Source organism: Carassius carassius, chromosome 31 (assembly GCF_963082965.1).
Source record: "Carassius carassius chromosome 31, fCarCar2.1, whole genome shotgun sequence".
NCBI lineage: Eukaryota > Metazoa > Chordata > Actinopteri > Cypriniformes > Cyprinidae > Carassius > Carassius carassius.
The window spans coordinates 7,247,405-7,319,493 of NC_081785.1; the positions used below are offsets into that span (position 1 = coordinate 7,247,405).

The 72,089-nt window shown below is 39.0% G+C and overlaps 1 long non-coding RNA gene and 1 pseudogene across 1 annotated transcript; both read left to right on the top strand.

The window, feature by feature from the left end:
* Window positions 1-28,207: 28,207 nt before the first annotated feature.
* Window positions 28,208-45,760, top strand: LOC132112027 (uncharacterized). Its single transcript, XR_009424870.1, has 3 exons — window positions 28,208-28,480; window positions 28,833-28,884; window positions 45,079-45,760. It is a non-coding gene; the product is annotated as an uncharacterized LOC132112027 (long non-coding RNA).
* Window positions 35,864-38,499, top strand: LOC132112026 (zona pellucida sperm-binding protein 3-like; annotated as a pseudogene).
* Window positions 45,761-72,089: the final 26,329 nt, after the last annotated feature.

Here is a 72,089-nt window from a genome sequence, read left to right on the forward strand (position 1 = left end):
GAACCGTTTAAAACGATTCAGTTCGATTTGGACAACTCGTTCAAAAAGATCAGGTTACATCGAATGATTTGTTTGCGAACCAGATATCACAAACTGCTTTGTTTTGAACTCTCTCTCACAACAGACACAGAAGACAAGACAATGCTGAATAAAGTCGTAGTTTTTGCTATTTTTGGACCAAAATGTATTTTCGATGCTTCAAAAAATTCTAACTGACCCTCTGATGTCACATGGACTACTTTGATGATGTTTTTCTTACCTTTCTGGACATGGACAGTATACCGTACACACAGCTTCAATGGAGGGACTGAGAGCTCTCGGACTAAATCTAAAATATCTTAAACTTTGTTCCAAAGATAAACGGAGGTCTTACGGGTTTGGAACGACATGAGGGTAAGTTATTAATGACATAATATTCCTATTTGGGTGAACTAACCCTTTAAGCTAAAGAAGTTTGGTGGGGGTGGGGGGGCTTGATGGAAAGTAGTCTAACATCGTGTGGAATAAGTTGACTTAATTTCCTGACCCTTGATAATGTTTACCCAGACCCTTAATGCCTCCCAGAGCCTCCTGATGCATGTAAAGTTAAGTGGGATAATTTAGAGCTGATGCCCACTATGTAAACATGAGGGAAGTTCAGTTGACATGTAGCTCATGTATTTTTGAATGTGATTAAAGCAAACCAAGGGGCAAAACTTCAGTGCCATCGGCACAGGCCTGGGTCAATCTTAAATTATGCAGCAAGTCAGGGAGTGAAAAAAATACCTAAATTAGATGAAGGTACTCAAATGTTTCCACTGGCACACCACCTCATTCAAGTCCCACTGGGCTAAAAAGACCCACAACTTGTTTATGATGCATAGGTTTGACTTAACATTTAAGAAAAACTGATTTTTAAGGTGAAAACAATTAAATATTAGGAAATGCTGCAATAAAAGTATCTTAACATGAACTATAGGACCACAGTCTAGGATTTTCCCAATTGACAAAACAAAATCAATGTTTGAAGAAGGAAGGGTAGTATTTCACTCTAAAAATGGTTCTAAATGGCATCAGATCATTGACTTCTAAATGTTTTTAATGTTTCATAAATAATTCTTTTTTTGAAAGTGCAATAATAACATGTTTAAAATCTTTTAAAACAATTAACGAACCTTTAATGAATCTGAGTATAGCATTAAAGAAGATCATGTAATTTATTTCCCATTTTACTATGCTAACATAGCATCATTTCAGTGTTCATTCTTTCTCCTTTTTGCATGTCATTTAAGGGCTAGCCAGGGTTAACATTTTAAATCTGTTTTATGAGGTCTGTTGGAGCCCACTCTTCAACAATACATCTGTTCAACAATTATTAGACCGTTTTCGTCATAAAAAATTCAACACCCCTGAGTGTCGCATGAGTAAGACCTGAAAATTTATGCAGTGAATGGAATATTTAATTTCTCCTAGGAACAGGAATGGAGTAAAAAAAAAAAAAAAAAAAAAGAAAAAGGAGAGAGAGAGAGATTCACTGAAGATTCATCCATTACATACGTTGAGGCAATTTTGTTTTTGTGTAGTTGATGGACAGCCAAATGGATTTCTCTGCTAAATAGAAGAGTTGAGGGCTACTGTTAATATCACAGCAGTTTAGAAGGATGTAGATTTTGTAAAAAAATAAAAAAATAAAAAAATAAATAAATTAAATTATTATTATTATAACAAAGCAGGGATAGAATAGCATGAGGTGAGCCAGTGGTGACATAATTTTCTTCTTTTGTAAACTATTAATTTAAAACCAGGCTTTTCAACCAGTAGAAGTCGAATGAATAATCTACAATTTTCAGAATGTTTGTGAAAACATGAGCAATTATTATAATATAATTCAGTATACAGTAATTATTATAATAATTATACTGAATATATAAATATATCAAAGGTGTCCCTGGTAGTCTAAAGTGGCAAGTCCTTAATTCTCTAAAAGTGACACCCATGCTCTAAAGCATAAAAGTTGAATTATACGAAACATGGTGGGGTTGGAACTGTAATGACATATTCCATGACATATGTCTTTAATGAAGCTACACCACTATGACCTGAAAATATGGAAACATTTAGATTCAGCCTATTCTCTACACTTAATTCCTTTCATTTGTTATTTAATGACCTGCAGAAGCAAGTGGTGCATTACTCTATAACAAACCAATAGACTAATATACTCAATTGAGGATAAAATAGCATTATGCATAGTTTTTTTTTCTTCTTTTTTTTCTGAATGAACAAAATGAAGGTTAGAAAGGGCTTGGAAAACTGGAAATCGATCAGGTTCCCATTTGGCTTTTGCTGGCATGTCATGTTCAGATCTGATATCAGAATCTCTTCATGATGTTTCTACACATCATGCAAATTCAGCCATCTGTAGCTTTGTCTAAATGTAAACAAGCCCATCACATGGCACGTTCTCCATCTGTAGTTTCATGTAACAAAGGCAAAATCTCTCACAATCCTTGCATCAGTTTCTCTAGCTTTTCCTAAATGCATAGTTCACCTCCCAAAAAGAGAAAATACTTTCATTTTTACTCACCATCATGTCATTGCAAACCCATATGGTGTTTTTTTTTTCTTTCTTTCATAATTACACTGTTCATATATTCAAAACAAAAAGGCAGGTATAAAAGAGGCCACTGTTTTATATGATTCTGTTTTATACAGTATGTTGTACCTTTAATATACATTGACTATAGCCTTTTTCTCTTAATGATGGGCGAGGGCAGGAAGGTAGCAGCGCCCAGCCACTTCCTGACTCCTCTCAGGAAAGAGCAATTCCCCCAGTCCCTCCACTCTCCCTGGCTGAAATGCGTTGTGACAGGCAGGAGGGATGACCCTGAGAATCACATTATGTATATTTCTAAGCGGCCTCCTGCATTTGCATGTAGGAGACAGTTAAAATAAGGCCATAAATCAGTTGCAAACATATAAATGGATTTGTGGGAGATTGAAACCCTCGAAGAGTCTCCCGAGCAAATATTTCAGGGCCTGTCTGAGAGATATCCACTGTCATTAAGCCGCAGGAGCTCTCTGACCACTTGCCGTGTATATTTCCTTCATTACATGACCAGGAAGACGGCCACGTATGGCTAGTTCAATAAATCTATCTGCATATTCCTGTGCCTACTTTGTCATCAGGGACCAGTAGTTTAAGTGTTTTATCTTATACTGAATAAAGGAGTAGAACTTGTCAAAAAGGGGGTTTTATTTACACTATAAGAATGTTAAACTAAAGAATTTATAACTATCGCAGCATTTCTTTGCCAAGTCACAGTTTACATCAAAAGAATGGTCTAAAGAATGTTCATTATTAAATACTGTACATTATAACATGTTTAAAAATGTAAAAAACAATATATTTTTCAGTTATTTCAATTTTCTATTTTAAATACTCACAAAATAGTCAAAATGTAAGTGTTAATTTCGTTGACAAATAGCAAACTAAAACTCTTTTTGAATGACAAAAACTATGACATAAATCTAATGACGATTAATAAAAACGAGACGTAAATGTTAGGGAGGGACGATTTGGGAAGAGATTTAGATTCAGAACAAATCTGCTGCATAGTTCGGAGGTTAGCTGCGTGGCCTACATATGAACCGGCGGTACATAAGCTAGCATACACTTGCTGCACGTTGTATAAAATGTAATAAAATTTCAATGGTAAATGGACTGCATTTATATAGCGCTTTCAACAGACCACATGGCCATCCAAAGCGCTTTACAATTTGCCTCACATTCACTCATCGACTGCGGTGTCAGCCATTCAAGATGCCATCCAGCTCGTAGGGAGCAGCTGGGGTTAGGTGTCTTGCTCAAGGACACCTCAACACTTGGTCAGGTGGAGCCAGGGATTGAACCACCAACCTTCCGGTTTGTAGACAACCTACATGAACCACTGAGCCACTGCCGCCACAAGCTAGCATAGCGTTGTATAAAATGTAAAAAAAATGTCAATATGTGGGAGTAAGAGAAGAGCAAGAGAGAACTCAATTCGGTCCAGTTTTCGGAGTGCAGACAGTAAAGCATAAACACAGAGAGAGCACGTCTTATAGCGCGAGAGTTCTCTTTCGATGAACGGAGAATTACACACAAAATTATGTTGAACTGTCCATTTTGACGAGTATACACATAAACACAGTTGATTACGTCTTAAGTGAGCGTAAACAGCAGGGAGAACGTGTATCATTATATTGCATCCATTGCAGCTGTCCATTGGGTTTTAAAGGGTTAGCAGCCTAATGTACTGTAGTTGCTATTGTCCGAGTCATTGATGTTAATCAAGCAAAAAAAAAAAAAAAAAAAAAAAAAAACGGAAAAACACACGCTGCTCTAGAATGAAAAATGTGTGTGTGTGTGTGTATATATATATATATATATATATATATATATATATATATATAAAGAAAAACACAAGACAGAAAGAAAGAAAAATCAAGTATTGTCATGGAAACAACATAATTAAGCAAATTATGGCATTTTGGAGGGGAACAATCTCTATAATGACAAATTTTGCAAAAGAATGGATAATCTCAGGATCTTGCTTCCCATTCACAAAATGATGCATACGATGCAGAAAACCTCACATTTAGCCTCACACCTGAAAAAATGAGCTAAATGAAAGTGAATGGCTTGTGCTTTGTAAAACATCCCTAATTCAAGCACAATGAAATTAATTACAGTTTAACTGTGTTGCTGGTCAGCAGCCATTAAATGTGGTTTCAGTTTAAATGCTGACAATGCCATGTAATGAAGGATTAGTGACTGTCGCTTCCACACGAGGGAACAAAGCATCCCTGGAGGAAAAAATAGATACAGATTACAGTCACAGATATGGAGTACCTTTATAAGACTTATAGCGTGACATATCTTTGGAGAGCACTATCTGTATGCTAATGAATCAAATTAACATGCAGATGTGACGATCGGGGACCCAGTGAAACGCAGGAGACGAGAGATCCAATAGCAGTAGGGTTTTGTTGGGTAATCCAAAGAGAAATCAAACAAGCAGGCGTCAAACCATAAATCCATCCGACAAAGAAACCTACAGGAAAGGAACGGGAACAGGAACAGGAACTCGGAAGATGAGGAACTCAGAAGACGACGAAACTGGGTAACGGAAGGAAACGGAAGGAAAGGGCTCCATACAGACGACAGGAAAAAACTGGTAAATATAGGGAGGCTAATGACTAATAAGTGAAGACACCTGGTATAATTAACAGGAGTGCAATTACTGTGATGAAGGGACAAGGCTAGTGGGAATTGTAGTGCCTACGGTGAGGTGCCTAAGGGGAAGTGAGCCCACTAGTGGACACCCAGGGAAACAGAGACCAGACAGCGTGACATTACCCCCTCCTCCACAGAGCAGCTACCAGATGCTCCACCCGAACCCAAGAAGAAACCAAAGACACAAAGAGACCAGGAGGGAGGTGGAGCGGCGGAGGACCAGGGGGAGGGAGAGAGGGCCAGGTAAAATGGGGAAACAGAGACAAGAGGACCAGGTAAAATGGGGAAACAGAGACAAGAAGTGCAAACACAAAAACAAGGAGTCCAGGAGGGAGGTGGACCGGCGGAGGATCAGGGGGAGGGACGGAGGGCCAGGTCCTTAGAGGGAAACAGAGCGAAAGACAAAGACAAGGAACCCAGGAGGGAGGTGGACCGGCGGAGGATCAGGGGGAGGGACGGAGGGCCAGGTCCATAGATGGAAACAGACAGAAGAAAAACAAAAACGAAAACAAAACAACAACAAACACAAGTCCAGGAAGGACATAACGTGAAGCCCACGAGGGAGGAGCAGAAGACCTCCACATCCGTGTGGTCGAGACAGAAGCCCACCAGGGTGGAGCAGAAGACCACCGCATCTGTGCGGTCGGGACAGAAGCCCACCCAGGCGGCGCAGAAGGCCACCACCTCCATGCGGTCGAGACAGAAGCCCACCAGGGCGGTGCAGAAGACCACCACATCCGTGCGGTCAAGACAGAAGCCCACCAGGGCGGAGCAGAAGACCACCACATCCGTGTGGTCAAGACAGAAGCCCCCCAGGGCGGAGCGGAAGACCACCACATCTGTGCGGTCGAGACAGAAGCCCACCAGGGCGGCGCAGAAGACCACCGCATCCGTGCGGTCGGGACAGAAGCCCACCCAGGCGGCGTGGTAGACCACCACATCCGTACGGTCGAGACAGGAGAGCAAGTCTGGTTAGGCAAGTCTGAAACAGAGAACATGAACAAGTTAAGGGTAACCTCCGTGGCCACGACAGGTTCAGTCGAGCACTCAGAGAGTTCGGCTGAGACGTGACGAGGCTCTGGAAGTTCCGCAGAGGGGAGGAGAGACTCTGGTAGTTCAGCCAAGACGAGGAGAGGCTCTAGTAGTTCAGCAGAGACGTGGAGAGGCTCTGGTAGTTCAGCAGAGGCGTGGAAAGGCTCTGTTATTTCAGCAGAGACGTGGGGAGGCTCTGGTAGTTCCACAGAGACGTGGAGAGACTCTGGTAATCCCATGGTGTTTAGACTGGATTCCAGAAGATCAATGCTGACTTGCCTCTGCTCATGAAGATCATTGGTGGCCTGACTCTGCTCATTAAGATCATTGGTGACTTGCATTTGTTCATGAAGATCATTGGTGACTTGCATTTGTTCATGAAGATCAATGGTGACTTGCCTTTGCCCAAGAAGATAGTCGGTGACTTGCCTTTGTTCATGAAGAGTACTGGTGACTGGACTTTGCCCACGAAGATCATTGGTGGCTTGCCTTTGTCCATGAATTTCACTGGCTACTTGACTTGACTCCGGAGTGTCAACGGTGACTAGCCCTGACTCTGGAAGGTCAACGGTGACTAGTCCTGACTCTGGAGGGTCAACGGTGACTAGTCCTGACTCTGGAGGGTCAACGGTGACTAGCCCTGACTCTGGAAGGTCAACGATGACTAGCCTTGACTCTGGAAGGTCAATGGTGACTAGCCCTGATTCTGCGGCGCTGGGCTGGCGGCCATCTTGTGCGGCGGCGCTGGCCTGGCAGATGTGCGGCTCCTCTCCCCTCTCCGTCCGCAATGGTGAGACGGCGGCTCCGATCCGTCCCTCGCGAACCGAGGGTCGAAGGGGGGCCATGGTGGAGAGCGATGCCGAACCTCCTCTCGACCACTCACTCCTCTGCGACCTCCCCTGGTCCCACGAAACACGACCAGGCGGGTTCCCTCAAAACACTTCTTTCTCTCCCGCTCAGTGACTGGGGAGGAAACATCAAAAAACATACTGCTGGATCTTAGTGGATGGAGTCCTTCTGTGACAATCGGGAACCCAGTGAAACGCAGGAGACGAGAGATCCAATAGCAGTAGGGTTTTATTGGGTAATCCAAAGAGAAATCAAACAAGCAGGGGTCAAACCATAAATCCATCCGACAAAGAAACCAACAGGAAAGGAACAGGAACAGGAACAGGAACTCGGAAGACGAGGAAACTGGGTAAGGGAAGGAAACGGAAGGAAAGGACTCCATACAGATGACAGGAAAAGACTGGTAAATATAGGGAGGCTAATGACTAATAAGTGAAGACACCTGGTGTAATTAACTGGAGTGCAATTACTGTGATGAAAGGACAAGGCTAGTGGGAATTGTAGTGCCTACGATGAGGTGCCTAAGGGGAAGTGAGCCCACTAGTGGACACCCAGGGAAACAGAAACCAGACAGCGTGACAGCAGAGGAAGATTAAAAAAAAAACTAAAGTACTGTGGCTGAGAGAGACCTTAAAAAGTCTGTTTGCGGTGGATGATGATTTTGTGATGAGAATGAAAGATAATCATCAATGCACAGCATCGTTCTTATACACAATACAAACAGATAATGTCCTCACTTATCCATTTGTTTATTCAGAAACCATGAGCTAAGCGACTGCTCTGGAAAAGCTGAACTGGTTAAATGGAAGGAAATGTGCGAGCAGAGCCACCCAAATGAGTGAAAACTCAACAGGTCTTACATAAGCACTTCCAAAATTGTGCAAAACATTTAAAACATTTCAACAGGGATTTGGGCAATGTGTAGTTGCCTGGATTATACCCAATATCTTAATGCAAATTCACTCAATCCCTTTTTTTTTTTTTACACATTTTGGGCATGACAGAATTCAATAAAATATATCCAATCTTACTTTTGAGTGACTTTATTAAATCAAAAGTGTTAAATCTCAACTTAAAATACAATTTAAACCTGGTGGCTGCACTGTAAATCACACAAAAAAATAAATAAATAAATAAATAAAAAAAAAAAAAAAACCAATACCTACGTAGGATGTAGTAAAAATAGACGTCTGATTCATTTGGCTTCTCCTCCAATACAAAAAAATTATTAATTAAATTAAATAATGACATGGAAACACCTTACTTTTTAATTTCTATCAAAGCAAGGAGCAAAACGTTATCATCATGTAAATACATAAATGATGCTGCTAGCACTCTTTATTATTTATGAGACTGGACTCATAATCAGATTACATTAACGGCGCTAAGAAACGCAAGAGGTCAGAAGTGGTTTACATTAATGAGCAGAGCAGTTGTAAAGGATGCTGAACATCACATGTCATTTAATAAAGCTCATAAGTGTCATCTTGATTGGCGTTAATGGCATTGTTTTAGCACAGAATCTTTTTTGTGGCCGGCATGTCAGACCGACCTCAGCCCAAGCGCTTGACGAGGTTGCCGACTCATATGGCTTCATGTCCCCAATTAATATTTGAAGATATTAATGTAGATTATAATGAGCATATAAAAGTGGGGCATGGAGGCCTTCAGAGGGCCTTTATGCTAAGGGACAGAGCTTGTTTCAAAACAAGCAAATTACCAACATTCTTATCCAGACGTTATGCGGGAAATAAACATTCGAATGGCTTCTTTTGTGAGATTTGATTCTTTCCTGCAGCTTGGCTCGTCGCCAGTGCTTAATTCTTTCTGGTAGGCAGCCACATCCACATTTGAGCTTATTTCATCACCGAAACACGTGTGCGCGATCTCCAAGGATTCTGTTTACATAAAAAGTGATTTATTTTAACTTTCTGAGTGTAAAATATGATATTTAATTACTTCTGGTGGGAAAACAGATTCATCTTCTGGTGAGTAATGGACAATCTCTCTCATGAGCGGAATGAATGTAATATCAAGTGAAAACGGTTTCATAAATCTGTGAGAAAATGCAAATGTATTTTAAAATCGGAGCCTTGGAAAGTAAAGTCAGTCATCTGGCAGCCAATAACGCTCATGTTAAACACTCAAGACCACTGTCAGATATGAAGGTCTCCAGTTTAAACCAACTGAACGTTACTGTAGACAGTAATAATGCTCACTATAAATTAATATGGTGTACATAACCAGTATTTATCCTGCATATATATAGTAAATCTGCTGAATGGTAATTTGTAGTATAAGTAGAATCTTACATTTCCAAATTATGATGGTTGCAAATGTGATTTCTACAAAGCAAAGTCTTGTTAGCAAGAAAGTACCAAATGTTGAGGACAATCACGATACCTTAAAAAAAAAAAAAAAAAAATGTTGAAATCTTGGCACATTGAATCTCCTATTCTTTCTGCATTTGCATAACAAAGCCCCAAAGACCAAGATAGTGGAAGAAATATTGTAGCATTGGCCCACCCCATCCCTTTCTATCAACATGCCATCAGCACAAATATACACATGCACGCACATACATTCATGCAAAAAAAAAAAAAAAAACTTTTACACCCACACGTGGATGTGCACATGCATACACAAATTTATTTATTTATTCTCCCATCTTTGCACACATGAACAAAAATAAATATATATCATGTTTTATACATATTAGTGCACACATGCAGACACTTAACCAAACATACAACAATTCTCTTCATGATAAAAGTTCCTGACACAAAAACCCCAAAAGATCTGTAATCTCAGTAACTCATGATGAATACACAGTCAGCAAAAAAAGAAAACCTTTAAAAGGAAGCTAAAAAGGAGGGGGTAAAAACTCAGCTTTCTACTTGACTACAATCCCCTCAGCCACCTACATATACCTCCTCCTCTCCTTTAGCACCCCACTCAGAAAGAAACGACATTATGCATATGCAGTGTTGGGGAGTAACTAGTTACATGTAACGGCGTTACGTAATTTAATTACAAAATAAATGTAACAGTAATCAGTTACAGTTACTAAGAAAAAATGAGTAATTAAATTACAGTTACTTATGAAAATTGTAACGATTACAAAGAGGATTACATTTGAATATTTACACACATCCACATACAGCTTATACTTTCCCAAATTGCACTAAGACATATGGCCCATAATCTCCGAGACGCGGAAAACACATTCGTAGAATCCAGTCATAAAAATGGAATTCAGCCTATAATGACGCAATATGCCACATTTTGGACGAATAATTCAAAAGTAGGTCAGTACACTTGAATCAAAACCCGATATGGACTGATGTCTGTGAATATTAAACCGCAAAAAGACTGAATATGAATCCTGCACGTTCTGCGTGTCTGTGGAAATCAGGCGCTGACTGGACATCGGGAGAACTGGGACTATTCCCGGTGGCCTGGCAGACGATTTGGCCTTCTACTTTAATATTGTTATCGTATAATTGCAGGCCGAATATACTAAAGCGATTATTTCCGAATCCGCCATTCGATAATTAAATCTCTAATAAATCATGAATCGGTTAGTCGTGACTGGCAATGGTTGGGCTCGCGCGCTCTCCGCGCCTCCGCCGAACGGTTTGGATCAGACTCCGAGTAATCAATGCGAGAGAGAGAGACCGGAGTGAACTGTGTAAGCGCACAGCTGGAGCAGAGAAGCGACACTTCTGTTCAGGGTTTCAGGTGCAGGTCAGTTTCATCTGTAAATATGCTAATGTAGTTTTGTCTTTGTTTACTTAGTCAAGCAGCAGCACACTGCTCGCAATCACTCAAAATACTGTATAAACGACGTCATTATTATCTTTTGTAATGTTACAGTAGTAAGTTAGCAGACAAATCATCATATTTTATCATAGGTTTAGGGGGAGCTAGTGGATACAAAAACACAACCCTTAGGAAAATTAATATAGTCTATGGTATGGCACTAACCGTGGTTTAATTATGGAATTTGTAGTAAAAATAAATACAAGTGGTAATTCATTTGCCAAAAAAACAAAATTGCACTTACAAAACATGGTAAAAGTCAAATAAAAATCTTCAGTATTAAAGTCATGAGAGAGATGGATGGATAATGGAAGTGAAGGTGCAGTTCAAGGAGAGAACTCTTAACTACGTTGCAAGTCCCCCAACCTAAGGATTCAAATCTTTTTGATGTCAGGTCCAAAAAAAAAAAGGGTTGTCCATGTTTCAGAATGGGTTGTGGGTGTATGAGTGTGAGATTTCCCAGCCTATTTTTTTCCCCAGTCCGCCCCTCATGGAAATTAATCTCTAGAACAGTCACTTCATGAGCATTTTTTACTTATTTTGAGAAACTATCATCATATCATATACAAAGAGACAGCAGTGTTTCAAAAAGACACCAATGTTTCAGGAGTTTAGTACACAAAATAGTACACATGCTTATTAGATAACCGTATTTGAGTTGATGTATATGCTTTTATTTTTTTATTAACTATTTTTCTCCAAACCATTGTTAGATGCAGTTAGATGCCTGTAGTTATGCAAAGATTTGGTTTCAAAAACAGTATCTATAAACTATTTATTTTGATTTTAAATCTGCTTTGAACTTCAGATCAATCTCTAAGTAAAAGGCAGTACTAAAGTCTGATTGTGTGGTGGATGTGTTCAAATGTGATCATCTTAATTCAGGTGATGAAGGATGGTGAAAGTCTGACAGTATTGAGCACTACTGTAAGGTTAAACCTGCATGGTGTAAAATGGTTGAAGATGATTAACAGTTGCAAATTAACATTCATTAGAAATTTATAAAAGTAATCAAAATGTACTCAAAAGTAATTAGTTACATTACTTTATTAAAGTAATTAAAAAAGTTACACTACTATTACATTTTAAATAGGGTAACTTGTAATCTGTAACCTATTACATTTCCAAAGTAACCTTCCCAACACTGTGCATATGAAAATGTCCAGAAAGATGTCTGATTTATGTATGCATTAGATGCAAATTCTATTACAGGACACAAGGCGCTTGTGAGATTTCTCTCTGAACACTCGGCTGCTCTGATCAAACCTGATCTCATTAATTCCGACAAGGGGAGAAAGATAGAAGGAGAGAAAGAGCAAGAATTGGAAGAAATTTACAACCCGGACACAGATTTAAAGAAAAAAAAGATGTAGTAAATTGCATTCTAGCCTCTAAGGCCACAGCAAACCGGCTTGGACCAGGTACCAGACTACCAGGGGAACCGCACACTCTGACGAAATCATGTTTATTAAGCATAACAGCAGCCCCACACAGGGCACAATATGAAATAAGTGTTTATATTTACAAACCATTTGCACATGAAAAAAAAAAAGGTTTTAGGATTTTAAATATTAACATAAAAATAAATGTTGATGTAAAAAAGCACAAAGGTTCTAGGTTTGATTGCCAGGAATAGCATTAACTGACTAAGCTAAACTAAACTAAAATATTCAGTCATTAAATTGTTAATAAATTAATCAGCTGAATAGTGAAAGCAAAGTTAAAAAACCCACAGTAATTGGCGATTTTTAAGTTGAACTGGTTGTGGGTTTGATTCCCATGATGGCATGAACTGAATAACATTTTAAAAAGTAAATAAAATGGATGGATGGATAGAAAAAATTAGACACCAAATATTAGACAGCAAATATAAGCCATTTCACCATAACTTCAAGGCTTCTGAACCCCACTGCAATTGGCAATTTTTAAGTTGGGCTGTTAGATAATGATGCAAAAATACCAAGGTTGTGGGTTCAATTCCTAGGGATGGCATTAACTGAATAGAATACAATAAAAATAAAATAAAAAACAGACTGACTGACTGAATCGATCAATCTATTCATATTTGAACCCCTCTGTAATTGGCTATTTGTAGGATGACACCAAGGTTGTGGGTTTGATTCAGAGGAATAGCATGAACTGAATAAAAAATATGTAAATAAAATAATAAAATAAAAGCATGAGTAATATTAATATTAATACATTAATTCACTGAATAGTGATAGTTGAAAAATGCGTTGTCCTACAGTGGAGATTATGGCAGGTACTAGAACAGAAGAAGAATCAAGGTACTGCGAACCCTCCTCTATTCTTTCTTAACCTTCTCCTGTGGCTGCAATGATTGAGGTCAAGCTGAGGATTCTTTACTGGCCTAACTAATGTGATTGCATCAGAGCAATACCCTTAAACCATATAAGGTCCTGATCTACATACTAATTGGCTCCACTGTACTTGGCAGTGACCTTGAAGAGGCATACACCGCTGGCGGGATGGGGGGGGTGCAGAGAAATACGCATACTGTCCATCCTGAGCATACATTTCCATGCAAAGACACCCCTGCTCTGAGTAACCCCTGTTAGCAGTCTATCTCATTCACTATGCATCAATGCAAATTATAACAATGGCCAGGGCTTTATTCCAAGGGTAAGCCTCTGTGACCCTCCATGACAGAGAACGGGGCAGACAAAAAGGCCCTTTCCTACTGACTGCACATGGTCACACTCACAGTGCCTCACTCTTGCCTGGATGCGCTCAAGAAATTAGATATGGGGGGTGCCAGATCCGCGAATGCAATTTAAAACCATAAAATGCTAAATAAAAGCATATGTTTGTGATGCCATTTAATTCAGTCCTCTTGAAGAACGCCATGTGTGTTCTCTGAAAGTGCTGAGCTATACGGTACCTTGCCTATGACATTTCCATTGAAGCTTAGTCATCTAAATATCTGCTTAAATCCTCTTGCTGTGTTTTTTTCTTAGTAACTTGAGCCTAAAGGGATTATATAGTATTTTTCAGCACAGTACCGTTTAGCTTCTTACCTGAAGCCATTGGCTGATCTGTTTTTCTGTATCACTGTAAACATTATCATATAATTCACACATTCAGTTAAGGCCTACTGTATGGGATTTCATTAAAACAACATGCATGTCAGATCTTAAAAAATATAAAAATATAAAAAATTACCTCCCCTTGTTTAATATTTATGTAATGTGAATATAATATTTAGAAGTTAGACTGTGTTTGCTGAACAAATTAAGCAGGTATCCAAACATTTTTCTGAGAATGTCAAAATTTACTGTGAATAACTAGTGAAAAAATATAGTCAATACTTCATAATTCTGTCAGTCTAAACAAATCTCTAAGTCATCATGAAATGGCATTCACAACCTGTTTTTCCTTTGATGTTTTGACATTTTTCCCAAGTGAAAAACTGAAAATGGTTAGCAGGAATATATGACAGAATACTAAAAAAAGCTTGATGATGACGACAGATGAAGACAAACACTGATTTCTTCGTTATAAGACCAGATCATGTATTTATCAAGAAAATATGTAGGTCAGCTTTTATTTCATACTGACTTTCTCTCATATCCCATATGAAAATGTAATACATAACACATACTGCCTTATATATTATTTTGACATACAAACATTCTCTGGGTAGATTAAAATTTTTAAGTTTTTAACATATATAAAACACTCATAGTAAAATGTACATATGTGCATTTTTATATAGCTTATATATTTATATATAATAGCCTCGTATATATAATATATAATATAATATAATAACCTCGTTACACTGGTGCCGAAACCCGGGAGGAAGGAGAGCGCTCCGCCATTCAGACTCCGTCAGGACCATCGACGTCGCCATTTGCGGACATCAACACATCGCTCGCGGGCCTACATCAAGAACACCACCAGGCCCTGCTGGATCTGCGGGCCGACCATGAACACCGGTTCCAGGCCATGATGCAGGTCCAGCAAGAGGGCCGCGAGCTGTTCCGGAGCTTGCTGGACCGGGAGGGTCGGATGGGGACGGCCTCCCACAGTGCCCCCGCCCCACACATGCCGCTCACAAAGATGGGGCCCACCGACGACCCGGAGGCGTTCCTCGACCTCTTCGAGCGGACGGCAGAGGCATGTGGATGGCCGATGGACAGCTGGCCTGTCCGGGTGATCACTCTGCTGTCGGGGGAGGCCCAGAAGGCAGCCCAACAACTGCCCGTCCCGAATCTCCTGGTCTACGCCGACCTGAGAAGAGCCATCATCCAGAGGGTTAGCCTCAGCCCAGAACAACATCGGCAGCGCTTCCGGTCGCTGGAGCTGGCCGAAGCGGGCCGACCCTTCGTGTTGGCACAGAAGCTCTGGGACTCGTGCCGCAAATGGCTGTTGGCCGGAGGCAGCGACGCCGAGTCCATCATCAACATGGTGGTACTGGAACAGTTCATCTCCTGCCTTCCGGAGAAGACCGTCCAGTGGGTCCAGTTACACCGCCCGGCGTCGCTGGATCTGGCCATCCAACTGGCGGAGGATCAGCTGGCGGCGTGCTCCGGGGTCGGTGAGCCCCTCCCTGCTGTCTCTCTCTCTCTCTCTCTTCCCCTGTCTCCCCCTTCCCCCCTGCTCCAAAATCTATCCTTCTCCCTAGGTCCCGTTTGGTGGGGCCACAGAGGGCCGCGCCCCGCTGGAGGATGGGGATGGAGCCTGCGGCCGGGGCACGAGGTCCTCCACGAGGGATGGCCGCACCCCAGCGAGGGGGGAGTGAGGACCCTCCTGCTGCTTCCCCACGCCAATCCTCTGAGCCACTTCCTGCCACTAGGGCGACGGGGAGGCCTGGGTTGGCCTTCTGGCGTTGCGGGGATCCGGGCCACTTTGTGGACAGGTGCCCAGTGATGGAGGTGGGGACACTGGTCCGGATCCCGGACGACCCATAGGCCGCCCCCGATCAAGCCGGGCTGTACCAAATACCCGTGAGTATTAAGGGGGGTACCTATCAGGCTCTGGAGGATTCAGGTTGTAACCAGAACTCCATCCATCAAAGCCTGATACAATCCGGGGCATTGGATACGGGCCATTAAATTTAGGGGCCAAAAGCATAATGTGGAGGTGGCCGTTAGTCCGCGCCTCCGGCATCTGCTAATCTTGGGAATGAATTGGCCAGCGTTTCAGCAATTACTGGGGTGTTTGACAGCGGGTGCCGTCGGGGGAAAGAACCTAGCGGGGCGGTCTCAGGGAATCCGAGCGGCGTGGCGAGGCTGAACCTTTCCAGTGGCGATGACTTTCCCCTGGAACAATCCCAGGACGAGACACTTAAACATGCCTTCGAGCAGGTCCGCTCTATCGATGGGCAGGTCCTCCACCCTGAGCGTCCGCTATCCCACCCGTATTTTGCCATTATCAAAGACTGGTTGTATCGAGTGACCCACGACGCTCAGACAAAGGAGGATACAACCCAACTGTTAGTACCGCGGAGCTGTCGGGAAATGCTTTTCCAGACGGCACACTGTAATCCTATGGCAGGGCACTTAGGAGTAACGGCAACACTAAATCGTCTAATGACCCGATTCTTTTGGCCGGGCATTCACAAGAAAGTGCGCAGGTGGTGCGCGTCTTGTCGGGAATGTCAGTTGGTAAACCCACCGGCCACCCCAAAAGCGCCTTTGCGCCCTATTCCTCTAGTGCAGGTCCCCTTCGAGCGAATTGGTATGGACCTTATCGGGCCGTTAGAACGATCGGCACGGGAACACCGTTTTGCGTTGGTCTTAGTGGATTACGCGACACAATATCCTGAAGCAGTGGCGCACCGCAACATCTCGGCGAAGAGTGTGGAAGACGCAAAAAATTTGGACCGTTGGCTAGAACCCCTCTTATTTGCTGTGCGCGAGGTCCCCCAAGCCTCCACGGGGTTTTCCCCCTTCGAGCTTCTTTATGGACGTCAGCCCCGGGGGTGCTAGACGTCCTGAAAGAAACTTGGGAGGATGGACGCTCAGATAGCAAAAGTGAAATTCAATATGTCTTGGACCTGTGCGCAAAACTCCATACACTGGGGCGGCTCTCTATGGAGAATTTGCTTCAGGCCCAGGGCAGACAAAGCCAGCTATATAACCGGGGGACTAAGCTACGAGAATTTGCACCGGGAGATAAAGTGCTCGTGTTACTGCCAACCTCTAGCTCCAAATTATTAGCCAAGTGGCAAGGACCCTTTGAGGTCACACGGCGGATGGGAGATCTCAATTGTGAGGTAGTACGAACAGATAGAGGCGACTCACGGCAAATCTACCACCTCAACCTCCTTAAAAAATGGAGCGGGGAGGAGTCAGTGTTGCTAGCGATGGCAGTGAGTGGGGAGGAGGATCTCGGGCCAGAAGCGATTATTAAAGAAAAATCCCTCACTGGCCGTAGGAGGGGACCACCTCTTGCCCTCACAGCTCACTGACATTGCGCGTTTGCAGGTAGAATTTGCGGACGTGTTTTCGCCCCTACCTGGTCGTACGGACCTGATTTAGCACCACATTGAGACAGAGCCAAGTGTTGTAATTCACAGCCGGCCATATAGATTGCATGAACACAAGAAAAAGGTAGTTCAGACTGAATTAGAGGCCATGCTGGGGATGGGTGTAATCGAGGAGTCACACAGAGCCCGATAGTTTTGGTGCCTAAAACGGACGGCTCGGTACGGTTTTGTGTAGACTATCGCAGGGTGAATGCAGTATCCAAATTTGATGCTTATCCAATGCCGCGAATTGACGAGTTGCTTGATCGGTTAGGTACGGCTCGCTTTTACTCGACATTGGACTTAACAAAGGGATATTGACAGATCCCCTTATCTCCCATGTCCAAAGAAAAGACAGCCTTCACCACACCGTTTGGATTACACCAATTTGTTATGCTTCCTTTCGGCTTGCTCGGGGCCCCGGCTACGTTTCAACGCCTCATGGATCGAGTGCTGCGGCCCCATGCTGCATATGCCGCGGCCTACCTGGATGATATTATCATCTATAGTGGGGACTGGCAGCGGCATATGGAGCAAGTAAGGGCGGTCCTCAGGGCGCTGAGGCGGGCGGGGCTAACGGCCAGCCCACCTCACCAGCCCATTGACTGACCTCACTAAAAAGGAGGTGCCGGATACGGTCCAGTGGACGGAGCAGTGCCAACAGGCCTTTACCCGACTTAAGGCTGCCCTGTGTGGCGGGCTGCTCCTGCACTCTCCTAATTTTGCTCTCCCCCTTTTCTTGCAGACTGACGCGTTGGACAGGGGGCTGGGCGCGGTCCTGTCCCAGGAGGTGGGGGGCAGGACCGCCCGGTGCTGTACATTAGTCGAAAGCTCTCGAAGAGAGAGACTAAGTACAGCACTTTAGAGAAGGAGTGTTTGGCCATCAGGTGGGTGGTTCTCACCCTTCGCTACTATCTCCTGGGACGGGAGTTCACCCTCTGCTCAGACCACGCGCCCCTCCAGTGGCTCAACCGCATGAAGGATACCAGCGCGCGAATCACCCGTTGGTATCTAGCTTTACAGACAGGCCGGGGGCGCAGATGGCTGTGGCCGACTTCCTCTCCAGGAATGGGGGAGGGGGGTTGGCTGCAGGCCGGATGGCTCCCCGGCCTGAGTCGGGTGGTGGGGGTATGTGGCGGGGGAGGCGTGGTTTAGCGAAGTCTGCAACGGGAGAGCGGATGAAGAGACGAGCGGCGGAAAGTGGTTCAGGTGAGAGACAATTAACACCTGGATCTCGTTGCAGTGATTGGCGTGGGGAACCAGTATTTAAGCAGCACGACAGCCGGCGAAGGACGAGAGAGACGGGGACTCGTGAGTGTGTGAAGCTGGTGAGCGGTCAAGGACGGAAGACTGCAGTACCGAAGCAGAGAAGAGTTTTGTGAAGTGCGCGCACCTGCCGCGTTTGTTTGTTTTGTTTGATTTGTTTGACTAGTGTTTAAATAAAGTCTCTTACGAGCCCTGTACGCCGACCCTGGTCTTCTTCCTCTACATTAGTCAGAACCTCGTTACAATGTTTTTTTGTAATTTTATACTTTATAATATTTATTTAAATAAATGTATATATTTTATATTTACTTATATCAACATGTATTGGCAAGTATTAAGATGTAGAGGAAATGCATGTCCAAAAAATGAATTATACATATATATTTGTATAAGCCAGCTACATGTGACACTGGACCACAAAAACAGTCTTAAGTCACTGGGGTATATTTTTTACAATAGTCAAAAAAAAATAAAAATAATAAAAAACCTTTTTATGGGTCAAATTTATCGATTTTTCTTTTATCTAAAAAAAAACTATTAGGATATTAAGTAAAGATAATGTTCCATGAAGATATTTTGTAAATTCCCTACTGTAAATATATAAAAACTTGAATTTTGATTAGTAATATCCATTGCTAAAACTCAATTTGGACCGTTTTAAAGGTGATTTTCTCAGTATTTAGATTTTTTTGCAGATTTTCATCATTTGTATCTCGGGCAAATATTGTCTGATCCTAATAAAAAAAGGAAAGCTTATTTATTCAGCTTTCAGATGATGTATAAATCTCAATTTCGAAAAACTGACACTTAAGCCCAGGGTCAGTCACATATATGTAAATATGAAATTATATAAAAAAAAACAACTAATAGGTTTCATTTTTGTTTTTACTTTGTGACATTTCATACATTGAAATTTAATATATGTACATATATTGCATCTGCACATGGGATAGGTTTAACATTTACAGTGTTCTCTAGGCTGAAATTACCTGTTTGCACAAACTTGTCTAATTGGCCTTGATTGAAGCTACAGCAGCCAGGATAGTTGTTCTGTTTCTGCCTCTTACTGCCACACAACAGAAGCTGGCCTGCGGATCACAAAGAACGAACTCTGAACATTTTTATCACAACTCTCTGATGTTGAGAGCCAGGCCTCAGTGAATCAGCTACATTTCAAGTTGGATGTGTTGGACAACCACGGAGACATTTGCTCACGTTGAGAATGGTTATCATGAAGCAGATGCATTTTCTCTGGCACTGATTATTCCTCAAGAGAACAGCCAAGCAATCTGCTAGACTAACATATGCTGAATACAAAAGAGTGCATTGGAGAGGCAGGTAGCAACTGGAAAGAAAAAGAAGTGCAATGGATACCGTCCCATGTCATGAGTCTGACTGCTCCATCATGACTTCTATTGCTTTTTTCTTATGTGTGTAAAGGAATTCAAGAGGAGGAAATAAAAGTTATGTTCAGTGTATTTGGGTAACCGTCGGTTATGTTTTTAGTGTTATACATATGGTGTCTGTGAAACAGAACAGTGACAACAGAACACATTCTATATCTAAGGCCCGATTACTGCTTTACAGTTTATAAATCGCACACACATGCACAAATCTCTATATATACACAACCAGAAAATATGGTACAAAGGAATTCTACTGCGAAGTGATTATTAGCCATTTGTATCATGCCCTCTATTATTGTTTGATCCTATGAGGCAGTGCCAGATACTTGGAGGGATTTAGATGCATTTATATGCAAATGGCCAGAAGAATCATGCCAATTATTTAAATCTTATTTGTGTAGTAACCATTTAAGTATTAAATAGCATATAACTGTGCATGCCAGTGTAAGGAAAGCATGACTGTCATAACTAAGAAGACATTCTTTCTTAAACCCCCTTCCCCTGTTTCTCGCTCTCCATCTCATATATCGTGACTTCATTTTTATGTACCATTAAAAGCTCACCACATCAGACAAGTCACTCAAACCAGGCCTCACGGGACACAACAGCACCGTCAGTGGATCATTAGACAGCTCCAAACTCACAATACCTTAGTATCAGCTCACCACTAAAAAAGAAAAATAGCCCTCTGCTCTTGTTTTACTTCATGCGTTTCCCTCCCAAAAACGTTAATACAAAAGAAAAGTGTGAAAGCTTGGAGGGATGAGGTGAATACTCGAAGATATTTAAAACAGAGAAATGCTTTGTTAAAAACACAAGTCCTTCGGGTTGTCTGCGTGCTCTCTGGTTTAAGTGAAAGAAAAGTGCTGTACCGTAGGGTTTTTAGGTCCTGACATATCTGTCGCCGACAAAATATGAGGTAAAAGTGCATAAAACTGCTTGCCTCTCGCTTTATCCTCTCCAGAACTGTCACACCTTTTCCTTTTCTTACTTACAACTTATTTTGGGCTGAAAACTCTGTTGATTCCTTTGCTGCAAAGAAATGTTTGCACTGCAACTGCCAAAAATGGCCTAAAACAAACAAATTATAAAATCATTGCCTGAAATTAGACATAATAAAGTCATAATCTCTCAATATTCAGAATAGTTCTCCCACAATTGAAAATTCTGTCATCATTTACTCATGCTCATGTTGTTCCAAAATCAAATGACTCTTTCTGCATAAGGATACACTGTGAACGACTTTTTTCCCCCATTCAAATACAATAAATGGGGATTTTTTTTAAGGCGAGACACTGCAGGTGAATAGGGCAAAAAAAATAACTAATAGTTATCACCTTACTTACCCAGTTGATTGATTACATTGATTATTGCAAACATTTTTTGTATTACAAGTTTTCAAAAATGTTATGTTTAAATATGCAAATGAGGCATTATTTAATGAAATATGTGCTAATTTGCATAAATGTCTAGTACAAAAATCTGAACACTAGATGAAGTCAGTTTCAAATGTTTTGTTTAATTTTTTTGACATATTAGAGTCAAATGTTTTTACAGAGGGAATTCTGGTTATCTTGTTTTGTCACTCCATAATTCAGAAAATACTTTGAACAGCCAGAAAACAATATATTTTCACAATTTGGGGGGGAATAAAATGTTGTATATAATCAAGGAAAATATATATGAACAAATCCCTCTGTAAAAACCTTCATAATATAGACAGGAATAAAAATGTCAAGTTTGGTGTGTGTAAGTGCTACTGAAGTGGAGATTTATGGCTCAGTGTTGAAGAAAAAACTCATTTTGAGAAAACGGCCTTTAAAAATATGTATTGTAATTGAAATCTATTGACACAAACAGATAAAGTGCTATAAACGAAACACTTAACAGTGTCTTTTGGATGTTTTCCTTCCACTAGTTTGAAAAAGCACTTCATGAAAAACCAAAAAGCCCAAAATCTCAAAATTGCCTTTTTGCCTGCAGTGTCTCACCTTAAGGAATCAAAAGCATCATTAAAGTGTAAAAAAATAAAAATAAATAAATAAATAAAGTAGTCCATACAACTTATACTTCAAATAGCATGTTCATGAGAGAAATAGTGATGTCCGATTCATGTCCGAGTCAGATCATTTCAGTGAATCACTTGATCTGGTTCAAACGATTTGTTTACAAATCCACTCACTCTTTGATCTGGCAACAATGGCTGGCAGCCGTCCGTTTCTCACAAAGCTATATATGACTTTAGAAGACTTGGAGTAGAATGTGCAAGTCATATGGACCAAATTTATAATACTTTTATGGTGCCTTTGAGTCCAATTTTTAACTTGAAAGTATCTGTCCCCATACATTGTAATTGCATGGAAAATAGTGACCAACACAGTAAATCAATTTAAACTTTTGCTTTCCAAGGAAATCAGAAAGTCATACAGGTGTGGATCAACATGAGACTAAGTAAATGAAGACGAAATTTTAATTTCGGGTGAATTATTAAAATGTATGTGTATCCAAATCCATACGTTGCCAGATTAAACTGGTAAAACAAAGACATTCAAAAGTCTTACAATATTTAAAAACTATTAGTTAGTGTGCTCTACTATTACTTAGTGTGCTCTTTCTGACTACAACACACATACACATATTACAAGATCAGAGACAGATTTTGAGGCCAGTGCCAACACATTACAGATTCAAAAGCAAACAATGGAGAGACATTCTTTTAGAGACTGCGTCAGAGATAGAGCTCCTGAATATTATTGAATATGGCCATTTGCCACTCTGACACCAACCGCTTTATACAGGTGGGAGTGAAGTTGGGTCCCTCAGTTATCCTTTTGTACGGAGCAGCAGGAGAAAACTGTTAAATTGTGCCAGAACTCTTCATATGTATATATAAAAATGCCCTGAACAAGATGCTTATCTTAATAGATGAAGTAGGAGCAAAAGAGCTATAATTTTAATCAAATCTCTGGCTTATTCATACGAGGCTGTCGAGCGCTATTGAGGTTTTAAATGCATGTTGTTGGGACTTTGCTGAATGGACTCAGTAGGGGGTGTCTCTCTCAGTAATTATACCTCACTTACAGGTATTTCTGTTGCTGTGCTCTTTATCTTCTCTTGTAAAGAGGAAATCAATTTGTACAGATGTATATGAGAGAGGTGATTGCCTTCACTAGAAGGGGGGAGAAAAAGAAAGACTGGCTAGGCACAAAACGGGGGAAAAAAAAGCATTGTCATAAAATGGACAAGTCGTTCGGAAAATTGAGGAGAGTTGCTTTTGAATGTGTTTGTTTGGGTCTTTTGTTAGCTAGTATTTAGCGCCTGACATAGGTGCACTGAGCTGCCTGCAAATTTGCTCTGCGGCACTATTGGTGCAGACTCCCAAAGAAGAGGTGAAAGAATGAAACAACTCAAGGAGGCAACTTCAAAAATTACTGGAATCTGTAAAAAGTGGCCAAAACGATCCACCCATGCCTTTTTTATCACGTTTAGGGGTTGTTATTGTAGAAGTTTTCTGTCTGCATATTTACCGTGGTCTTGCCACTTCACTAACTAACCACTGGATATGTTGGTCAAACAATGAACTTGACTAGGTTTGTTGAACAAACATTTATATGGGACCAAAACACATTACATTATATATTACATTATGTGCAATTAGCTGTAATTGCATATTTGTAATTACATAAAGGGAAAATTAGGGGAAAAAAATATATATAACAGAAATTACACCTTATTTTAACCCGTATCATATGAGAAAAAAAAAGATCTTAACATTTCACACTTAATTTAATGTTATTTGCTGTTTCTTGAGTGAAAATTGTTTCTACACCAATATATATATATATATATATATATATATATATATATATATATATATATATATATTTTTTTTTTTTTTTTTTTTTTTTTTTAAGTAAGTCAAGTAAGTAAGTGTATTTTTTCATGCTTTTCAAATAAACAAAGATAACAGATTTTATTATATGAACGATCAACTACAGTTAGGACAGATTCATATAAGCAGCTAGGCTAAATTATCACAATTAAGGTCATCATCATCATCCTACACGAGAGTGGTCAAGTGGAATAATGTCAAGGCATTAGGTCCCACGGTTTCCAGCGTGGTCACACAACCGCTGAATGGAGCCATTAGCATCCAGCGTGAGCACTCCAAAGTACTCATGGCACTTACTAATCAGGACTGAGATTACTTAGCTTAGCATATTCTGCATGTATAGCTAGCCAGGCTTATGGGCGTCAGAACGACAAAAAATGTTCTGTCACATGCATTACCAAAGCACGGAGCAATTGTCGGGCACAATTATTTCTATTAAGGCCGACCAAAGAGGCTTAGATTGTCCCTGGGGCCGGCCGTGGCTGTAGTGAACAGTAAGGCATTATGGTCCGGCCAGAGTGCACGGACGTTCAGTGGTCTGTGGGAGTTAAAAGACACATGGTCTAAAAACTGAAGAGACGGTCAAAGTAACCATGATAGACAATGGCCTGATGCCACATGTGCACAAGAGACCATAGATGAAGTCCAATGCTTTAAATTGACGAACATTTTGTGCAATTAGACTTGTTGCACTGTGGAAATGAGCTAAAAATAAATTTAAAAACTGATGAAGATTGGCATGTTTTCGCTAACCTTACCTCATGCAAAGTTAACAAGCACAAGGGATTTTATCTCATCTTATTATTTTCATTCTTTGTACATGAAGTGCTCTTGACCCAATTACTAGTTCTTCGGGCTGCGCACTTCTTTGTAATCCAAGTTATTATCTAGTCTGAAATTTTTGATTTTCATTGTTTTGATACCTTTCCTCGGCTCCCATGAGACTGTGTTGAAGGAAGGGGAGGTTCTAACACCATATTTTTCTTTTGGATTCTCAGTAAATGTTTTTTCTCTAGAGGGAGGGAAATAGAAACTGCTCAAAGTCTGGAAACGGCGGTGCCTTGATCAAATCAGCAGAGCTGAAAAGGATTCAACTGCAGAAATAACAAAGACGGAGGTGATTAGCAACACATTCTTACCAGCATGGTGCTCTTAGTTCACAGAACACAGCATTCTTATGTTGAATCTGGGGCAAAGAAACTGACTGCAATGGGGGTCCAAAAGTCTGAGAACACTAGTAAAAATTAATGATGGGCACTTAAAAAATATATATTGTATTTGAATATTTGGGCTCATAGAGCAAACAAAAAAACATTTGAATATTTGTTTATTTAAATTAAATCTGTATCAAAATATTTTTTTGTTTATATTTTTGAATTTGAAATCTCAGATTTTGAATGTGTTCTCAGACATTTGGGCCACATTCTGTATATTTAGAAATACAGCTGAGATAGTTATACAACTGAGACATTTGTATGCAACCTTAAGAACCAAGGCCATCATGATTGTTTCAGTGTCCTTGGTTAATGACACCAAACAACAGGACGTGTACGGATCCAAAGCCAGAATAACTAATATTTTCTCATCAAAGAGCAAAGCAATCGCTCTCCACAGCAGAGCCCAAGGCTGCCATGTTGAGGTCCTAATGAGATGTTTAGAGACACGGCTGGCTAATGGAACATTCTGGAGTTTGCCTCCTTAAATACAGAGCCCTCTACCTGAGGAGACAAAGGACGTTCTGTCTACCAGGGGATGAGCCGAATTTCAGATAATCTGTGTCATTCATATTATGCTTCCTGACACAAATGATCAGATAATTCACATCTGAAGTGAATTAACATCTGTTGTTTGAATGGGGCTAATGTCTAGCAATTCATCAATTTCACAGGCTAATATTGCTGACCAGAGATTCATGTAACATGCCCAGACTTGGGTACAGAGAGTCGATGGTTTAGAGCAATGCTTGGCTCTCTTCAGTGTGTTCTTGAAATAACAGTGCTGTCAAAATTAGAGTTGGTAATATTGTGTCTATGGAGCATTAAAGGGATAGTTCACAACTGAAAATTATGTCATTTGTTTCAAACATGTATGAACACAAAAGAAGAAATATTGAAAAATGCATGTCTATACAATGAAAGCGACTAGAGTCCAATGTCATTTGGACTATATATATATAGTGTTACAATAAAGAAAGTAAGTCATACAGGTTTAGAACAACATGAGAGTAAGTAAATGACAAATGGATGGATAAGCAAAGATGCTTTGAAATTAAAGAAACTGTTTAGAAACCCTTTAAACACTGTCTAAACTAAAACATACTCCAAGAAAAGGGGGAAAATCTTTCTATGTGTATATCGATTTGTGGTTGCAACAGAATGTATAAACCAAGACGGCACAAAGAAAATAAAAAAGCAATCAATAGCAGAATATCAAAACAGCAATGATCAAGGCTGTAAATTATACACTCCTTAACACAATAGTGTAACCATATCAGGGAGAGCCTGATCAACCATTGGCTGGTCCATAAGTGTAAAAAAATAATAATAATAATTATGTAATTATTTAATGTACAGTGCCCTCACACAATATTTGGACAGTTTAGTTACACTCTCTGAATGTCACTGCATTTGGTATTTCTCAAAACTAACTTTTCAGGTTACAAAGTGACTTTGTAATGGATGCATGAGGTCAGTTCCCCTCAAATTCACACAGGTGTCCTTGTGGAATAACCACAGGTGAAGTGTATCATATAAGTCTGACAACAGGAATACTGACCTTTTAACATGTTTTCTGTAAAAATACATTTCTACAATTATTAACGTCATACATCTACACAATATAAGCTTTGCTAAATTTATGACATTAATAATTGTGCGTTTGTGTCTGTGTAGATATATATATATATATATATATATATATATATATATATATATATATATATATATATATAAAACTGTAAATGTATATTCATGAAACTACACACTATTATATTACCTTGGCATTAAGACAGAAAACTAGTTAATGCTACTGCATGAGTGTTTCTAATACAATGACTGAGGAAGTGACAGCAAATGAGATCTTTTTCTCTTCGGACTAACGGAAACAATTTCTAGAACATTTTTTATAATTTTTTTTTTTTGTGCTACTGGAGCAAATATGGTGACTTATAAGAACCCGGAAATTAGAGAAGTGTCAATTTTGAGCAGATCATTTGGACAATTTTTTTTTTTTTGAGTGAGCTCTCCTTTCATGTCTCCAAAAACATCTTGGGGCCAACTGTACATGTAGATACATTAGGTTAGAGGTATCAGTTTGGAAACTTGATTTTCTCAGTGCCACATATAATGCATATTAATCTGTTTTTCCATCCAAGGATCCATGACAATCGAAGCGATTAGCTGTGCGCCTCTTCGTTCTCACTTCGCTGAGACGTTTCATCAAAAATCTCAGCACCGCTGTTACATCCTCCTACTCCTCCTGGGGCGGCAGTGGCTCAGTGGTTCATGTAGGTTGTCTACAAACCGGAAGGTTGGTGGTTCAATCCCCGGCTCCACCTGACCAAGTGTCGAGGTGTCCTTGAGCAAGACACCTAACCCCAGCTGCTCCCGATGAGCTGGATGGCGCCTTGAATGGCTGACACCGCAGTTGGTGAATGAATGAGTGTGTGAATGGGTGAATATGAGGCAACTTGTAAAGTGCTTTGGATGGCCATGTGGTCTGTTGAAAGCGCTATATAAATGCAGTCCATTTACTCTAGAAGAGACTGTGTGTGGCTCATTAGGAAGGTTTTATTTTGTCTGCAAAATTTCCCCCCCGTCTATTGTCTCTCCACCCTCTCAGCAAAAGTCTCGGCAGAATCACATCCCTGGGTGCATCGCAGCGATGAGATAAATGCAGAAAATGAACTGGAAGAAAACAGGGAGGCGAGAAAAACGCGTGGCTGGCCGACGATGGCCGAAAACTCAAAGAAGAGATGGATATGATTAAATCAAGCTTAATTCTATTTTGATAATTGTCTGCGTATGCAGCCACATTTCGCCGTGGGGATGTTGTGACTTGTGTATGAGACTGACAATGAAGTCGGCAACAACAGCTGCTTGGTGCCGGCTAGCTCGTGTACCTTGCCGCTCAAGTCTTGTCAGTCACATTTTCCCTAATTAACTAACATCTGCTTTCCATTTTCAGTTACACTGCATCACCAGCTTGCCTCATCTGAATCCCTGACTCCTGACCTCCCCTGAGGAAGGTGCTCACTGTCAGAAGAACCCCCGGCATCCTACCGCCACAGAAAGGTGATTCCTTTAAAGCGCCAGAAACGGATGAAGGAGCGAGAGGGGGCTGCGCGAGGTGGGCAGACGGGGAGGGGAGCTGTCGCTTGTGTCAGGTTAACCTCAGAGACACATCCGGAGCTCAGCATCTGGGAGACGGAGGGGAGAAAGGCACCGTCGCTCCATTTGGTGCAAGTGAGTTTTGCATTAAGCATCCTGCAATGGCTTTCATCAGCTTCTTTCTTTCTCTCTCTTTCTCTATCTCTTTCTTCCTTTCTCACCTCCACTCCCTCCCCCGTCAAAAAAAAGGCTAAAACACTAAACTTTGTGTCAGTCCCATGGGCTGTGTTTATTCCCAGATTTATTCATGTAGCATTGCAGCGTTAAGTGTTAAAGAGAGAGAGGAAGAAAGATAGAGGTTTGCATGCAGAAAGGAAGGAGATGATACTGATGTTTGTGCAGCACATGTGTTAAGTCACTCACACGCCACAATAACACCTGAAATTGCAGCAGCTGGTGCTGTTAAACATGCATTCTCTTGTTCCAGTTTCCCCACGGCAGCAACAGATAGCAACAAAAGTCCCATTGAGGTCTTTAAGGTAACCCATTATGATGTTTTCATTTCTTTGATATTCTAGTTTGTTTTATTTTTATTTTTTTGTAAAATTAAATGTATTATACAAACAAGTTTATTTTTATTAAAAAGGTCCTGTAAAGTTTAAATAGCCTCTGTGTAAGAGAAAAATAAAAGCCATTCTCTTGCATTACTTGTTGACTGTGTGGACATACGAATCTTTCCCTCTCTCTCTCTCTCTCTTTTTTTTTTTTTTTCTTAAATTCATTAGATTTATTTTCCTGTGCTTTTACCCTTAATCACAAACCTTGTCATTTGTGTGGAAATGCAACAAATCTCCCAGGTTTAGAAAAAAAGGGTAAATTATTACATAAAATAAATAATAATTAACAGATGGGCCTGCCTAAAAATATGATTTTCTACAAATGATTGCATTCTCTCCCCTTTGGTGTGAAAAGTAGACTCAAGAACACTTTTAAATAATTTGTTCAATTTGTTCCACAGCCAAAGAAAAGCGGCTTGGTGGAAATTCAGATTCATTAAAACTTAATTAATATGCATCATTATGTAAATGAGGTTGCAGTTAATGAGTTCTTAAAAGAAGCCTTCCTTAATTAGTTCACTTTTTAATGGCATCATCATTTATCTTTTTTCTTTGAAGCAGTATGACGCGAGGACCTCGCCGTTCCCGAAAGTGCTCAAATTTTCCATTTTTTAATTATTCTTATTTCCTTAATTTTTATATGATTAAGAATGCATTTAGGGAAGCAAATAAATGCAAAAAAAAAATTAGACCCTTTTTTTCAGACTCGCTTATTTCCATTAAAACAGAGTCTCTGTAGAGCGTATAAAAAGTTAAAGGGAAAGCATCTTTTTACAAAACAATCTCACAATTACCTCCTTGGCTTCTGCGAGTAGCAGACTAACTCTGAGCAGCCTCTTAATTGCTCTCTCCAGTTGGGTTGCAGTATATATTACCACACTCCATTACTATTTATGGAGCCTGAGATTCATATTGCAAATATGAAGATGACTATGGTCATTTCCTTTTGTATTCATTTTCTAATTTATTAATTTACATATTCAATCACTCAATTTATTTATTTTGTGCAGTGTATTTTTATTTATTTATTTTTTCACATGAAAAGCATGCACTAGCAACAGTGTGTTTAATGTTTCTTCCCTGCATCTTGGTAACCTGGTTGAAGTGGAGATCAGTGTCTCACACACACATGACAAGTGGTATAATACAACCTTGCAAATAACAAGCAGGATAATTTTGCATTTACTCTCACATGCAAGATAGCGCTATAAGCTATATGATTTGACGGCAGGCTTTGTGAACATTGTGTGTGTTTGTAAAGGTAGAGAGGGGGTATGTGGAGGGGGAGACACAGTGTTTTATGTTACTGCTCACTAACCATCACTCTGCTCCTAATTGATAACCACTGGCATTTGATCAGGCGGTCTTCAAACAAGGAATCTATCTTTGTAATTTGTATAAGAAGACCATCTGTTGTTGCAGAGCTCTATGTTCATTAAATTTAATTTCTCAACCCAGGAATAAGATTTTAATTGTCCATTGTTACTGGAGGATTTTCCTCACCATCCCTCCATGGGATTATTTTCTCATTTTTCAGGGCGGTTCGGGGGTTGTTGTGGGACAGGCTGGTGTATGTATGTTTTTTTTTTTTTTTTGTGACCCAGACATTTGCAAAAAGTAAAACTGACAAGTAAAATGTGAAAAAAACTACATTATTTTATATATCAGTCGATTACATTAAAAATAAAGCATCTTATATTTTTAATGGTCTTGTGGAAAAACAAAATTAGTGTGTAATTATGAAATAAAAAGGAGTGTATTTGGACACATTTCTTGCAGGTTGTTATTGGACATTTTGAGCAGTGAATCGTTTGGCATTTGGTGTTCTGTGAGGAGCGACGGTGGGCATGTGTTAACTACACAGGACACTCGAGCGAAAACCAGACGCCCACTGAATCCTTCAATCTGTCATTTCCTCTCGCAGCTCCCGAGCAAGAAAAAAATAAAGCAAGCACAAAACACTTCTTTCTTATTACTCTTTCAAAATAATGCTCTTCACACTTTAGTTCACTTCTTGGTAGCCTTTACTTGGAAACATGTTGCAGTGAGCATATTGTTTAGAAAAGAAGTAGGCCTAATTTATTTTTTATTTGCCATGGGTGTTCAGCAAATGATCTATGATCAGTATCAAAATTCAAGCAACCGTTTTCATTTTTAAAGTTCTATTATAAGAATCTAGCTTGCCTAAAAAAACGAGATATGTTTCTTAAACCATTTTCTTTTCAGTTCTTTGTTTTATAATAAACACCAACCAAAAAAAGCATAATTTAAATACAGTGGTTTTCTTTTATTATCTTATAATCTTATTGTTTTTAGTTTAACAGTACAAAGATTTATTAGACTTTATAAATCTTTCTTTCTTTCTCTTTCTTTCTGTCTTTCTTTCCCTTTGAGATGTTCATTAAAATTATGCTTGAATAAACCAAATCAATGTTTATGACGTATATTAATTATATATTTTTTTCACTATGGCAGGTGTAACAGCTGTTGGCCATTATATGAACCGAGCAGAGAGAAAATAAAAAAGCATAACTTGTGGGGGTTTTTTTCTATAGAAGCGAGACTTCATTTACCCCATCAGACCTGTGAGTGAGAAGTAAACTGCTGGTTTATTTGGGTTTGGGTGCTTATAAAGAGGCTTTCTGACATGTTTGATCACATAATTCTTTGAGGTTTTTGTGAGACAATGATTGGTACTGCTTAATACAAGCATTTTGCATTAACAGTTAACTATGCATGGGTGTGAAACCCTTGTGATTTCTGAGACCAATATGAATAAAGGATACATGCCTTGCAAAATTCGGCTTTATAGAGTCACCAGAATGAAGTGGAGTGTTTTCGTAGTGAACTATGACTTCAGAGACAGGAGGTGTACAGCTCAAGACGAGTTTCGACATGATGTGTACAGGACGGAGAGATGGCGTATAGACATATGAACATGGTTCTCAGAATCAGACAGCACATCCTGTTAAGTATTTCAGATATACACGGGGTTTACATAAACTGATCTGACCCAGCAAGATTTCAACCAGTCAGCAGATTCTCATAAAAGCAATAGTGAAATACAATTTATTTATTTATTTATGAAAATTATGTTTTTTTGAAGTGAACACAATCCATTAGTTTTCCTCTTCAACTCTTCCTTAAATTCTGTAGAAATTTGTTGCATAAGTGGAAAATACATAATTATACACTTTCGTTATTACTACAGATTATGGCTTTCTCTGTCCAATAAGATGTGTTTTAAGTGTGCTGTTTTTGTAAACTGAAGAAATGAGTTTAACCCAAAAGCCAAGTAACAATATTTTAATATACAGAAATTAAGCGAGTGATTAAAAACGTACTACTCATTTTAATTAAATAATGTAATTATTATTGTTATTATTAGGCTATTATTATAATATAATAATTATTTTTTTATTATGAAATTATGAAAAACTATTTCTATTTCTTTTTCATAAAATGTGTAAAATAAACTAAGATAATTCTTTTAATTGTGAATGTGTTATTTCTATTCTTCTATGTGTATATTAAGAATTTTTTAAGAATTAAGAATTAAGTTGTTCACTTTGAAAATTTCAAGACCACTGCATTCTGTCCCATTCTGTTGAGTACCATCTAGCTGTTACTGAATGTAAAAAGACATCCTGTTTGAACGACTTTGCTCATTCTGTGTTCATCCTGTTCTTGGTAAGTGTGGTTTGGTGAGATGTGTTGGCGGTAGTTGCCAGAACTTGCTAAAAAAAAATAAAAAAAAAGAAAAAAAGAAAACATGAGGTTGACACATCAAGCTTGAATTGCTTCAATGCTAGAAAAATGAATAAATGTGTTAATTATTTTATCTCTTTTATAAATAATTAATCACACTTATTTAAGTATTTAATATGCTTTCCTTTTTGTTTTTAACCTTGAACCACTTTGAGCTGCATTTTGTATATGAAAGGGTTTTTAAAAATATTTGTTTTATTATTCAATTAACACATTTAATTAGCAGCCCTACTTGCAACTATAAACTATATATAAAAAAATAAAAACACAAGCTACTCATATAAAATAAATATACCTTTTGTAGTAGAACTTTGAATGGGGTTTCAAATTACTATTATGAAATGAATATTACTCCCCACTTTTAAAATTCAAGAAATGTAAAATATCCTACTTTACTCCAAGTCTTATTGTATAAAAATAGCACAGATGACCTATTTATGAATGTTTATGTACTTTTGCCTCTTTGCATGTTGCTGGGATGTTGTGTGTACAGCATCTGTGTCACTACCAAGCACGAGAACAAGATAAAAATCACTGTCAGTCGGTAAGCAGGTAGCACAAAAAACCAAGCTATAAATATGAATGTGGTGTAGCAGGTAAAGTTTGGCGGCGTTCTCACCCACTCTTCCTCAGCTGGAAGCAGCAGAGTGAGAAGAGGGGGGTGGCAGCGGGACGTTCCTGCCATCCAGCACTCCGAACCTGTGGGTTAATGCCGGGCTGAGCACAGGTGGGCGCACCTCCATGCTCGTGCGATGTCGGAGATGCGTTTGGAGGAGGAGGAGGAGGAGGGCGAGCAAGCCTAGGCAGCCTGTGCCGCTGAGGCAGGAAACAGCAGAGGAAGCCAGAGGGCAGGCAGCAGAGTTTGAACACTATGTGTGCACATAAGCAAACACCAAAACACACACTTCTCAGGGAATCGGAGCCTTAGAAGTCACATCAGACTGTCTGACAACAGTGTCCCAATTAGAATGCCCCTTAAACAAGGTGAAGTGGTGCCTCTCTTGGGACCAGCCTCACCCCCACTTCCATCCCTTTCCCATCTCCACTAAAACACACCATAGATTGCAGGATGCCACTGTATATCAAGTGCCAAAGTCATTTATGATAGCACAAGGTGTCGCTTAGGAAAGTGCAGTGGAAACTTTGCTTTGTGCGTCTGAGAGTTTCCTGCTCCAGCTATAACCCCGCCAATTATTCCTGCCTTCTGCATGAACTTTAAAGTCTGGAGAAAAGGTAAAAGTCAAAACTGAAACTTTGATTATGAAAATGGTGCAGATTTGAATGGAAACTGAGATATTTGTAGATTAACTCTTCAGCTTAACCCTGTAAAGCCTGTACAGTTTATTGAAACACACACTACTGTTCAAAAGTTTGGGATCATAATGATTTTTTTGTGTTTTTTAAAGGAGTCATATGCCGTTGCTAAAATAACATTATGTTGTTTATTTGGTGTAATGCAGTTTAAGGAAAAACATTATATTTTCCACATAATATATATTATTGTTTCTCTTCTGTGCCCCGCCATTCTGAAATGCGTTGATTTTTACAAAGCTCATCGTTCTGAAAATCGAGGTGTACGCTGATTGGCCAGCTATCCAGTGTGTTGTGTATACCTCAAGTGTGTGACGGAAATGTTACGCCCCTTAACAAACTGTGATGCTGTCTCCCGGCACAACCAGACAAAACCATTAAAACCCATTACAAATTAGGCATTTGTTGCATCCAGTGGGGACATAATTACTAATTATAATGACTTATATGCGTTTTTATGTGTTGTGTATCAAGCAGCGTAGACATAAAAACATGTCTGCATTTGTGATCAGAGAAATTACAAACAACAAGCACTACTCTACACTGTTAAAAACTCACGTTTAAATAGTCAGTGGCAAATTCTTTAAATATAAAACATGTACTTACAGGCTTTTGGTCAGAAAGAAGTCTAGTCACCTTGAGTTCATCACTGAATTCAGTGATGTCATCATTCAGCTTGTTTAGTTTAAATAGTATCTGTGCGATCATTTGCATTTAAAATCAACGATATCACTGTAAATAAAGTGTCCCCATCTGAGCAAGCCAGAGGCGACAGCAGCAAGGAACCAAAACTCCATCGATGACAGAATGGAGAAAAAACCTTGGGAGAAACCAGGCTCAGTCGGGGGACCAGTTCTCCTCTGGCCAGATGAAACCAGCAGTTCAATTCCAGGCTGCAGCAAAGTCAGATTGTGCAGAAGAATCATCTGTTCCCTGTTGTCTGTCCCGGTGGTCATCTGAGACAAGGTTTTTACAGGGGATCTGTATCTGGGGCTAGTTGTCCTGGTCTCCGCTGTCTTTCAGGGATGTAGAGGTCCTTTCTAGATGCTGATCCACCATCTGGGCTGGATACTGACTGGATCCGGGTGACTGTAGTGACCCTCTGATCTGGATACAGACTGGATCTGGTGGCTACAGTGCTGCTTTTTGGAATACATGTATATTGATAAGCAGATACTGTTTATATTGGTGATTTTAAATGTTAGTAACTTTTTAACCACATTACATTTGAAGCTAGTAAAACCACTGTTTACCCCGGATGGATTCTCATCTGTTTTGGTTGTGTAGAGTGAGATCAAAAAGTATTTCTGGAATAATCTTAAAGATGGATGGATTTTAAGAGAATCACAGTGTTGTCTCAGAACATCTAAAAAGTTTCAGTCACTATTAGATGTGGAGACTTAATACATCTAAAATATTTCTAGTTCCTTAATCTTTCTAAGACAAAAAAAAAATGTTGGCAATATACTGATGGATATCTCTCACTATGAAACCTCCAGACATTACAAGGATTGACATGCACTGAAGTAAAAATTCACAATGAAGAGTAAAAAAAGGATAATAATGTTTAATCCCACTTGTACCTGAACAATTACAGGTGACTTCAGGGCTGCTTAGTCCCTCCCATTTTGCCAATTTACTAATGTTGTCCTTTCTACTCATTTATATGAGTATTTACGTATAAATGATGTTACCATTACACATAGTGACTACACTTAAAACTAAACCAAAAATTATTAATATTTATGATTTTATATACTTTAGATTAAGCTGAAAGGGGAGGAGCCACCTTAATTCAAAGCTCTACTAAATAGAAAAGCCAACACTGATGTGCACTGGAGCATTGTGCCAAAGATTGTTAGAATGGGCTTCTTGCAAGGTGTGTTAGTGTTGGTTGTGATTGTGGCTTTTGATCTGAAGAGTGCATCGGGAAGTTTGAAACACCATCAAAGTCCCAGCATCACAAAGCCACAATCAGCTCCAGCTTCTAGAGGTCCTGCTTTTTCTTCTCAAGGGCACTTGAGTCCTTTCCAAAAGGCTTCTCAGTTTCCGAGTCTTGACTCCAGACAATTTGCCTTTGGACTGGAAGTTTCCCGTCGTTCCAGAGGTGCAACGTGAGTTGGCGGTGAACTTCCAGTTGAAGCAACCTGTGACTCCCAGTAGTGTGGCTGTTCAATGCAGTGAGAGCCGGGTTCATGTAGAGGTGAAGAAGGATATGTTCAGCAATGGTCAACTGATCCAGCCATCTGGTTTGTCTATGGGAGGCTGTCCTGTTGTTGTTGAGGACTCTGCCTCTGGGGTTCTCATCTTTGAATATGCACTACAGGACTGCAATAGTGTGCTGATGGTAAGAACTTTTACATCTTCCTGGATTAACCAATAAAAACAGGTTCTTCATAGGTGTCAATTGTTAGTTGAATGTTAAACCTCCACAGAACCTTTCCGTTTCTGAAATCTGGTAACTGAAAGCTGCTTTGTGGAACTGAAAGTAGTTCTATGGCATGGCTACTAAAAACCCATTTTTGAGCCTAATTTCTAAGTGTAGTTGAATGGAACCCACTTTGTAACCACTTCCATCTCTTACAGATGACTGAGGATGAACTCGTCTACACCTTTGCTCTTAACTACACTTCTGTGGCATTTGCTGGCACACTGATTACCCGTGCTGAGGGTGCAGTTGTTGGCATTCAATGCCACTATCAAAGATAAGCGACTGACTGGATGTCTTTTTTTTTTTTTTTTTTTTAGCAGTGTTTGTTTTGGTGTTGCAACTGGAAAAATGTTTGTTTGGTATCTCCTTGAACTACAGGCTCCATAATGTAAGCAGTAATGCTTTGAGGCCAACTTGGGTTCCTTATGCTTCATCAGAGGTTGGCGAGGATGTCTTAGTGTTCTCCATGAACCTCATGATGGGTTTGTGTAGTTTCTTTAGATCTTAAGCCTTGTGAAGGAGGCTGTGCCTAAACCATTCTTTCCTCTTGCAGATGACTGGTCCAATCAGAGGCCTTCAAATGTGTACTACTTGGGTGACACTATTAATATTGAGGCATCTGTGAAGGTGTACAACCACGTCCCACTGCGTGTGTTTGTGGACCGCTGTGTGGCCACCCAAGTACCTGATGTGACTTCTGTTCTGAGATATTCCTTCATTGAGAATCATGGGTAAAGTCCTGTCACTTGATTCTCTAGAACCGATTACGTTTGTTCAGTGAGCACTTGGTCCCTGAGAATTCGGTCAAGTGACCATAGGTTTAGCTCTTCTAGGCAAGTGCTTTTGGCATCGCTGAGAATGACTGTCCCAATGTTCATACTATCATCCTAAATGGTATGTGAGATTAAAATTTGTCAAACGTAGCTTGTTAAAGCGTATGGCAGAAGTCCCTGGCTGTTCTATTTTAGGTTGTTGATGTGTGGACCTGTGCGCACTAATGGCTACTGTTTCCCACAATCCTCTGTTCTGGCTAGGAATTGGTTTGCTCTATGAACTATTACTACAGTGTTAAAATCACAAACATTAATGTGGGCAACCAGTTGTAAACCTCTGTTTGGGCATCAAGTCTTGGATTTTCTTCGAGTTCATCACTTGAAAACTGCGACTGGCAGATGTGGATTTTTTTTTTTTTTTTTCTCCAGTAAGGAAGTTAAACCTTATAATGTGGAGGATGTTAACTATGGTGACAGCCCAGTTTACAGTGACCGGGCGCATGCAACTATGCGACAGCAGTGTGTTAAAGACTCCATTGTGTGACGTGTTCGTTCCAACGCTTGGGAAGTAGCCACATTGGGATGCAGCATGGGTCATGGAACTTGATGCATGAAGCTGGTGTTCTTGAGCTGCTCTTTACCCACTTTGTCCCTGAGAATTATGGTAAGGTCCGGTGAATTGTCACACTTGTGGATGCAAAGGCTACAGCTTCCAGCTCCCACTTCTTGCCTCGATCCAGTCCTTCTGTATGTACTATATTGACTGAATTGGAGTCCTCTTCCCATCTGCTCTGGTTTTATGAACCCTTACTGGTGTCTCTTGCAGATCTACATAACGTGTACCATGAAGGCCACTCTTGCTTCTGCACCCAGTGATGCTCTCCACAAATCCTGTTCCTTTTCCAATGGGTATGTTCATGATGCTTAAGAACACAATGGAGCTGTCGTGTCTGACTTTTCTTGTTGCAGGTGGCTTGCTGCTGATGGGAACCACCAGGTTTGTGCTTGCTGTGACTCAACATGTGGTCCTGATGGGGGAAAGGATGTTCCTATTGGGGGTAGGTGGCTGCTTTTAAGATCGTTTGACACTTTGAATGGTCTAATTAACTTTGGTATTTGCCTTTCCTAGGTGTTCAGTGGGAAGGCAAGGCCTCACTTGGTCCTGTAATGGTTCAAGGGCGACATAAGACTTAAGCTGGACTTCAATAAATGGGGAAAACCCTATTGCTGACTTTTCAATAAATGGAAAACCTTGTTCTTGCTTCTCTTGTATAGTTTAAACACTCTGGGTTTGTGCTCCAAGGATTAAACTCCTCTCATTGCTAGTCTCACTCCATCTTAGTGCTGCATTTGACACCATAGATCATGACATGCTCAGATTGATAAAAAAAAACTATACGGGTATTCAAAGGCAGGCTCTAAGAAAGTTTCTTTATTTTTTTTTATTAATGGGAGTCATCTTATCACCTGTAAAATATGGCATTCCACAAGGAACCATCCTATGTCCTCTTCTATTTTCAATATACATTTTGCCTCTCTGGTAATATTATAAAACATGGGATTAGTGTCCATGGTTATACTGATGATACTCAACTATATATCTCAAGGAGACCAGATGAGACTTCTAAATTAGCTTAGCTAACAGAGCGTGTTAATGTAAAAGACTGGATGACCAATAATTTTCTCCTATTAAACTTGTCCAAGACTTATTACTTTTTGGACCAAAAAAACAGTACACAGAATCTAGAAGTCTACAGTTTGCAACTAGACAGCTGTATTAATTTACAGTCATAAATCTGGGTGGTATTAGACAGCAACTTGTCTTTTGAAAACCATATTTTCCAAGTTACAAAAACGGCATTCTTCCATCTTGAACACCTTGCCAAGCTATGAAACATATTACCTGTTTCTGATGCAGAAATGCTAGTTCATGCATTCATGACCTCTAGACTGGACTATTGTAATGCACTTCTACAGTAGGTGGTTGTCCAGCATCTTCAATAAACGAGCTACAGGTAGTCCAAAACGCAGCTGCTACAGTCTTTACCAGGTCAAGAAAATATTAAATGTTAAATTTCTTTGATTTTACAGAGACGTAAATGACGATGAAAATATGATTATTTTTATTTCGTGGGTAAAATGACACCACGCATATGGAAATTCATACTATTGATCAGATCATTTGCACTCTTTCATTTTTAATTTTATTTTATTTCGCCTTTTCTGCTCCGCTCAAGCCCTTCCTGTCTCCTACATCTGTGTGCTTAATACATTTCTAATGAGCTGCCATTGTTTTTCTGGAATGCACTGGAGATCAGTCATCGTGCCACTGTGAGTAAGATCACATTCACATGAGTAAACCATGCATCACTCTGACACGCCAGACACCTTCTTTTACAGAATGAAGAAACGCCTTGTTATAATTTACAAAGAAGGATAAACATACTTCTGCTGATGTCATAAATGTGTGCCATGTTTGGTTGCTTCTGTGAAGAAGCAATACAAAGATCAAATTTACCAACAGCATCAATGCAGTTCCATTCAGAAATGTGTGCCAAAGTAAGACTGATTGCACCGTATCTGAAATATTTTTGTGTAAGCAAAAGAGCTACGATCATGTATGAACAAGGATAAACAAGGGGGAGACAAAAAAAAGATATGAGATACAAAATTTCCATACCACATAATAATATGAAATACTAAAACTCATATGGCCACAGACAAATCAAGTCTATCAAATGCATCACTCTAGCGTGAACTGTAAACTTTTGTGCAGTCTGATAATGTGATATGATGGAGGTCTGTGCCTGTTTTAAGGGCATGGAAATGTTGTTCAGTCAGTCTATTTAGAATGCAGAAAAAATGTGAGCTCCTCTGTTAACTCTCCAGTGAAGTAACCAAGAGTAAGAAAATTAAAACAAGACTCTGATCTGTGATCACACTGTAAGTGTGAATTTTAAATTAATCTCAATTTAACAAGCCTCAGCGCAATCGTATGTGAGAATATATAATACAGAGGGGCTAATTGAATATTTTGTCAAGCATCAATATGCTACTATTTTACTTTTTTATTAATTTAAGACTTATAATAGCAGAGATTTAAAATATTACATAAAGGCTATAATGGCTCACTCTTTGATGGGTTTTTTTTATAATAAAGAAAATCATTAAAAAATATACTAAATGATATTGACAAATTTTTTAATTAAGAAATTACATAATGAATGAAAGAATGAATAGGACTTCAAGTTTAGTCTAAATTAAATGCATGGTTAAGTTAATACCAAACAAGTATCCCAGTTTTGACTAAATTAGTTTTTTGGACTGATTAAATCATCAGTCTACCTGACTAGCAGGGCCGTCACCTCATCCTGCCTAAATTTGCATAAACATACAGAATGATTTCCCAGTGTTCATAACGTTTACCAAACAATCTCCAGAAAATAAAATAAAAATGCTGTTCTCATTAAAATTCAAAAATCATACAGTACCAAATATACACAAATGAGGCCAGCGACCTTTAAAATAAGTTATTGATGCACTCAGTTTGCACCACTGGAACCTGGCTCTCCAGTCCAAACTGACACACAACCCTAATTTGACTGGCATATTCTATTTATTATCATGCAACCAGATCTCCGCCAAGATTTGCTTTCAAGGCGCCCAATAAACACCCGGCCTGGCCAGTGTTACAGTGATGTCACCGGCACAAGTTGAATATACACAAAGTGGTCTGCCATGTTTAAATGAATGAAGCTTCAAGCTGGATTTTCAATTTTGAACCTTCCTTCTTTCCTGTCAGATAATTTGGTTGATCCAAGTGGCAAATGCAGGGTGGCATAATGCAACACGCTTCTTAAGTGCCAGTAGGTTAGGTGCTAAGGGGAGGCCCAGATCTTTCCCTTTAATGCAACTCAAACAGACTCTGCGTCTCTACTGCACTGCCTGAGGATCATTAAAGATATTTATGGATATGTAGAAATCTCCAGTTTGCTTTCATTCAAACTGATCTGGATCTCGAGTTTATCTTCATTATATGATAAATGTTGAAATAAAAACAAATCATTGCACAGCACAAGAAAGAGATGCTCTGGGGTCAGAGATTTCGGCACTGAGATCTCCCCTTCCATGTTATAACGTATAATTAAGACTCAAAGCTGCATTAAGCAAGTTATCATCGACTTATACAGTTAAATGCATACTTAAAGAGACAAATACCCCTTTTTAAAGCTATACATATGACACAGCGAACGGTTTGAGTCTTCAGTCTCATCAGCATGCCAATGGTGTGTATTTTAATCTGAGTGACTGGAATTATTGCCTGTTAGGGGCTGTGTATCCTTTAGGAAAAGTGGAGGAACTATACTCGATATCAACAACATTAGCAGGAGAGTTGTTCTCATTGCATTTTAATCAACTTTGCCGGATTGAATTTCAGAAATGTAATTCTGCCCTCCACTGGCACAAAAAAGGTGCACACAAAAAGCAAGGCATTTCCTGTTTGACTGATACCAGGTAGATAAAGTGTGTGTGAAAGAAAGAGATACATAAACACATCCAGTTTGCCAATTAAAACATTACTTAAATAAAATCACATTAAATAAATGAGAGCGTTTTTTTTTTTTGGCATATTACTGGTTAAAGTGGGGAAAAAAATGATTTTAATAGAATAAAACAGGCTTTATATTTGCAGAAACGACACATGATTTCCTACAGTGTATATTTAAACACATTTGATAATGACCTTTAACATATTATTATTATTATTATTTTTATTTTATTTTTTTATCAACAACTATCTCACTACATTTTATTTAAATTTTCTTCTTTTCACTTTCAACATGCATGTGTGATTATCCAGCCCTGGTTCAACATGAAACAAAAGCCTGATGCCTCGCTGAGAGGTGACACAGTCTGTCCCAGGAGGCATCGGCAGTGCCCATGTCACCCGGGGTGTTGCCAGGAGCGATGGGACTGGTGCTCCGAGAGCAAGGAGGGGGGCAATCTAGCACAAACAATCATTCCGACTTCCACCCCCTCTCCTTATGCTCTTTGAGCACCTTCAAATGCCTGCTCCTCCTTGAAGAGCATCTCTGCTCCAGGTGCTAAAAAGCCACATGTTAATCCAGGCCTGTCTGAGTAATGAAAGTATGAATAATAATGACTGTCTATAGAGACATATCAACTACAGTAAAGCCTGCAGTGCTGCTGGGGAAAAGGAAAAAGCTATAGATTAACTAACAGAAACAAACTCGACAGAAATTAACTATGCAAAGTGACATCACTTAGATAAAACTTGAGTTTTATGGAAACAAAACACATCTCAGATTCATTCTACCAAATGTATAATTTTACTTCTCCTACTGTGAAGGAAGGGGAAAGTGTTTACTGGCACTCCTGAGGAAAGCTTGGGGGTTGTTGGTTGGGTGGTTGGAATCATTTGGTTTGTATGCCAAAAAACTTTCGGTAATTACATGTACTGTAGGAGCAGCTTTTCTGACCATCGTGCATTTCTAACAAAGACACCTGCATTTCCAGCTGAAAGGGCAAATCATAAAACATTTGTCATTCCGATTCAGATGCTCCTACTGAAGGAGTATCACTGTTATAACCAAGTCCACAAAAACACATTTGACGGAGTATCAATTCTCACATATGTAACAGAAATGTGTCTAAAATCTGAACACGGCTCATTTCAAGAGTGTTTTAATGTGTTTCTGAAGCCCTACTAGGAACTGCTCATTAATTTGGCCAATACACTCCATGTCACAGTTCTTGTCATGCTGAGAAAAGAAGGGAGACAAAAAAATAGGATGTTATGAGAGGCCTAATTTACTTTCTGATAAAAAAAAGGTCCTCCTTTTTGCCATAAAGGGTAGAACACTCAACACAGGAGAAGGTTTTTAACAGCTCTCATCAGAGACACTGTGCGTATCTTGAGCTCATCTAACATGACTCTACACCTCAGTTTTGCTCTGGAGTTTAATGCACTTCTGACATGCGTGACCATTTTGTGCATTTATAACCATGGGTTACTAAAGATATAGTGACATTAAATTGTTTGTAGAGGGCCACAGTTAAAACGTTTATATTTATCTAATTTATTCTGTCTAAAGTATATGAACATTTTGATATAATAAGACTGACTTAATAACATTGACTTGTATAGTGGGGTTTTTCCATACTATGGAAGTCAATAACTTAAGGTGAACTATCCCTTTAAGAGGGGTATTCTTCAGTAGTGAGACAGCAAGTACTTACTGTATGCTGTGTTCAAGTCCTCCTGGGAAGTTCGTACTTACGAGTTCACAAGTCGGTTCACAAGTCAGTTTAGTTGGTCCAAGATGGCGGAGTACATTCTTTTAATAAGTTACAAGAAAATACAACAGGGTTTGTTAACTCTGCTTATAGAAAATGAAGAGCAAATAATTTGCATCAGGTATGTTTTGCGTTTTTAATTTTTAAAAATAATTTATGAAGCCACTTTAATCTATATCGCATAAAAATGTATTCGTTGTTATATTGCAATCATGTCAATCAATTAAAAAAAAAAAAAGAAAAAAAAAATACTATCAACAATAGACGTTGCATCCATCGATCCATCAATTCTGTCATGTTTCTCATTGACCCGCCACCAACTCGGAAACTCGGGCCTACGAATCCGGGGACTCAGGGCTCGGAAATCTACGAATTTGTGGTGGCGTTCATGTGCATTCAACTCGTAAACACGATCTATCTGACATGACTTTAATGTTTAAAGTTACTATCAGAAGCCAGGAAGGAGTGAAAAGGGGAAAAAAGGACTATAAGTGTTTCAAGCTATTGCTGAAACAATCCAATTACAATGCCTATCAAACTTAGCTTTACAGGTTATAGCTTCTAATTGCCTGACAAAAATCGACACTTCAGTCGCATCATTGTAATATAATAGAGGGACAAATTAAATTTGATCGAGGGGCAGAAAACGATGCTATCATTCAGTTGGCGGAAAAAAGATCAACTAGCATGATATAATGGATCAAAAATGAAAATTATTCATTAATCGTGTTGGGTTTTCAAATAATGGAAATGACACAGTTCAGACGCTGCCATAAAAACACTATTAATTAAAGAGATGATAGATCTAACAAGGCATGGAACCGAGAGAAGCCTTCCTCCACTCCTCTATGAGGTGAAGGATTGTGGGAATGGGCTGACTGACAGGTCACTTCTCAGCATGATGACTGAAATGTTTGTGTGTGTGTGTGTGTGTGTATGTATGTGTGTGTGTGTGTGTGTGTGTGTGTGTGTGTGTGTGTGTGTGAATCAGTGGCATGTGGACTTCCGAATGATGAGGCAAAATCATGAGAGCCTGAGCTTTATTAATTCATGTTCCAGTTCTGTTTGATGTTGTATATATATGTGTGTGTGTGTGTGTGTGTGTGTGTGTGTGTAGATAACATACATTAAAAAATATATGTAAAAACTTTACATACAATATTCAATATTATATTTATTATATAATACTATTTATTAAAACTAAAAAAAAAATTAAAGTGTGCGTGTGTGTGTGAAAAATAGATATTGAAATATGTAAAAAATGCTATTAATTACATAGAAAAATGTGTTATTATATATACTATTCATTAAAACCAATGAAATATATAAAAACAATATAACTAAATATATAGCTATAACTATATATATATACTTATAATTAACTGTATATAAGTTACTCAGAAATTAATACAATTATCGTATATACTATTTATTACAACCATATTATATAAAAACAATATAATAATATACACTGTATAATGTTATTAATTAATATCTACTTTTACCTATTTAGAGAAAACACCCCTGGTGTGTGAGTGTGTAAAAGGCAAGATTCCTAATATTCAGCAGCAGACGAGATGTGTGCATGTGGCTATGAGAAAGAGGCAGATGAAGAGTGGAAGATAAGAGAAAAAGATGACAGCACTCAAAGGCTAAAGGCAGTGCTTTCTCTCATCTTCTGACCACCGGCTGACTCTGAGACTGAGAGCCGAGAGCGGATGGAGTGACCCGGCTCCCCGTGACCCTGCTGAACTGAGTGTGAGGCTCCCCAGCTAAACCCACCAGAGCTCCAGCCCTGTAATTGGGTTAAAGCTCTGCATTGCCTTATTGATGTGCAAATGCTAACTGTCGAGGCATGTCACTTTCAGACATATTAGAGAACACCTCGAGGATGACTGCAGGAGATCAAGGACACCAATGCACCATTTCATATCAAACCCCAAACATGAGAGGGGTGCCGTTCATTAAAATTTAGGCTATCAAGAAATATCCAATTCAAAAGAAATGTCTAATTTGAAGCAGTCCTTGACAGTACACGATCATATCTTATCGTATTTAACAACCAGTTTTGACATGAGTTATCCCACCCTAAAAAAGGATGTTCTCACAAATTATGATAATAATTAAAATGATGGGAAGTATGAAAATGTCAGTTAACCAGGAGGAAGTACAGTCAGTCAGAAATTCAAAATATTAAAGTTGTAATAAGCGTTTCTAAATACATCAATATACATCATAAAGTCATAGAGGACATGCAATACATGAACATATCAGTGGTTATTTCTCTGAAGAGAAAAAGGGTATATTAATTATATAATGAATGGGAAAATAATAAATACAAAAATAAAGCAAATCAAAAAATGAAACCATGAAATATGAGATCAAATAATGTAGAAATCGCTGATTTGCTACTTTCAGATGTCCACAGCTCGTCTGAATATTTGTCTGAATGGGTCAAACTAGTGTAAATCGATGGACTGATTACAAAATAAAAAACATAGATTAAAAATTAAGTAGAAAGTATTGCATTATTTTTATGGAAAACATAATTTTAAATTGTACATTTATCGAATGTGAAATTTTTCAATATATATTTTTTAAAATATTTATAAACATTTAGAAATGTTAAATATCATCATATGCGATAGGATTTTAATAACAGCAGCAGATAATCATGAGAACTTCATTGGAAATTTTGCAGTGGATTTAATGTGGCTTTATACAGGAAGCATTAAGTTCATTACATTTCTTTTATTGCCTTGACGTATCTAGTAGACTGTTAATGTGTTCCTCTTGGTTGATTGTACATGTGCAAGCAGCGTCCCGAGGATAAGAACATCAAATCACTGGGATTGCCGTGCTGTGAAAGAATTTAAAAGTACTGGGGTCCCAGTCTTATAATTGGGTATCGATGGCCAATTATTCTCTCAATTTCATTGTTTTTCCACTTGGACAATCTGGTGGAACTCTAAGACAACCTAATTATAACCCCTGCTGAGGAGGCCGGCCCTGAGCAAGGTTTCATAACTGTCTCAACTTTCTCATCCACTGCAAACTTTCACAAGGGCATGACACTGATACTAATCACACCAAGCCAGTAAGACAGTGCTGAAGTGAAGAGTTAATCATGGTATTAACATTACCACAAATCATTTAATGTTATTTTTTTTCTCTCCAAATGGAACTTGCCGTCTTGTACAGCAGTAAAAAAGTTTTCGGGTAATCTACGCACAGGCTGTTTGTTGCGGATTAAAATATTAGGACATATTAAAATATATTTGGGGGGCGAGCAGACCTAAAATGCCATGTTGTTGTTTTTTTTTTTTTTTTTTTTCAAACAACCTGATCCACTTGAATGAATTTTTATTTCCAATCCAACATAACAAGAAAACAGTTATCTTACCTTGCTTGTCAACCAAACAACCAATCAACATGTTTTGTTAGTGCCTAACATTATTTTGGAGAGATCCTTTGACACAACTCTGGATAGTTGCTAGTGAAGGGCTAGAAAAGCGTTTTCCTTCTTTATTAATGTCCTCCTGATGGAATCAAGAAAAAAAAATACTTCATACACATTCTCCAACCTCAATTTATACTCCTAATCTGAATAGTGATCATTGACCCTGGAGCTGCCGGCATTGCCCCTGCCCAGTGCGAAGAGCAATATTTTAGACCAGAGAACAGGTGGACACCAGCCATGGGAGACGGTTCAACTGGCTTGCCCACAAACAGGGGTCAGGGAGGGCCACACGTCACATAAATCAATCTGACGTGTTCACCCAGGCCTGCACTGGCACAGGCCAACCCGCGGCCCGAGCCCCATGCCCACTGAGCTACTGGCTGTGCCGCTATTTTAATGCATGGTTCAGGGGTGCATTTGGAACGGGTCAGCTGACTTTGATCCAGGGCCTGGCTGAAGAGACTTCAGGTGCCTTCTGGTTTCACAGATATCATGCCAGTGGTATGAGTTACGCTGCAGGGGAATAGGGCTCTCTGAAAGAGATCCTGGTGGGCAGCAGAATGAATGTGCAATGGCATGTGCAGTTCAGGACGTCAGTCACTGCAGATTCTCATCTCATGTACACACTTCGGATACCTAAGATTTTTCTTTATGACATGTAAGCATTATTATTTCTCAAATTAAATGAGGGGAATTGGTTCAAACTTATTATCTTACATCCTGCAAGTTAAAAGCATTGAAATTTTGCATCAAAATCAGGTAGGGCATGTTGATACAGATTTCATATGTTGATAATCGCATACAATTTAGCATAATATGAAAAAGTTTATTTATAATAGAATTACAGAATATATTGTTTATTTATTTACACAATAACGGAATATATATGTATATACTGTGCACTCACCGGCCACTTTATTAGGTACACCAATTGCTTGATAACATCTAAAAAAAAAATCTACTGTGATTTTCACGCACAACCATCACTAGGGTTTACAGAGAATGGTCCGAAAAAGTGAAAATATCTATTGAGCAGCAGTTGTGTGGACGAAAATGTCTTGTTGATGTCAGAGGTCAGAGGAGAATGGGCAGACTGGTTAGAGATGATAGAAAGGCAATAGTAACTCAAATAACTACTCGTTATAACCAAGGTATGCAGAATACCATCTCTATATGCACAACACATTGAACCCTAAAGCAGATAGGCTAAAGCAGCAGAAGCCCACACCAGGTGCCGCTCCTGTCAGCTAAGAACAGGAAACAGAGGCTGCAATTTGCACAGGCTCACCAAAATTGGGCAATAGAAGATTTGAAAAACGTTGCCTGGTCATGAGTCTCGATATCTGCTGCGACATTCAGATGGTAGGGTCAGAATTTGGCATAAAGAACATGAAAGCATGGATCCATCCTGCCTTGTCTCAATGGTTCAGGCTGCTGCTGGTGGTGTAATGGTGTGGGGGATATTTTCTTGGCACACTTTGGGCCCCTTAGTACCAGCTGAGCATTGTTTAAATGCCACAGCCTACCTGAGTATTGTTGCAGACCATGTCCATCTCTTTATGACTACAGTGTAGCCATCTTCTGATCTGTTACAAAGCTCAAATCATCTCAGACTGGTTTCTTGAACATGACAATGAGGTCACTTTACTCAAATGGCCTCCACAGTCATCAGATCTCAATCCAATGGAGCACCTTTGGGATGTGGTGGAATGGGAGATTCACATCATGGATGTGTAGCCAACAAATCTGCAGCAACTGTGTGATGATATCATGTTATCTCAGCTTATCTCAGTTAATTCTCAGCACATAGAGACTCTTTCACCTAGATATCACACTATAGAGACTGTGTCTGTTCCCCGAACTAGAAAATACAAAAAACGTCCAAACCAAGTTAAGATTAACAATTTAATTGAGGTTCAACAAATAAAAAACAGAAGCAATATGGATAAACAAATGATAAAGCTTGGCTTATTGAATATCAGATCCCTTTCTACGAAAACACTTTTTGTAAATAATATGATCACTGATCATAATATAGATGTACTCTGTTTGACAGAAACCTGGCTAAAACCTGATGATTACATTATTTTAAATGAGTCCACCCCCCAAGATTACTGTTATAAACATGAGCCACGTCTAAAAGGCAAAGGTGGAGGTGTTGCTTCAATTTATAACAACGTTTTCAGGATTTCTCAGAGGGCAGGCTACAAGTATAACTCGTTTGAAGTAATGGTACTTCATATAACATTATCCAAAGAAACAAATGTTAATGATAAATCCCCTGTTATGTTTGTACTGGCTACTGTATACAGGCCACCAGGGCACCATACAGACTTTATTAAAGAGTTTGGTGATTTTACATCCGAGTTAGTTCTGGCTGCAGATAAAGTTTTAATAGTTGGTGATTTTAATATCCATGTTGATAATGAAAACGATGCATTGGGATCAGCATTTATAGACATTCTGAACTCTATTGGTGTTAGACAACACGTTTCGGGACCTACTCATTGTCGAAATCATACTCTAGATTTAATACTGTCACATGGAATTGATGTTGATGGTGTTGAAATTATTCAGCCAAGTGATGATATCTCAGATCATTATTTAGTTCTTTGCAAAATTCATATAGCCAAAATTGTAAATTCTACTTCTTGTTACAAGTATGGAAGAACCATCACTTCTAACACAAAATACTGCTTTTTAAGTTATCTTCCTGATGTATCCAAATTCCTTAGCATATCCAAAACCTCAGAACAACTTGATGATGTAACAGAAACTATGGACTCTCTCTTTTCTAGCACTGTAAATAAAGTTGCTCCTTTACGCTTAAGGAAGGTTAAGGAAAACAGTTTGACACCATGGTATAATGAGCATACTCGCACCCTAAAGAGAGCAGCCCGAAAAATGGAGCGCAGCTGGAGGAAAACAAAACTAGAGGTATTTCGTATTGCTTGGCGGGAAAGTAACATATCCTACAGAAAAGCATTAAAAACTGCTAGATCCGATTACTTTTCTTCTCTTTTAGAAGAAAACAAACATAACCCCAGGTATTTATTCAATACAGTGGCTAAATTAACGAAAAATAAAGCCTCAACAAGTGTTGACATTTCCCAACACCACAGCAGTAATGACTTTATGAACTACTTTACTTCTAAAATTGATACTATTAGAGATAAAATTGCAACCATTCAGCCGTCAGCTACAGTATCACATCAGACAGTGCACTATAGACCCCCTGAGAAACAGTTCCACTCATTCTCTACCATAGGAGAGGAAGAATTGTATAAACTTGTTAAATAATCTAAACCAACAACATGTATGTTAGACCCTATACCATCTAAGCTCCTGAAAGAGGTGCTTCCAGAAGTCATAGATCCTCTTCTGACTATTATTAATTCCTCATTGTCATTAGGACATGTCCCCAAAACCTTCAAACTGGCTGTTATTAAGCCTCTCATCAAAAAACCACAACTTGACCCCAAAGAACTAGTTAATTATAGACCAATCTCGAATCTCCCTTTTCTGTCCAAGATACTAGAAAAGGTGGTATCCACACAATTATATTCCTTCTTAGAGAAAAATGGTATATGTGAGGATTTCCAGTCAGGATTTAGACCGTATCATAGTACTGAGACTGCTCTTCTTAGAGTTACAAATGATCTGCTCTTATCATCTGATCGTGGGTGTATCTCTCTATTAGTTTTATTGGATCTTAGTGCTGCGTTTGACACAATTGACCACAACATTCTTTTGCATAGACTTGAATACTTTGTTGGCATCAGTGGAAGTGCATTAGCATGGTTTAAATCGTACTTATATGACCGCCATCAGTTCGTAGCAGTGAATGAAGATGTATCCTATCGATCACAAGTGCAGTATGGAGTACCTCAAGGCTCAGTACTAGGGCCGCTACTCTTCACGCTTTATATGTTACCCTTGGGAGATATCATCAGGAAACATGGTGTTAGCTTTCACTGTTATGCTGATGATACTCAGCTCTATATTTCTTCGCAGCCCGGTGAAACACACCAATTTGAAAAACTAATGGATTGCATAGTCGATATAAAAAACTGGATGACGAGTAATTTCTTACTGCTAAATTCTGAAAAAAAAAGAGGTGTTAATTATAGGACCTAAAAACTCTGCTTGTAATAACCTAGAACACTGTCTAAGACTCGATGGTTGCTCTGTCAATTCTTCGTCATCAGTTAGGAACCTAGGTGTGCTACTTGATCGCAATCTTTCCTTAGAAAGCCACGTTTCTAGCATTTGTAAAACTGCATTTTTCCATCTCAAAAATATATCTAAATTACGGCCTATGCTCTCAATGTCAAATGCAGAAATGTTAATCCATGCATTTATGACCTCCAGGTTAGATTATTGTAATGCTTTATTGGGTGGTTGTTCTGCACGCTTAGTAAACAAACTACAGTTAGTCCAAAATGCAGCAGCAAGAGTTCTTACTAGAACCAGGAAGTATGACCATATTAGCCCGGTCCTGTCAACACTGCACTGGCTCCCTATCAAGCATCGCATAGATTTTAAAATATTGCTTATTACTTATAAAGCCCTGAATGGTTTAGCACCTCAGTATTTGAATGAGCTCCTTTTACATTATAACCCTCTACGTCCGCTACGTTCTCAAAACTCAGGCAATTTGATAATACCTAGAATATCAAAATCAACTGCAGGCGGCAGATCCTTTTCCTATTTGGCGCCCAAACTCTGGAATAACCTACCTAACATTGTTCGGGAGGCAGACACACTCTTGCAGTTTAAATCTAGATTAAAGACCCATCTCTTTAACCTGGCATACACATAACATACTAATATGCTTTTATTATCCAAATCCGTTAAAGGATTTTTAGGCTGAGGGTCACTGCAGTCACCCGGATCCAGTACGTATCCAGACCAGATGGTGGATCAGCACCTAGAAAGGACCTCTACATCCCTGAAAGACAGCGGAGACCAGGACAACTAGAGCCCCAGATACAGATCCCCTGTAAAGACCTTGTCTCAGAGGAGCACCAGGACAAGACCACAGGAAACAGATGATTCTTCTGCACAATCTGACTTTGCTGCAGCCTGGAATTGAACTACTGGTTTCGTCTGGTCAGAGGAGAACTGGCCCCCCAACTGAGCCTGGTTTCTCCCAAGGTTTTTTTCTCCATTCTGTCACCGATGGAGTTTCGGTTCCTTGCCGCTGTCGCCTCTGGCTTGCTTAGTTGGGGACACTTCATCTACAGCGATATCGTTGACTTGATTGCAAATAAATGCACAGACACTATTTAACTGAACAGAGATGACATAACTGAATCCAATGATGAACTGCCTTTAACTATCATTTTTGCATTATTGACACTGTTTTCCTAATGAATGTTGTTCAGTTGCTTTGACGCAATGTATTTTGTTTAAAGCGCTATATAAATAAAGGTGACATTGACATTGACATGTTGGACCAAAATCTCTGAGGAATGTTTCTAAAACCTTTTTGAATCTATGCCACAAAGATTTAAGGCAGTTCTGAAGGCAAAAGGGTCCAACCCGGTACTAGCAAGGTGTACCTAATAAAGTGGCCAGTGAGTGTATATATATATATATATATATATATATATGTATTTATAAAATAAAAAAAAAATAGAATATCTCCTAAGGAAAAGGAAAACAAATGAGAGAAATTTGAAGTCTGCATGTCAAGATAATGTCAAATTTGGTCAAAATTCTTATGGGCTTTCAACTTTTCTTTTTGGTTATGTTATTTGTGCTTGCATTGAAGTTTTTCATATTTTCTTTCAAATAATTCATTAATGGCTTGCTAATCTCAAGAGTGGATAATAGGACTTAATTCCAACTAAATAATTTATACAAGTGCTACTGTAACTAACCCTTATTAAATGAATAACTCCTGCCAATAGACCGTGGTTATCTATCTTTTAAAAAGTTGAGGGAACACCTGAGAATTCTGCAAGAAATAGGAATAATTCCTCAAAAAGCAAATTGCCTGGCTGAACTAGAAGGATTAAAAGTAATTTTAATTTCCCAAACATTCGGTTTCCGAGTGCTGTTGTCTGTAAAAAGATGATAAAATACTCAATGCCCCCTGTCTCATATCTTCAACAATAGTCAATCAGACCAGCCGTTTTACTCAACCACCAAAGAAGCTTCATATCAGAAATTAACTTACAGTTCTCTGAAGCCTAAATGAACATATGCACAAGGGCACTTTGAGGGTTACTCTCCACCAACTGTCGCCCGTATGATATTTGATGGAAAATTTCATAAAGTTTGCTCTAGGTCATGGACAGCACAAAAAACATAGACAGTTTGTTGTAAACTGTTGATTATGCATAACGTGTTCAGAAGGGTTTTTGGCAGAGATAAAAACCGCCCAAATGTTCATGAAGATAAAGAATGTGTAACTTTTATTCTCACTGTAGTATTTTTGCTGCCGCCACCATGTCATGGAGAGGTTGTTTCGTTGTGAAAGCGAAATTACTTTGTTTGGCCTTCCAAAAGAGGACACAGCTAGAAATCAGTGGTTATGTTGTATTTACAATGACAAACAAAGGCTGTTTCTATAAAGTGGGGTAATTCCACCTTTGCAAGCACAGTCTGGTGCTTCTGACTCACAGTCTTTAAGGAAGCTATATTTTCATATTTAAAAAATTTGCCACTGATGTTTCAATTAATTTTGAGCAGTGTAGAGTAGCACTTGTTTGTGGTTTCTCCGATCACAAATGCAGACATGGTTTTATGTTTACACAGCGTGATACACAACGCAAGGTGTTAAAAAGCGAGTATAAGTCATTATAATCTGTAATTATGTCCCCACTGGATGCAACAAATGCCTTGTTTATAATAGGTTTTATTGGTTTGGTCTCAGCACGGGACACACGGCCTCACAGTATGGTAAGGAGCATAAACATTTTTTGTCACACCCTTGATGTATATGGCCAATCACAATGCACTGGATAGCTGGCCAATCAGAGCACACCTCGCTTTTCAGAACGATGAGCTTTTAAAGAATTGACGAGTTTCAGAAAGGCAGGGCATAGACGAGCAACAATAATGTACTGTATCTGTAAAATATTGTGTTTTTTAACCTTAAACTGCATAAACACATTGCATTACACCAAATACACAAAATAATGTTATTTTTAGCAATGTCATATGACAAAGTTAATTTTTTGCTAAGTCTTCATTTATTTAAAGGTAAGGTCAAAACATGTTTTAGATACGGATATGGTATCTGTATATAGAGCTGAATAATGACATTATTATCTTTGTAGAACTGCTTTTAAAGTATAATATATATATATATATATATATATATATATATATATATATATATATATATATATATATATATTTGTCTCATATTTGATGAAGTCTGCATTATTAAAGTTATTTTACTGTTTATTACTGTGATGCTGCTTTGAAACAATCTATATTGTATAAAGCACTATATAAATAAAGGTGACTTGGAGTTAAATCCAACCATTAAATCAAAAGTATAAATGTCAGTGTTTTGTCATGCTGCAACACTAAATATGTTGTATAACAACATATTTAGTTAAATGCTGCTGTTCATCACTGTTCTCAATAATTCTCAAAAAAATGTAAGCACTGTATTCATAGTAAATTCAATATCTTAATGTTATATTAATATTAATAAAAAAAATATTAATTATATAAAATTAAATACTTCCCTGTAAATATCATCACTGGATCTATATAACTTGTCGGTTTAGCTTACTTTTGTTTTTTTAAAGGGCAGCATGACTGTAGATTTACACTTATTATAATATAATATGAGACATTTGAGTATATTTAGCAACACCAGTGATAATTCATGACTTTCTCCATTTGGAGATTTAACCAGGAATCTTTGTTGAGCATTAACCTCTATGCCACAATATCCAACCACATTCACCTGGATGAAAACCAAGAATTCAAGTGAAAACCTCAAACATAGTCTCAAGCACAGGTATCTGAAAGCTGATCAGTGGTGGTCACAAACAGTCCTCAAATACAGTAACTCTTTACAAAAAACTGTCCCAAATATTAAGGCAAAAAGCATTTGCAGATGCTAAACGAATCCAATGCATTTTCCAAACAATATTTTCTCGCCCCACAAATATGCATGTTTATCCTGTCATCACTGAGATCTCAATATGTATGCACACTTCTGGCAAATTAAATCCCGTGTCACTTTCCTAGCTTTGGGATGTGAGAAGCGAGATTATCCTGGGGGCTTTCAATTCCATGCCACTGACCTTACTCTGGCCTCTTGAGTAAGAGGCCTCATGCCATTAGTGCGACGGAAAGGCTTTTAAAGGAAATCTAATCTCGTCTGCATCTGATCTGTCCACTTCAGAGTAGAGGAACCTGGACTGGGTATTACAGCAAACATCCTCTGCTGCTGTATCCCTTTCTTCAGCGTTCAATATTCCCTCTTCACTGTAGGACCCATTTCTGTAACAAACTCCCTGCAACTGGTCTGACCAGCGGCTGTAATTTCACTCAGAACACTTGCCCTCCAAACCCGATGTACAGCAGCACTCGACTGTATCCACACGCTCACCTGAGCACAACACAGACACCAGTGTTTAGGAACATGTCTCTGTTTTGTTCATGGTAATTGTGGGTAAAGTCTTTTGCTGACAGGTTGCGGTGAGAGGTATTACCTGAGATCATCCCACATTCAGTACCTGCAGAGGCTCAAAACATAAACCACAAATCCTTTTGGATGTAGACATTGGTGATTTATAGATCGTTTAACCTATGATCTAAATCTATAAATTAATTATGAATTTAGCAGATTTGATCAAGTCATGTCTGTTCTGATTTACATAGTATTTAGTAATACTATGTGGAGCAAACCTGATTCAGCAATGAATTCATATTACAATATCACACTGACATGAGCTTATCAGGATCAATACAGTATATGAAAAAAAAAAACAGGTATGCATATTATGGATATTGTGAGAGCAATATAAAGTTATTCATAGTTCATAATACATCTATTATAATGCAGGGCATTCCAGTACCATTTTATTTCTGTTGTAAAAAAAAAAAGAAGAAAAGAAAACGGAATATCTGTTGTGATTTAAAGTACTTTTATAAAGACACTCAGACAATAAATAAATAAATAAAACCTTTCAGAATATCTTTTACAGAATTATTTACGCAAAGACGGAATCTATGGAAGGCATTTTCTGCCAAATTTAAATAAATAAATGAAATGATTAAAATTAAAACCAGATTAACGATTTCATTACAGAAAACTGTACACAAAATATGTGACAAAATTGAGAATGAAATTAAATGATTTCATTTTCACCGTGACATACCTGTCAAATTGAAAAATAAAATAACATATAATTTGCATGCAGGTTGTCTTTGAAAATGAAAACGAAAATGAAAACAGTGAAATAAAAGAGGAATTAAAATGACAAGTAAAGTTTACATTTAAATTTGAATTTTGTCACTATTATTGCGTGAGCGTTAATAAAGAGCTTTGTAAAAACTGTATGTGTAGTTTCTTTTTCACGTTTGGCTTTTCATTTTAATATTGGCAGTCTTGCCTCGAGACTGTATTGAAAATGAAATGTGAAATCACCAATTGCATTTTATTTTTCAATTGGACAGGTATGTCACCGTGAAAATGAAATCATTTAATTTCATTCTCAATTTTGTCACATATTTTGCGTACAGTTTTATGTAATGAAATCGTTAATCTGGTTTTAATTTTAATTGTAATCATTTCATTTATTTATTTAAATTTGGCAGAAAATGCCTTCCATAGGAATCCAGCACTTAGGAAATCCAAAGATAAATTTTTCTGATGTATAAATCATCATATCGTCTTCTGGATGGGGTGTTAAAGAGTAAGACAAACCAACAAATTTTGGAAAAAATAAAATACAAATAAATCATCATATCAACTGATAACACTTACTGATGTTTGTGCTTTTTCCCTCCCAAAATAATATCACTGGGTTTTGTTGAAAATAATAATAGTTTGTCACGCGGCTCGAAGCATCGCAAGAATGGACACCCAAGAGGAGAACATCTCTATCACGGGACGGGCTCACCCAACAACTACAACAGCTAAGAGTTCCCACTGCGCCGCCCACACCGCCAGTTCAGCCCTCTCTAGATGGATATGCTGGTGAACCAGAGTTTTGCAGAGCATTTTTTTACCCGATATTCTATGCACTTTTCATTACAGCCACAGATGTTCGATCAGGAACAGTCCAAGGTGGCGTTTGTGTTGACGCTGTTATCGGGCAAAGCGGCTCTCTGGGGAACGGCGGTGTGGGAGAATCAAGACTCATGCTGCGCCTCATTCCAGGCACTCTCCGAGGAGATGAAGAGGGTCTTCGATCGTGCGGTGGCGGGTAGGGAGGCGGCCAGACTACTCGCCAATCTCCGCCAAGGTAACGGCTCGGTGTCGGAATATTCGATCCAGTTCCGCACCCTGGCTGCAGAGTGCGATGGAACGAGGAGGCGCAGTGGGACAGATTCCTGCATGGGTTGGCTGACCGTGTCCAGAGGGAGATTTATATGCTGGACCTTCCTACCAGTCTCAATGGACTTATTGAGTTAGCACTACGAGTGGATGCTTGGCTGAGCAGAATGGGTCGCTTCCAACAGAACCATGCGTTTCGCGGCACGGAGACCATGCGCTCTGACAACCTGGATACGGTCAGTCCCATTTACGATCCTGAGCCCATGCAGGTGGGTAGAGCTCGGCTTTCCCGGGAGGAGAGAGAACGGCGGAGGTCCCAAGGACTGTGTATATACTGCGGGAGGGCGGGCCACTTCATCCACTCATGCCCATTAAAAGATCAAGCCTGGTAGTAACTATGAGGCTACTATCGGGTGGGATCTCTGCCGAGAAGACCTCATCGTCACCATCATCATCTACTCTCCTTCCGGTAAGACTAAGGTGGGCAACCAACATACATGACACCAAGGCTTTACTGGATTTCTAGGCAGAAGGTAATTTTATGGACTTAGGACTGGCTCACCGTCTTCACGTTCCTATCACCCTTCTCACATACAAGATTTCTGTCAATGCTCTTAATGGACAACAGCTTCCCAACATTTGACACGCTACTGAACCCATCACTCTCATCACGTCTGGCAACCACACTGAGACAATAACATTCCTTCTCATGAGCTCACCTCTTGCACCAATCGTACTCGGTCATCCTTGGTTCACACAGCATAATCCCAGAGTCGATTGGGGGCACAATTCTGTATCTATGTGGAGTAATACGTGTCATGAGTCATATCTTGTGTCTGCGTGTTCGTCTGTACCTGTGTCTGTTTTTCAGGAGGAGGCAGTGAATTTGTCTAACGTGCCCGGGGAGTACCAGGACCAGAGAAGTGTTCAGTAAGTCTTGTGCTGCTTCTCTTCCTCCACATCGTCCCTATGACTGTGCCATAGACTTAGTGCCAGGTGAGTCTCAGCCTAAGGGCAAGTTATATTCACATTCTGTTCCAGAGAGGGAGGCTATGGAGAAAAATATTTCTGATTCTCTACTATCCAAATTCATTAGACCTTCCTCATCTCCAGCGGGGGCGGGGTTCTTTTTTGTGGGGAAGAAGGATGGGTCTCTGCGACCGTGCATTGATTACCAAGGGTTGAACAACATCACGGTAAAGAATACTTATCCTTTACCGTTGTTGTCTTCAGCCTTCGAGCGATTACAGGGAGCATCCATCTTCACAAAATTGGATTTACGTAACGCTTATCATTTGGTTCGCATAAGGAAGGGTGATGAATGGAAGACCGCGTTTAATACCCCTAGGGGGCACTTTGAATACTTGGTTATGCCTTTCAGGCTGTCCAACTCGCCAGTGGTCTTCCAGGTACTCATCAATGACATGCTGAGAGATATGGTTGATCAATTCATATAGGTCTACCTGAATGACATATTGATCTTTTCGTCTTCTCTCCAGGAACACGTTCAGCACGTCAGACGAGTGCTTCAGAGGTTGCTATAGAATGGGCTTTTTGTCAAGGCAGAGAAATGCGTTTTTCATGCACAGTCTGTTCCTTTTCTAGGGTACATCGTCTCGTCTGAGGGAATGCGTATGGATCCTGACAAGGTTAAGGCTGTGATAGATTGGCCAAGTCCAGATTCCCGTAAGGCCCTACAGAGGTTTCTGGGATTTGCCAATTTTTATCGCCGTTTTATTCGCAACTTCAGCCAACTAGCCGCACCTCTGACTGACTTGACCTCCCCTAGAACGACGTTCAGGTGGTCTGATACAGCGGAAGCTGTATTTGCCAAACTTAAGAGCTGCTCTGTTTCGGCCCCCATCCTCGTTGCCCCTGATCCATCACGTCAGTTCGTGATGGAGGTCGACGTGTCAGAGGTGGGGGTAGGAGCAGTTCTTTCCCAACGTTCTTCCACAGACGACAAGATGCATCCTTGCGCGTTTTTGTCTCATCGTTTGTCACCTGCCGAACGTAACTATGACATTGGTAACAGAGAATTGTTGGCAGTCAAGTTAGCACTGGAGGAATGGCATCACTGGTTAGAAGGGTCAGGAGTACCTTTTATCGTTTGATCAGAATATCTTTTACAGAATTATTTATGCAAAGACGGAATCCAGCACTTAGGAAATCCAAAGATCAATTTTTCTGATGTATAAATCATCATATCGTCTTCTGGATGGGGTGTTAAAGAGTAAGACAAACCAACAAATTTTGGAAAAAATAAAATACAAATAAATCATCATATCAACTGATAACACTTTCTGATGTTTGTGCTTTTTCCCTCCCAAAATAATATCACTGGGTTTTGTTGAAAATAATAATAGTTTGTCACGGTTCATGAATTCACTGTCTCTCTCTCGTCTAGTGTGCTGTTGTGTGTGTCTGTGGGCGTGGTCACTGATCAGCGGTGATCAGTAGCGCCAGCTGCATTCTATTGTTTGTTCCCTTTATAAGTTCAGTAACCAGTGTCTCATGTTGTCAGATCGTTGTGCTTCCCGTGTGTTTCCTGTACCTGTTAATGTGTCTGTTTCGTTGGATTGGATTCCCCGTGTCTTCGTCGTGTTCATTCCTGGATTATTGCTCTGCACTGAATCACCGAGCACCGCCACGAGGGTTTACTGCACTGGACCGGAGTACCATTCAAGGGATCATCACTGGACTGAGCACCTTCACCAGTTGTCCACCGAGGTCCCTGCGTCAGTTTCCATCCTGCGTTGTGTCCGCCCGCCTGTTCTACTGTGCAGACAGCCGACTTTTGTTCAGTGTTCTGACCCTTGTGCTGAGTACTAATAAAGAGCGTTATTGCATTTACATCCTGTTTCTGTCTTACGTAAAATAGTTATAATAATTCAATAATAGCACTAGAAAATATGAACGAATGAATGAATGAATGAATATTAAAAGTTATAATTTAAATGCACCCCTACATTCACTTAATTGTGATTAATCTAACTATAGTATAATTTCAATATTTAAACAAAAATCCTGTATATGAAGATATTTGATAGGGACATACAATTTTTATGTAATAAATGCTTGTAGTGATGTTTGCTTAAGCTAATATAGTAATATAACAGTGCATGGGAAGGCATAACTCCCAATGCTAAGATTATGCATTATTTTATTTTTACAAACTTCAATCAATGAAATGACTTTTCTGAATAGCACTTCTCATGTAGTGAGATAAATGCAGAAAATCGAGAGAAACTAGCACACTTCTTTCTGATATCGTAATCAGTTCCTTGTTGCTCTGGTTTTCTCATCCTGTTCCCTCTCGCACAGGTTATTTTTGGAGTTATTTTTGGAAGCTCCTTGACCTGCACAGAGCAGCACCTCCATATTCAAAGGACCCTCCCTCGCCAACACCCCTCATTTACAACCCATTACTCAGTTCTGCTCAGCTGAACCACATCCATATATTCTTCAAGGCCTGGTTAAACTTAATCATTAGGTTAACAAGCTCATTTCTCCCCAAATGATGATCCTCTGAATTCTAGGGATTTGTTCAGGAGGGTGAACCAATAACTGAGTAGGCACAAAAGACAGAGGCTTTGAATTAGCACAAAATAATCACTAAAAATCGCTTTGCATATTCAATCACTTAGAAGACTGCCAAAGTAAACAAACATACAAACCACAACTAACATTTCCTCAAGTAAACAGTCGAACACGCCGACACTGTTGTGAATCGCAGTCAACCCTGACAGACACATCAAAACCAAACATTCACATAAAGTCCAGAATCAAAGAGACAATTGTTTCTTTAATGCTCCACATTAAAGAAGTAAGATATGGGAGAACAATACAAATTGTTGTAATGAAGTTGTAATGAAGGTTTACTTTTTTATTTGGTCATTTAAATACTATAAAGAGTTAGACATGTTTTATTTTTAAAGACCATCTGCCTTACATGTAGTGCTGGCATCATACAACTCATGTAAGCTAATTAATTACAACTGCTCAAGAGGCAGTCACATGTCACTGTTTTAGCACATCAATGGCACTTAAACATACTTCATTAGCTTGATGTTGATGTGTGAGTTTGTGCATGGATTCCAGTGAGCTGTCAGTTTACATCTGCTCTTGCGGCTGTTTAGACTGATTTTCATCAAAGACAATTGTGTTTATATTTCTAGCTTCTCTATACATGTAGGTCATCATGAAAACTGTCATCTATAATGTTAATGGAACACAAAACTTACAACCTAATATTGAGTTATCAAGGAAATGTGCATGGTATGTGTGTGACATACAACAACAAAAGTAATATATAAATGAATATTATTTTCATATAAATATTTGTATAGTTCGTGCACAAACTATAACAATATTTATATATAAATAGTATTCACAATATTCATAATATTATATAAAAATATTTATAAAGTCTGTGCAAATGTAATTAATATATATAGGTGCAGTATAACACAAGTAATATATAAATTGACCTTGTTTTTGATATATAAATAAAATATTATGTAATATATAATTTCAGTATAGTATAATTTATAAATAATATATAAATGTATCTTCTGGTTTAATATACGTTTATATAGTTTGTACAAATGAATTCTATATACACATACATGTGTAAACAAAGAGCAATTATAAAAAATTATTCATTATATATATATAGGCAAGGCAAGTTTATTTATATAGCACATTTCATACACAATGGTAATTCAAAGCGCTTTACATAAAAGAAAGTAAAATAATCATGAAGAAAAATAATAACAAAAATAAAACAAGCAATTTTAAAACTTTTAAAATGATTAAAACATTTACTTAAAATTCATTTAAAAACAGTTAGAAAATGATTTTTCATAAAAAAAAAAACAGTGAAAATATAGTGCAATCAGTTCGGACATAGTGCTCATTCAATAAATGCAGTCTAGATCTAGATCTGAGTCTAGATCTGGGAAGTCGTGGCCTAATGGTTAGAGAGTCGGACTCCCAATTGAAAGGTTGTGAGTTTGAGTCCCGGGCCGGCAGGAATTGTGGGTGGGGGGAGTGCATGTACAGTTCTCTCTCCACCTTCAATACCGCGACTTAGGTGCCCTTGAGCAAGGCATTGAACCCCCAACTGCTCCCTGGGTGCCGCAGCATAAATGGCTGCCCACTGCTCCGGGTGTGTGTTCACAGTGTGTGTGTTCACTGCTCTGTGTGTGTGCACTTCGGATGGGTTAAATGCAGAGCACAAATTCTGAGTATGGGTCACCATACTTGGCTGAATGTCACGTCACTTTAGATTTAAATGTGACTAGTGTTTTAGCACATCTGATCTCTTCTGGAAGCTGATTCCAACTGCGGGCAGCATAGTAACTAAAGGCGGACTCCCCTTGTTTTGTGTGAACCCTTGGTATTTCTAACTGACTCGATCCTAGTGATCTGAGTGGTCTGTTAGGTTTATATTCAGTGAACAAATCTGCAATATATTTCGGTCCTAGGTCATTTAGTGACTTATATACGAGTAAAAGTACTTTAAAATCAATCCTTAATGTAACTGGAAGCCAGTGTAAGGACCTGAGGACTGGTGTGATATGCTCAGATTTTCTGGTTCTAGTCAGAATCCTGGCAGTAGCGTTCTGGATGAGCTGCAGCTGTCTAATGGTCTTTTTGGGAAGGCCGGTGAGGAGCCCATTACAATAGTCCACCCTGCTGGTGATAAAGGCATGAACTAGTTTCTCCAAGTCTTGGCTGGAAACAAAACATCTAATTCTTGCAATGTATGCTGATTTAGTTACTGCTTTGACATGACTACTGAAACCAAGGTCTGTCTCCAGAATCACACCAATATTCCTGACTTGATTTTTAGTTGTTTGACCCCTAGAGTCAAGGTATGCATTCACCTTGAGAACTTCATCTTTGTTTCCAAATGCAATGACTTCAGTTTTTTCCTTGTTTAACTGAAGAAAGTTCTGGCACATCCAACTATTAATTTCATCAATGCATTGGCAGAGGGAATCAATGGGGCTGTAGTCATTTGGAGATAAGGCTAGGTAAATCTGGGTATCATCAGCATAGCTGTGATAGGCAATTTGGTTCTTTCTCATTATTTGACTTAGTGGAAGCATATACAGGCTAAACAAGAGCGGTGCAAGAATTGAGCCTTGTGGGACTCCACATGTCATGGACGTCCACTCAGACTTATGCTCTCCTAGACTCACATAATAGCCTCTCCCTTCTAAGTATGACCTGAACCATTTAAGTACCATCCCAGAAAGCCTGACCCAGTTTTCCAGTCTCTCTAGTAGTATGTTATGATCGACAGTGTAAAACGCTGCACTGAGATCTAGCAATACCAGCACCGATATTTTGCCAGAGTCACAATTTAAGCGAATATCATTTATTATCTTAATGAGTGCTGTCTCTGTGCTGTGATGCGGTCGAAAACCAGATTGAAAATTGTCCAGGTATCCATTTGAGTTTAAGTATTTGTTCATCTGATTAAAAACTATATTTTCTATAATTTTGCCTATAAAAGGAAGATTAGATATTGGTCTAAAATTGCTCAAAATGGTGTTATCAAGATTGCTCTTTTTCAGGAGGGGCTTAACAACTGCAGTTTTTAGGGAGTTTGGAAATGTCCCAGAAATAAGTGAGGCATTCACCACTTCTAAAAGATCTGCTTCTAAGCAGTTAAGCACACTTTGAAAAAAGATATTGGAAGTGTGTCAAGACAGCAGGTTGATGATTTTAGGTGCTGCACTATGTCTTTCAGAATTTTGCTATCAATTGTTTAAAAAATAGCCATAGTATCTTTTTGATATTGTGGCCAAATCTGTCTGACCTCTGCATTACTTGAGGATGTGCTAATCGCCTTCCTGATATTGATGATCTCAGAAAAGAAGGAAGCAAACTCATTGCATTTGCTGTATGATAGCATTTCACTGGGAATCTGACTTGGGGGGGTTTGTCAGTCTCTCAACTGTGGCAAAAAGAGTACGAGTGTTATTTAAGTTACTGTTTATAAGGTTTGAGAAGAAATTCTGTCTATCTGTGGCTAGTTTCACATTAAAAGCATGAATGCTGTCTTTATAGATGCTATAGAGAATTTCAAGTTCCGTCTTCCACCACATCCGCTCGGCTTTTCTGCATTGTCTTTTCATAGTCTGAACTGCTGTTGATCTTCTCCAAAATGATTTCTGTCTGTTTATTTTCTTACTGACTATTATAGGAGCAATATCATCAATAACATTCTTAACTTTTGAGTTGAAGGAATCAAGGAGAATATCAACAGAGTCTGCAGAAATGCTTGGTGTTAAAGATATAGCCTCCATAAATAGTACACTTGTGTTCTCGTTTATGCATCTCCTTCTGACAGAGACCCATCTAGATTCAGTGGTAGCAGAGATCAATATATCAAAGAAAATACAGAAGTGATCAGATAGTGCTACGTCCTTAATAACAATGGATGAAATGTTTAGACCCCTACTGATGATTAAATCTAGAGTGTGTCCACCTTTGTGTGTGGGTCCATGCACATGCTGAATCAGGTCAAAAGTGTTTAGAACCGTTATCATTTCTTTTGTAGTTTTGTTTTCTGCATTATCTATGTGAATATTAAAATCCCCTGCAATTGAAAAACAGTCAAACTCTGAGGAAATCATTGATAACATTTATGTGACCTCTTCAACATATATATATATATATATATATATATATATATATATATATATATATATATAACATAAAGAGAGATAGACAGGTGGAAAGATTATTAAAAATGAAATTATTTAAATCTATTTAATAATTTAGTTGTCCTCTTAATATAATACACGCACAATATATTTCAATTTTAATATAAAAATAAAACTACATATTATACAATGAAATTTAAAATTGCACTTGATAGATACACAGAAATGAATAACAACTAAAACTTTCACCAGATCCTTGAAGTAAGTTCTGACAATCCTCAAGTACCTTCTACAGTCATGCACTATATGAATATGTTAATTATTCAGAACTACTGAACATATCAAAGTTCATAACAATGGTTAATGGGTCAAAGCATGGCATACCACATAAACCTTTTTAAGTTTGTGAGTACGTATTTATGGGTTTTTCTGATGGATTTTAGCAAACTTATCTTGTATGCGTCTGTTGGTTATTTCTTCTGGTGTCCGTGCAGCTGGACAAACAATAGCACATTTTAATGTGGTACCTTGCCTTCCTGCCATGCATATTCATGATGAGCTCACGCCTGGCAGTGACACGGGGGTGCGGCAGGGATGAGGCGTGCTTGTCGGAGTGTGTCACGTTTCCAGACCAGCGAATTTTTTTGATTAAAGTCCCTTATCCGTTTTATCATGCATATCCCTTGCCTGATTAAAGTGATCTGATGCTGACACTCACAATGTCAGGGTGAACTGAGGAGGAGCTCTCTCTCCACCTCCCCGAACATGCCTGGAATCCCTAATCCCCTCAAAATGCGTCCGTCAGTCTGTCCCTACAGTATGAACATGGGCACCTCAAGCACCAACCCAGCGGTTTACTGATGTTGAGATGTTATATGAAGCATTTGTTAAACTTTCCTCACCATTTCTACTGTTAAGATTAAGTAACATGCACTAGAAATTAGAACATATTATGGTGAGACATCATACACAACCTACCGAAGACACAGTTCAAATACATGAATGAATCCAATGCCTCAACTTCCCAAAGTTGAGCAGTTGATGCGAATGGGGCGCATTTGTTAGGAGTGAATTGATGAGGGACACAACGCTAGTCAGAGAGTGAGCGAGAGGGAATCTTTCCCAGAAAACTTTAGCCTAATGAAACAGCTGGGGATGACACAGTTGAAACTAAACTGTAGATCTAAATTAAAGATTTAAAAAACTGTTAAAAATATGATTTTATGCAGTGAAGAGGTTCCTACAGGATATCTTCAAAACATCAACAAAAAGTTGTTCCACAGAAGAAACAACACAATTCATGATTTTAAAATAAAGATTTTCTTGATTAAACATTGCAAAAGAGCAAACATCCCTCCCAAAAAAAGTGTCAAAGGAAGAGACAGGACAGGCTGGGTTAGTATTAGTTGTCAACCAATGATCAAATAGCATAGACGGGAGGCAACTACAGAGTGGCTTGCTGGCAAAGAAATATAACGTCCAGATTTAATTCTGATACCAAGAAATAGAATTTCAAAGCTGGATGTCTTATCGTTGGCATGTCCCTTTTCTGGACTGATTTCCCTAGCAAAACCCTGTCACTGCTATTATGTTGAACATGGAACCAATTTACTGCACCAGCTAAACAGGGTTACTGGTGCTCCTGTAACCCCCTAAATGTTTGAAGTTATCACAGACGTGAGGGAGAAAAAGCATTTTGAAAATTGGCTGGAAGAGGGGAAGGTTGAAGAGACCGTAATTGAAAAGTATCAATCAAAAACAAGGCAAGGGGCAGAATGAAAGTCATAATGTTAACCCAGTCTGAGGAGTACAGGGACCAAAATGCATTTCCTTTGTATAGGTAATTCACTTGCTCTCTCCAGACCATAAGACCCCAGTCTGGGACCTGGAAAATATCAAATAAATAATTCCTATCTCCAGACAAGGCTTTTGGATTATCAAATAAAGCATGTGCCCATTACAGGCCTGTTTTGTGATGGTATCTGTCCACACAGATAAGGGTCGACTGGTCAGAGGTTTGCAGTTTTGATACATGTGAAATAAAGAGCGTGTGGTGTGGATGCGTCCTTTTTCATCCAGTCTTTCATGTTCAGTTTGAATATAGTCTATACTGTACATGTCAATCATGAGAAATAAAGAGCCTGCAGTGTTGATGCACCTTTTCCCATCAATCCTTTCATGTTAAGCTTGAATATAGTCAATACTGTACATGAAATTCATAGACAGCATATAGGTTGTCAATCCATTTGCATGTGCATAAGATCTCTCTTTTTTTTGGTGCCCTCGGAGTCCTTGGTCCCCCGTTTGAAAACCCCTGAACAAGACAAAAAATATGAAATTTGATAAATGATAACTGACCCCAAGCCACAATCAAACTGAAGCATCCATTCAAAGGTCAGGCTGTTTTTTTTTTCTTTTTCTTTTTTTACAGATTAAATATGTCGTGCAGTTTGAAATTGATCAATGTTTCATATCCACCAATTCTACTGCTTTTTGAATAAATTCTGAATAATTTAGCATTAAACTGATACACACCATTTCTAGCAATCAGTTTAGAGGTGGAGATGTTGATACGCATTGACCTCCAGATTATGCAGTTCCAATGTATTTAAAATAATCAGAGAGTGTTGCCAGACATTACAAAAATTGCTAAACATACAAACCCCTTTAAACTAGAATAGTTAAACAGCTTCTTTTTATGTAGTCATTATACACCATATGGAAATGCAATAGGTGCTTTCAAATATCACTGCTACTGTCAGCAGTATAAATAAATAAATAAACAAAAGTGACACTTCAAGACCAAAGCTCATTCAAAAACACCTTCTTGTTTTGGTATGTATGTTATATAACTGCGTAACTAAAAATAAAATAATTTAAACAATAATAATACAAATACAATTATTATGTTAACTCTGGACTCTTGGTAGTTCCTAGGACAGCAAAGTCCACAAAAGGAGATGGAGCTTTTACACATTTGGCTCCCAAACTCTGTAATAGCCTTCCTGATAATGTTCAGACACACTCTCTGTTTAAATTTAGATTTAAGACACATCTCTTTAGCCAAGCATTCTCATAATGTATCTCATAACCCTGTACTTCAGTTACATCTGATCAAATGCACATTATCATTCTTTAGCTTGGGTTGAACACATCATTTTTTTGCTTAGTTGGAACACCAGCTACGCTAAATTTTCTCAATTTTGACATCCTATGGTAACTAGGAGTTACACAATCTTAAATCTGGATCCAGCCCTTACAAAGACCGGAGATGACGAACACCTAAGAAGAGACGATGCCAACCCCTCAGACAACATACAAAACAACCAAATTTTGTTATAAGTTTGATCGCAAAATATAATCATTGCTGTTAATAGTGTTTACCGTCTGTTTGATTACATGACATAACTGCTTGATTTTTACCATACATTTCTGTCATCTGGACATTAATTATGTCACCACTGATAAGCTATTACTAAATATAATGTAGAAACTTTCATTTTCTGTAAAGCCAGTGCTTTAAGTGGGCCGGTACGCACCGGTACTCAGTACCGCCACTTCCAAATATAGCTCTTGAGCGTACCGCCACCTCACCGTGCGCCCAGAACGTGCTTTTAGGGTATTTATCGTACCGGTATGCTCATTTGGACATCTGTTTTAATGGAGGTTTTAATCTTTTGCCTGCGCTGCCGCTTTTCAGAGCGCCCTTCACAATGCAAGCTTCCTAATTCGTCCCACCCAGAGCAGAGACTACATTATCCATGCACACTTGAGTTTTAGAAGTGAAAAGCGCATGCGTCGCTTTTATCGTTGTCAGCAACAACTCAACGTGGTCGGAGAGGGTGTGTGAAACGCACACACTCGATTCAGTAATAAGTAACATACAGTGTTCAATACTTAATATGCTCTTCTGGCATCAGACTCTGAATACTGAAGCAACACGGACACAATCAGGTAATTCGATGGCTGACACCCCACCAAGCCTGAATGATATCGCTGCAGGTCAGATGCAAGCAAATGAAGTAATGCAGTAGCTCTTTCAGGTAGGGAGACCAGATTCCCCGAAAGATTCGGGACAGTCCCGAAATCTAAACTGTTGTCCCGAATCCCAAATCTGGCCCTAATTGTCTCAAAAATTATACTAAAGCAAAATCTTGAGTAGTTATTGTCTGATAATCATTAAAAACTGTCTGCGGAGGTTGAGTCGTCCTGCAACCAGCCCCCGCCGGCTGCTCATTGGCTGCAGCATCTTTTTTCTAAATTCTAAAAAAATACCGTAGTCCGTAGGCGGCTAGGCACGAATTTAGATATTCATTTATCTAATTAATCTATATGTACAAAGACAATACGACCTTTTTGTCCACTTTTTGTTTTAAAGCTTGATGAAGAGAGCGCAAGTTGCTGCAGCTGCGAGGACAGTGATGCATGCATACAGGAGTGATTGACAGTTCGCGGCACTGTGTACAAAAAATACGTTTAAGCTCATTAACGTTAGCAATACAGAAAGGTCTGATTTACGCACTGTTACAAGTCTTTGTTTTTTTTTTTTTACAATGACATTTGAGTTCATGATTTTAATGTTGTTGTTTCTTGTGGCAGACTAAAGAGTAATGACAGTCGGTTGATCTTTGATTAAAAATGTGTTTAGTTAAGGTTTGAAATTCATTATCCTTTTGCACATTTTATTTATGTTCAGTAGCTCTTTCTAGCTCAAGCAAATCCACAAACTAATAAAAGGATTTATTATTTTTTATAAGGTCGTCTGTTGACTGCTGTATATAAAACCCCTTCTATATAGTTGTTGTTACTTCAGGGGATGAGGGGAGTCATCAAAAATAAATGAATAAATAAATAAATAAATAAATAAATAATAATAATAATAATAATAATAAATATATATATATCTATATATATATATATATAGGATATAATAGAGTACCGGCACCTCTTTTGGGCCACTTAAAGCACTGTGTAAAGATGCTTTGCAACAATTTGCATTGTGAAAGCGCTATACAGGTGCTGGTCATATAATTAGAATATCATCAAAAAGTTGATTTATTTCACTAATTTCATTCAAAAAGTGAAACTTGTATATTATGTTCATTCATTACACACAGACTTTTATATTTCAAATGTTTATTTTGTTTAATTTTGATGATTATAACTGGCAACTAAGGAAAATCCCAAATTCAGTATCTCAGAAAATTACAATATAACTTAAGACCAATACAAAGAAATGATTTTTAGAAATCTTGGCCAACTAAACAGTATGAAAAAGAAAAGTTTGAGCATGTACAGCACTCAATACCTAGTAGGGCTGTCAAAATTGCTCAAATATGACGTTCGAATATTCCCCTTTAAAAAATACACGAATGTTCGAACTATTCAAACATCTGGTTGCGTATGTCGTCAATGACGCGCATTACGCCAATAACAGGCAAAAATAATATAAAGAGACATAACTACTTGTATATATAGTCTATTTAAGTTTAAACATATATGACAACGTATTACCTACACAAAAACAAGGAAATCAACTAATGGCCAAGACTGCAGACCTCACGCTCTCTCACCCTCACGTTCTCTGCGCATAATGGTTTAAATGAACAAACACATTTTTGTGCAAGCAATTTAAGGTCGCGACTGTTGTCCCAAATATAGCAGGCTTCATTCAGTGATTGAAACAAATATTATTAATATTAATTGAAGTTTTACAGCATATAGAACTGACATTGAATGCTCCAGACGAGCTGTGCTGTGGTAAACATGGAACTTTTCCTTGACATGAAACCATAAATAATCAAACCTCGCTTCCATTGCTTGACAGAACTCCCCGAAGCGTGCCCCATCCGCGATACTGATCGGTCTCATGTCCTTACAAATGAACGAAATTAATTTATCCGTTATGGCCTCTTGTCGTGTTGCAGACAAAGAGCTTGCGGCGGGCGATGCAAAGTAATGTTAAGTGTCAAGACGTGACTGTTTAGCTGGACTTCCACACATTATGCCATGGTCATTTGGGTGCACATTTTTGAGATCTGACCTCATGTTGCTAGTGGAATGGTATGCTAACTGTATCTTAAATAGCTTGCATACAACTTTGTCTCGCGGGTCAACAATTTTACCTCATTTTCTCTGCTGCGGTCGAGTTGGGCTCTGCACTTGCTGGCATCTTCCATGAAGACACGTCAACTTTCAGCAGTGATGCTGTTCCAGACAGTGCGACTCCTGTGAGGCTGTGACCTGTCCCTGAACCCTCAGGCGCGCTAGCGTGCCCACTCGCAAAGCAGACAACCACGCCTCTACTACCGCGGGCCTTTTTTTCCAAATTATTTTTTATTCGAATATTAATTTTCACCTTCGAAATTCGTTTTTTTTTTTTACTATTCGAATACATATTCGAATTTAGAATATTCGTTGACAGCCCTAATACCTAGTTGGGGCTCCTTTTGCCTGAATTACTGCAGCAACGCGGCGTGGCATGGAGTTGATCAGTCTGTGGCACTGCTCAGGTGTTATGAGAGCCCAGGTTGCTCTGATAGTGGCCTTCAGCTCTTCTGCATTTTTGGGTCTGGCATATCGCATCTTCCTCTTCCCAATACCCCATAGATTTTCTTAGACCTCAGAAAACACAATGGACCAACACCAGCAGATGACATGGCACCCCAAATCATCACTGACTGTGGAAACATTACACGGGACCTCAAGCAACGCAGATTGTGTGCCTCTCCTCTCTTCCTCCAGACTCTGGGACCCTGATATCCAAAGGAAATGCAAAATGTACTTTCATCAGAGAACATAACCCCCTTATGAGCCATAAGAGTGGCTTGACACAAGGAATGCAACAGCTGAAGCCCATGTCTTGCATATGTCTGTGCGTAGTGGTTCTTGAAGCACTGACTCCAGC